Source organism: Felis catus, chromosome C1 (genome assembly GCF_018350175.1).
Source record: "Felis catus isolate Fca126 chromosome C1, F.catus_Fca126_mat1.0, whole genome shotgun sequence".
Lineage (NCBI taxonomy): Eukaryota > Metazoa > Chordata > Mammalia > Carnivora > Felidae > Felis > Felis catus.
In genome coordinates, this window is record NC_058375.1 from 106,794,930 (window position 1) to 106,867,018 (window position 72,089).

The following is a 72,089-nucleotide window of genomic DNA, read 5'->3' on the forward strand; positions in this document are numbered from 1 at the left end:
CTGGTGGTAGTCTGCCTATACTGTTATATGAGTTCTTGAGCTCCTTAGGTCCTGTTTTTGTTTTTTGTTTTTTTTTTTTTCAGCCCAAGCAGATCATCTCATTTGTATATTTCAGTCTCTCTCTATTTCTTTTCTTTTTTTTTAAATTTTTTTAACGTTTATTTATTTTTGAGACAGAGAGAGACAGAGCATGAACAGGGGAGGGTCAGAGAGAGGGAGACACAGAATCTGAAACAGGCTCCAGGCTCTGAGCTGTCAGCACAGAGCCTGACGCGGGGCTCGAACTCATGGACCGCGAGATCATGACCTGAGCCGAAGTTGGCCGCTTAACCGACTGAGCCACCCAGGCGCCCCTATATTTCCTCTTTTCTAATAGCTGTACTATGGAAAATTGCTTCTCTTACCTTTCATGTCTATGTTCTAATGAAGGACTGATAGCCAGTCAACCCTTAAAGCTTTAATCCTAAAGAAAGGAGGAGGTAAAGCCAGAGACACATCTAAGTGATTTGGAGTGACAGGATGACTCTCCACTCTATTCTCTTCCTAATTGCTGTACTTTATGGTAGGCAGTCAGGAGGACACAAGATTTTTATCAATGTACATCATGAAGAAATGGAAAAATCAGCAATAGAAGAGACATTTTAAGATATCTAAATAATCTTTTAAAAAGGGACTCATTTCCCTTGCAAATTCCATATTTCCTTGTGCTAGATGGCTTTATAATAAAAGATAATACTTCTAAACTTCTGTGGATAACTCTATGTGCTTGTAAGCAGAGCTTCACTTTCACTTACCATGCTCCCCAAAGATTAGGTAAGATGCTGCTTAAGATAACTTTCAGAGTTTGCATTAGTGGCCTTTTAATAATGCCATATTATTTATTATCACAGAGGGAGCTGTCCTCTGTTTACTGGCTTGGTTTATTTCCAGTTGAATCCAGAATTGTCTCAATTTTCATCCTTTCTCTTGCTCATTGCTCTTGAAGCTTATACCCTCATGTTTAGTTGCATTAGATTGTTCAACACAGGTTGCACTCAGTTTGAGGTATTCTATTAGAAGGTCCTTTCTGGTTATGAAAACTCTTATAACACAGGGCACCAGGACTTATGTGCATGTAGTATCTCTGGTACAAACTGACATCCAATTTCCCACATCCAAATGTTTCTTTACCTAGAAAGCTTGGAAGAAGAATAGTTTTGCCTTGTTTCTTCTAATTTGGCCACTCAAAGTCCCCCCCTTGTTTTGGAATACTTTTGGTGTAACTTATAAGGTACAACTGCCTTCAATTGGATTAAAACAAATTATTGAATGTTTTAGTGATCTGGAATATAAATTTTTTTGCATTACATATAAACTTCAAATGAATGCAGTCAAAGGATTATAGGAATCATTTGTAAATATTTGATCTATATATTTATACATACACATATATACACAGAAACACATACAGTAGCAGCAAATTAAATTGATTCAGGAGACTGGTAAAATTTCAGACACTCCTAAATTTATACTCAGAGATTAAAGAATGTAACATTACAGATGTATGGACAGAACCCCTAGCAGAGTAGAAAGAGGCTTGAGAATCAGAAATGTATACCCTGGTGATAGCAGCACTTCTCATTAGCTGCATGATATAGACAGGTTAATCTCTCTGTCATATATTTTACCTACAATAGAAATTGTTTGGATGACATTAAACATAATATTTAAATTTCTTTTTTTCCTTCATTTTTTTGTTACAAGTTTTTATTTAAAAATTTTTAAATTTTTTAATGTTTTTTTATTTATTCTTGAGAGAGAGAGACACACACAGAGTGTGAGTGGGGGAGGGGCAAAGAGAGAGGGAGACACAGAATCTGAAGCAGGCTCCAGGCTCTGGGCTGTCAGCACAGAGCCCGATGCAAGAGTTGAACTCACGAACTGTGAGATCATGACCTGAGCTGAAGTCGGACGCTTTACTGACTGAGCCACCCAGGTGCCCCTACAAATTTTTATTTAAATGCGAGTTAACACATAATGTAATATTAGTTTCAGGAGTAGATTTTAGTGATTCATTACATATTAACACCTAGTGAGCATCACAACAAGTGCCCTTCTTAATACCCATCACCCATTTAACCCATCCCCTGCCCACCTCCCCTCCATCAACCCTCAGTTTGTTCTCTATTGTTAAGAGTCTCTTATGGTTTGTTTCCCTCTGGTTTTTCCTTCCCCTATGTTCATCTGTTTTGTTTCTTAAATTCCACTATGAGTGAAATCATATGGTATTTGTCTTTCTCTGACTTATTTCTCTTAGCATAATACACTCTAGCTCCATCCACATCATTGCAAATGGCAAGATTTCATTCTTTTTGATGGCTGAGTAATATTTCATTACACATATATACCACAACTTCTTTACTCATTCATCAGTTGATGGACATTTGGGCTCTTTCCATAATTTGGTATTGTTGATAGTGCTGTTATAAAAATTGGGGTGCATGTGTCCCTTTGAATCACTATTTTTGTATCCTTTAGGTAAATCCCTACTAGTGCAGGTGCTGGGTCATAGGGTAGTTCTATTTTTGTTGTTATTGTTGTTGTTGTTGTTGTTTTAATTCAAATTTTGTTAGCTAACATACAGGACAATATCAGTTTCAGGAGTAGAATTCAGTGATTCATCACTTACATACAACACCCAGTACTCATTACAGCAAGTGCCCTCCCTAAATACACGTCACCTATCTAGCCCATCTCCCATCTACCTCCCTCCATCAACCCTCAGTTTGTTCTCTATTTTAAGAGTCTCTTGTGGTTTGTACCCCTCTCTCCTTTTTGCCCCCTCCCATATGTTTTATTTCTTAAATTCCACATGAGTGAAATCTTATGGTGTTTGTCTTTCTCTGACTTCTTTCACTTAGCATAATACATTCTAACTCCATTGACATCATTGGAAATGGGAAGATTTAATCCTTTTTGACAGCTGAGTAATATTACATTATATTATACATGGAATTATACATATCCATTCATCTTTATCCATTCATCAATTGATGAACATTTGGGCTCTCTCTAGTTTGGCTATTGTTGATAATGCTGCTATGAACATTGGGATGCATGTACTCTTCTATATTTTTTATTCTTTGTGTATATTCTTAATAGTGAAATGCTGGGTTGTAGGGTAGTTCTAGTTTTAGTTTTTTGAGGAACCTCCATACTGTTTTCCAGAGTGCTGCACCAGTTTGTATTCCCACCAACAGTATAAGAGAGGTCCTTTTTATCTGCGTCCTTGCCAACACCCATTGTTTCTCATGTTGCTCATTTTAGCCCTTCTGACAGGTGTGAAGTGAACCCCTTCTGACAGGGGTTGTATTCTCCTGATGATGAATGATGTTGAGCACCTTTTCATGTATCTGTTAGCCATCTGGATGTCTTCTTTGGAAAGTGTCTATTCATGTCTTTTACCCGTTTCTTAACTGGATTATTTGATTTTTGGGTGTTGAGTTTGATGAGTTCTTTAATTTTGCATACTAACCCTTTCTCAGATATGTCATTTGCAAATATCTTATCCTATTCCATATGCTGCCCTTTTAGTTTTGTTGATTGTTTCATTCACTGTGCAGCCTTTTTATCTTGAGGAAGTACCAATACTTCATGTTTGCTTTTGTTTCCCTTGCCTTCAGTGACATATCTAGTAAGTTGCTCTGGCCGAGGTCATAGAGGTTGCTGCCTGTGTTTTCCTCCAGGATTGTGATGGCTTCCTATCTCACATTTAGGTCTTTCATCCATTTTTGATTTATTTTTGTGTATGGTATAAGAGATGGTCCAGTTTAATTCTTTTACTTGTTGCTGTCCAGTTTTCCAAACACCATTTGTTGAAGAGACTTTTTTCCATTGGATATTCTTTCCTGCTTTGTCAAACATGGGTTGACTATATAGTTGTGTGTCCATTTCTGGGTTTTCTGTTCTGTTCCCTTGATCTGTGTGTCTGTGTTTGTGTCAGTACCATACTGTCTTGATGACTACAACTTTGTAATATAGCTTGAAGTCTGGAATCTTGTAATATAGCTTGAAGTTGATGCCTCCAGCATTGCTTTTCTTTTTCAGGACTGCTTTGGTTATTTGGAATCTTTTGTAATTCCATACAAATTTTAAGATTGCTTGTTTTTCTCTGTGAAAAATGCTGTTGTTATATTTTGATAGGGATTGCATTAAATATATAGTTTGCTTTGGGTAGTATAACATTTTAACAATGTTTGTTTTCCAATCCATGAACATGGAATGCTTTTCCATTTCTTTGTGTCCTCTTCAATTTGTTTCATGAATGTTCCATACTTTTCAGAGTACAGATATTTTACCTCTTTAGTTAGATTTATTCAAAGATACCTTATTGTTTTTGGCGCATTTGCAAGTAGAATTGATTCCTTGATTTCTTTTTTTGTTGCTTCGTTATCGGTGTATAGAAATGCAGCAGATTTTTGCACATTGATTTTATATCCTACACCCTTGCTGAATTCATATGTTCTAGCAATTTTTTGGTGGACTCTTTTGGGTTTTCTACATAGAAAACCTTTCTTGCCTTGCACCTCTGCACATGCACAGAGCAGAAGCAGTATGTGGCTGGGGCGGATAGCAACCTCCAGGGGAATTGGCTGGTGGTATACTGCACCAGAGCAAAACAATGGATATGACTGGCTGCTGCTGCTGGGGCTGGCTGGGGGAGAGAGAAATCTCTGACTTGCAGAATCAGAGAGGGGATGAATAGGGCGGGAGGGAGGAAAACCACAGAGCACAGAGGCTACTGGCAGTGACAGGTCCGAATGCCTGGGGTGGATAGGCAGGAAAGGGCTTCCATGGATGGAGAGGCCAAGGCATTGCCTGATTCATTTCTGTGGATGTCGGTCAAAAATGGCAGTAAGTGCACAAATGTCATTTGCAAATGGTGAAAGTTTGACTTCTTTCTTGCCAATTTGGATGCCTTTTATTTCTTTTTGTTGTCTGATTGCTGAGGCTAAGACTTCCAGTACTATGTTAAGTAGCAATGGTGAGAGTGCACATCCCTGTCTTGTTCCTAACCATGGAGGAAAAACTCTCAGTTTTTTCCCATTGAGAATGATATTAGCTATGGGTCTTTGATATATGGCCTTTATGATGTTGAGGTATGTTCCTTCCATCCCTACTTTGTTCAAGGTTTTTATCAAGAATCGATGCTGTATTTTGTCAAATCCTTTTTCTGTATCTATTGGGAGGATCATATGGTTCTTATCCTTTCTTTTATTAATGTGGTGTATCACGTTGATTGATTTGTGAATATTGAACTATCCCTGCAGCCCAGGAATAAATCCCACTTGATCATGGTGAATAATTTTTTAAATGTACTGTTGAATTCGATTTGCTAGTATTTTGTTAAGAAGTTTTGCATCCATTTTCATCAGGGATATTGGCCTGTAATTGTCTTCTTTAGTGGGATCTTTGGTTTTGGAATCGGGGTAATGCTGGCCTCAGAGAATGAGTTTGGAAGTTTTCCTTCCATTTCTACTTTTTGGAACAGTTTGAGAAGAATAGGTATTAACTCTTCTTTTTTATTATTATTATTATTATTATTATTATTAATTATTTCTTTTTTTTGGCTTTTTATTTTATTTTATTTTTTTAATATGAAATTTATTGTCAAATTGGTTTCCATACAACACCCAGTGCTCATTCCAACAGGTCCCCTCCCCAATACCCATCACCCCCCCCTCCTTCCCACCCCCCATCAACCCTCAGTTTGTTCTCAGTTCTTAAGAGTCTCTTATGTTTTGGCTCCCTCCCTCTCTAACCTTTCCTTTTTTTTTTTCCTTCCCCTCCCCCATGGTCCTCCACCAAGTTTCTCAGGATCCACATAAGAGTGAAAACATATGGTATCTGTCTTTCTCTCTATGACTTATTTCACTTAGCATAACACTCTCCAGTTCCATCCACGTTGCTATAAAAGGCCATATTTCATTCTTTCTCATTGCCGCGTAGTATTCCATTGTGTATATAAACCACAATTTCTTTATCCATTCATCAGTTGATGGACATTTAGGCTCTTTCCATAATTTGGCTACTGTTGAAAGTGCTGCTATAAACATTGGAGTACAAGTGCCCCTATGTATCAACACTCCTGTATCCCTAGGATAAATTCCTAGCAGTCCTATTGCTGGGTCATAGGGTAGATCTATTTTTAATTTTTTGAGGAACCTCCACTCTTCTTTAAATGTCTGGTAGAACATGGGAAGCCATCTGGTCTAGGATGCCTTGTTTGCTGAGAGGTTTTTGATTACTGATTCCATTTCCTTGCTGGTTATGAGTCTGTTAAGATTTTCTATTTCTTTCTGTTTCAGTTTTGGGAGTTTGTGAGTTTCTAGGAATTTGTCCATTTCTCCCAGATTGCCCAGTTTGTTGGCATGTAAATTTTCATAGTAGTCTCTTATAAATGTTTGTATTGCTATGGTATTGGTTGTGATCTTCCCTCTCATTCATACTTTGGGTCCTCTCTTCTTTTTGAGAAGTCTGGCTAGGGGTTTATAAATTTTGTTCATTTAAGTTTCATGATTTGTTCTACTGGTTTTTTTTTTTGCTTGTTTCCATACCATTTATTTCTGCTCTAATCTTTATTATTTCCCTTCTGCTGGTTTTAGGCTTTATTTGCTGTTCCTTTTCTAGCTCCTTAAGGTGTAAGGTTAGGTTGTGTATTTGGGACCTTTTTTGCTTCTTGAGATAGGCCTGAATTTCAATATATTTCTCTCTAGGACTGCTTTTGCAGCATCCCAAAGGGTTTGTGCTGTCTTGTTTTCATGTTTATTGGATTTCATTCATTTTTAAAATTTCTTCTTTAATTTCCTGGTAACCCATTCATTCTTTAGTAGGATGTTCTTTAACCTTCATGTTTTTGAGGGCTTTCCAAATTGTTTTCTGTGGTTGACTTCAAGTTTCATAGAGTTGTGATCTGAAAATATGCATAGTATGACCTTGATCTTTTTGTACTTGTTGAGGACAGATGTGTCCCAATAAGTGGTCTTTTCTGGAGCATGTTCCATGTGTACTCAAAAAGAATGTGTATTCTACTGCTTTAGGATGCAATATTCTGAATATATCTGTTAAGTTCATCTGGTCCAGTGTGTCATTCAAAGCCATTGTTTCCTTGTTGATTTTCTGCTTAGATGATGTGTCCATTGCTATAAGAGGAATGTTAATCTCCCTTATTGTATCATTATCAATGAGTTTCTTTATGCTTGTTATTCATTGATTTTTATATTTGGGTGTTCTAAGTTGGGGGCATAAATATTTACAATAGTTAGATCTTCTTGATGGATAGACCCCTTAATTATGATATAATACCCCTTTTCATCTCTTGTTGCAGTCTTTCTTTTAAAATCTAGTTTGTCTGATAGAAGTATGGTTACTCCAGTTTTCTTTTTTTTAAATATAATTTATTGTCAAATTGGCTTACATACAACACCCAGTGCTTATCCTAACAAGTGCTCTCCTCAGTGCCCATCACCCATTTTCTCCTGTGTCCCACTGCCCCCACCACCCTCAGTATGTTCTCTATATTTAAGAGTCTCTTGTGGTTTGCCTCCCTCCCTCTCTGTTTGTAACTGTTTTTTTCCACCCTGCCTTTCCTCCATGGACTTCTGTTAAGTTTCTCAAGATCCACATATGAGTGAAAACTTATGATATCTGTCCCTCTCTGACTGACTTATTTCACTCAGCATAATACCTTCCAGTTCCATCCACATTGCTGCAAATGGCATGATTTCATTCTTTCTGATTGACAAGTAGTATTCTATTGTATATATAAACCACATCTTCTTTATCCATTCATCAGTTGATGGACATTTAGTCTCTTTCCATAATTTGGCTATTGTTGAAAGCGCTTCTATAAACATTGGTGTACATGTGCCCCTATGCATCAGCATTCCTGTATCCCTTGGGTAAATGCCTAGTAGTGCTATTGCTGGGTCATAGGGTAGGTCTATTTTTATTTTTTTGAGGAAAATCCACACTGTTTTCCAGAACGACTGCATCAATTTGCATTCCCACAAACAGTACAAAAGGGTTCCCATTTCTCCACACCCTTGCCAGCATCTGTAGTTTCCTGCTTTGTTCATTTTAGCCACTCTGACTGGTGTGAGGTGGTATCTCCCTATAACTTTGATTTGTATTTCCCTGATGAGTGACGTTGAGCATCTTTTTATGTGTCTGTTGGCCATCTGGATATCTTTTTTGGAAAAGTGTCTATTCATGTCTTCTGTCCATTTCTTCACTGGATTATTTGGTTTTTGGGTGTTGAGTTTGGTAAATTCTTTATATATTTCAGATACTAGCCCTTTATCCGATATGTAATTTGCAAATATCTTTTCCTATTCTGTCAGTTGCCTTTTAGTTTTCTTGATTGTTTCCTTTGCAGTGCAGAAACTTTTCATCTTGATGAGGTCCAAATAGTTCATTTTTGCTTTTAATGCCCTTGCCTTTGGAGATGTGTCGAGTAAGAAATTGCTGCAGCTCAGGTCAAAGAGGTGGTTGCCTGCTTTCTCCTCTAGGGTTTTGATGGTTTCCTGTCTCACATTTAGGTCTTTCATCCATTTTGAGTTTGTTTTTGTCAATGGTGTAAGAAAGTGGTCTAATTTCATTCTACTGCATGTTGCTGTCCAGTTCTCCCAACACCATTTGCTAAAGAGACTGTCTTTTTCCCATTGGATGCTCTTTTCTGCTTTGTCAAAGATTAGTTGGCCATATTCCAGCTTTCTTTTGGTGCCCATTAAGCTAGATGGTTCTCCATTCCCTCACTTTCAGTCTGCAGGCGTCCTCAGGTCTAAATTTAGTTTCTCATAGGCAGCATACAGATAGAACTTGTTTTTTTTAATCCATTCTGACACCCTGTGTCTTTTGATTGGAGCATTTAGTCTATTTACATGCAGAGTGATTATTGAAAGATATGAATCTAGTGCCATTGTGTTACCTGTAGATTTGGTATTTCTGATGATGTTTTCTGGTTCTTTCTAGTCTTTGCTGCTTTGTTTTTTTTTTTTTTTCTCTCCACTTGAAGAGTCTCCCCTTAAAATTTCTTTCAAGGCTGATTTAATGGTCACAAACTCCTTTAGTTTTTGTTTGTCTGGGAAACCCTTTGTCTCTTCTATTCTGAACGTCAGCCTTGCTGGACGAAGAATTCTTGGCTGCATATTTTTCCTATTCAGAACATTGAATACATCCTGCCACTCCTTTCTGGCCTGCCAAGTTTCTGTGGACGGATCTGCTGTGAACCTGATCTGTCTTCCCTTGTAGGTTAAGGGCTTTTTTGCCTTGCTGATTTCAGGATTCTTTCCTTACCTATGTATTTTGTGAATTTGACTATGATATGTCCTGGCAATGGTCAGCTTTTGAAGAATTTAATGGGAGTACTCTGTGTTTCAATTTTGATGTCTGATCCTTCCTCAGATTAGGGAAGTTTTCAGCTATAGTTTGTTTGAATAAGCCTTCTGCCCTTTTTTTTCTCTTATTTTCTGAGATTCCTATGAGTTCCTTAAGTCTGCCTTTGTGATCCTTGAATTTTGTTTCCCTCTTCTTTTCAGCTTCATTGTTTTCCATAATTTCATATTCTCTGTCACTAATTTGCCCCTCTGGCTCATCTATCCTCGCTGTCATGGCATCCTTTCAGGTTTGCATCTTGGATATAGCATTTTTAATTTTGACCTGAATAGATTTTAGTTCTTTTATCTCTGCAGAAAGGGATTCTCTTTATTTTTTATTTTTTTAAATTTTAATTTTTTATGTTTTTTTTAAATTTACATCCAAATTAGTTAGCATATAGTGCAACAATGATTTCAGGAGTATATTCCTTAGTGCCCCTTACCCATTTAGCCCTTCCCCCCCCCTCCCACAACCCCTCCAGTAACCCTCAGTTTGTTCTCCATATTTATGAGTCTCTTCTGTTTTGTCCCCCTCCCTGTTTTTACATTATTTTTGTTTCCCTCCCCTTATGTTCACTGTTTTGTCTCCTAAAGTCCTCACATGAGTGAAGTCATGTGGTTTTTGTCTTTCTCTGACTAATTTCACTTAGCATAATACCCTCCAGTTCCATCCACATAGTTGCAAATGGCAAGATTTCATTCTTTTTGATTGCCCAGTAATACTGTGTTGTATATATACCACATCTTCTTTATCCATTCATCCATTGATGGACATTTGGGCTCTTTCCATACTTTGGCTATTGTTGATAGTGCTGCTATAAACATTGGGGTGCATGTGTCCCTTCAAAACAGCACACCTGTATCCCTTGAATAAATGCCTAGTAGTGCAATTGCTGGGTCGTAGGGTAGTTCTATTTTTACTTTTTTGAGGAACCTCCATACTGTTTTCCAGAGTGGCTGCACCAGTTTGCATTCCCACCAACAATGCGAAAGAGATCCTCTTTCTCCGCATCCTCACCAACATCTGTTGTTGCCTGAGTTGTTAATGTCAGCCATTCTGACAGGCGTAAGGTGGTATCTCATTGTGGTTTTGATTTGTATTTCCCTGATGATGAGTTTTGTTGGGCATTTTTTCATGTGTCGGTTGGCCCTCTGGATGTCTTCCTTGGAAAAGTGTCTCTTCATGTCTTTTTCCTATTTCTTCACTGGATTATTTGTTTTTTGGGTGTTGAGTTTGATAAGTTCTTTATAGATTTTGGATACTAACTCTGTATCTGATATGTCATTTGCAAATATCTTCTCCCATTCTATCGGTTGCCTTTTAGTTTTGCTGATTGTTTCCTTCGCTGTGCAGAAGCTTTTTATTTTGATGAGGTCCCAGTAGTTCATTTTTGCTTTTGTTTTCCTTGCCTCCGGAGATGGGTTGAGTAAGAAGTTGCTGCATCCAAGATCAAAGAGGTTTTTGTCTGCTTTCTCCTCGAGGATATTGATGGATTCCTGTCTTACACTGAGGTCTTTCATCCATTTTGAGTTTATTTTTGTGTATGGTGTAAGAAAGTGACCCAGGTTCATTTTTGTGCATGTCGCTGTCCAGTTTTCCCAGCACCACTTGCTGAAGAGACTGTCTTTATTCCATTGGATATTCTTTCCTGCTTTGTCAAAGATTAGTTGGCCATATGTTTGTGGGTCCATTTCTGGGTTCTCTATTCTGTTCCATTGATCTGAATGTCTGTTCTTGTGCCAGTACCATACTGCCTTGATGATTACAGCTTTGTAGTATAGCTTGAAGTCTGGGATTGTGATGCCTCCTGCTGTGGTTTTCTTTTTCAAGATTGCTTTGGCTATTCGGGCTCTTTTCTGGTTCCATACAAATTTTAGGATTATTTGTTCTAGCTCTGTGAAGAATGCTTGTGCTATTTTTTTTAAATGAAATTTATTTTCAAATTGGTTTCCATACAACACCCAGTGCTCATCCCAAAAGGTGCCCTCCTCAATACCCATCACCCACACTCCCCTCCCTCTCACCCCCATCAACCCTTAATTCTCAGTTTTTAAGAATCTCATGGCCTTTTGTAGCAATGTGGATGGAACTGGAGAGTGTTATGCTGGTGTTATTTTGATAGGGATTGCACTGAATATGTAGATTGCTTTGGGTAGTATCGACGTTTTAACAATATTTGTTCTTCCTATCCAGGAGCATGGAATCTTTTTCCATTTCTTTGTGTCTTCTTCAATTTCTTTCATAAACTTTCTATAGTTTTCAGTGTATAGATTTTTCACCTCTTTGGTTAGATTTATTCCTAGGTATTTTATGGTTTTTGGTGCAACTGTAAATGGGATTGATTCCTTGATTTCTCTTTCTGTCACTTCATTGTTGGTGTATAGGAATGCAACCGATTTCTCTGTGTTGATTTTATATCCTGAAACTTTGCTAAATTCATGAATTAATTCTGACAGTTTTTTGGTGGAATCTTTTGGGTTTTCCATATACAGTGTCATGTCATCTGTGAAGAGTGAAAGTTTGACCTCCTCCTGGCTGATTTGGATGCCTTTTATTTCTTTGTGTTGTCTGATTGCAGAGGCTAAGACTTCCAATACTATGTTGAATAGCAGTGGCAAGAGTGGACATCGAAAGGGATTCTCTTTTATCTTCACTGCCTCTGTCAAGGCCAGCTAGTATCCTTGTAATTGTTATTTAAAATTTTTTTTAATGTTTATTTTTGAGAGAGAGAGAAACAGAGTGTGAGCAGGGGAGGGGCATTGAGAGAGGGAGACACAGAATCTGAAGCAGGCTCTAGGCTCTGAGCTGTCAGCATAGAGCCTAACGTGGGGCTTGAACTCACAAACCGTGAGATCATGACCTGAGCTGAAGTCCACTGCTTAACCAATTGAGCCACCCAGGCACCACTTTATAGTTGTTATTTTAAATTCTAGTTCAGATATCTTACTTATATTTGTATTGATTAAATCCCTGGTCGTGAGTCCTACTTCCTCTTCTCCTTGTCATTTTGTCCAGAAAAGAAAAGAAAAAACAAGTAACAAAGAGCAAAACCAAAAAACCTCCCTAAAAAAAACCCAAAAATGAAACAAACAAAAAAACCAAGCTAGGTCCTGGGCGTGTTTTGGTCTGCTTGTTAAAAAAAATCTAGATCCAAAATAAAAATAATGTAAAATAAAATAAAATGAAAATGAACAAACAAAAAAATTTTTAAGTTAAAAAAATACATACATATATGTATATGGGTGCCTAGGTGGCTCAGTCAGTTAAGTATCTGACTTTGGCTCAGGTCATGATATCACAGTTCATGAGTTAGAGCTTCACATCAGGTTATCTGCTGTCATAACAGACCTCGCTTCAGATCCTCTGTGCCTTCCCCCCACCCCTTCCCTACCAGTGTGCGTGCTCTCTCTCTCCAAAATAAGCATTGAAAAAATCTGATATATATATATATATATATATATATATATATATATATATATATGTAATAAAAATTTTAACAAAGAAAATAAGTGAAAATTAAAAAAAAATAAAGAGAAAAATAAACATGAAATTAGATCCTGTTTCTGCTAGAGCTGAACCTTTGTATCACTCTTTGGTCAGTAGACTAGGTTCAAGCAAGTCCTTTCTGGGGAAAGGGCCTGCTGTGTTTATTCTCAGGCTGACTTCTTTCAGGGGAAATGCATCTTCCGTCGCAGGTGTTGGGGCTTAGTGTAGACGGATCTGGCTTCCAGTAGGTGGTGCTGTGTTGCTTTCACTGCTGATTGGTTGGATGAATATAGTGGAGCCCTTCTCTCTAGCCCCAGAGCATAAAGATTGTGTTCCCCTCTCTTCAGGGAACCCTCGCAGAAGAGCAATCAATAACCCCTCTTTTGTCCCAAGTTTCCATCAGAACCCTGTGTTCACATTGCCTGTATCCAAGCTTTTTAATCTCAGGCACGTGACTGAGTTTTAAAACTCCAAATTTTAGGGACTTCCACTCCAGAGATGCACTCTGTTCCTCTGGGGGAGGGTCTCACTGTGCATTTTGCCAAGGAAAGTGATCCCATGACCTCACAGCTGTTCAGAATTTATGTCAAAACATAGCAGAAAGCCAGAACCCCTGCTTGCTACCTTCAGTCCCAGTAACCTTCCCCTATGCCTGAAACAGTGTAGCACATTGGCACCACCCATCCTTCTTTCAACCCAGGGGATCCTCAGACCATGATGTCATTCCTGGGATTCCTCCCCACTTTGCCACCTAAGCACCTTTGAGCCAGGCACATCTCCCACTATAGTAGACTGCTAAAAGTTCAGATTTTGCTATCTGCTGCTTATAATATTCTGCGGTAGCTTCCATAAACAGGTTCCCTCTCTGCTGCTGTAACCACAGCTTTGTCTCCCCCAAATCATATCTCTGCACCTCCTGTTTTCCGGAAGGTGGTCACTTTTTTACTTGCAGACTTGTGGTTTTGTTCTCTCAGACCTGTAATTGATTTCTTGCCTGTTCAGAATGATTTGATTACTATTTAGTAGTGTTGGAGGGATGGGACAAGCTTAGGGTCTCCCTGCTCCTCCGCCATCTTAACTCTCCTAAGTCTTCTAGTACTAAAGTAATAATGGTGAGAGTGGACATCCCTGTCTTGTTCTTCACTGTAGAGGAAAAGCTTTCAGTTTTCCCCCATTGAGGATGATATTAGCTATGGGTCTTTCATATATGGGCTTTATGATGTTGAGGTAAATTCCATCTATCCCTACTTTGTTGAGGTTTTTAAATTTTTTTTTATTTTTAATCAGAATTGGATGCTGTCAAATGGACTTTGTCAAATGCTTTTTCTGCGTCTATTGAGAGGATCATGTAGTTCTGATCCTTACATTAATGTGGTATAACACATTAATTTGTGAATATTGAACCATCCTTGCAGCCCCGGAATAAATCCCACCTGCTTGTGGTGAATTTCTTTTAATGCACTTTGGGATCATTTTGCTAGTATTTTGTTGAGAATTTTTACATCCATGTTCATCAGGGATATTGGCCTGTAATTCTCTTTTTTAGTGGGATGTTTGTCTGGTTTTGGAATCAAGGTGATGCTAGCTTCAGAGAATGACTTTGGAAGTTTTCCTTCCATTTCTGTTTTTTGGAACAGTTTGAGAAGAATAGGTATCTTTAAATGTCTGATAGAATTCCCCTGGGAAGCCATCTGGCACTGGACTTTTATTTTTTGGGAGAATTTTGATTACTTATTCAATTTGTTTGCTAGTTATCAGTCATTCCATATTTTCTATTTGTTCCTGTGTCAGATTTCATAGTTAATGTTTTTAGGAATTTATCCATTTATTTCAGACTGCCCAATTCGTTGGCATGTAATTTTCATAATATCCTCTTATAATTGTTTGTATTTCTGTGGTGTTGGTTATGATCTTCCGCATTTGTGATTTTATTTATTTGGGTCCTTTCTCTTTTTGATAAGTTTTGCTAGGGGTTTATCAATTTTATTAATTCTTTCAAAGAACTAGCTGTAGGTTTTATTGATGTATTTTTTCTTATATCATTTATTTCTGCTCTAATCTTTATTATTTCCCTTCTTCTGCTGGCTTTAGGCTTCATTTGTTCGTTTTCTAACTCCTTTAGTTGTATGTTAGGTTGTGTTTTTGAGAGTTTTCTTGCTTCTTGAGATAGGCCTGTTTTGCTATGTGCTTCCTTCTTATTACTGCTTATTACTGCTTCTGCTGCATTCCAAAGGTTTTGGATCATTATATTTCTCTTTTTATTTGTTTCCATGTATTTTTAAATTTCTTCTTTAATTTCCTGGTTAACTAATTCCTTCTTTAGTAGGATGTTCTTTAACCTCCTTGTAGTCCTTGCCTTTCAAAAGTTTTTCGTGTGGTTGACTTCAAATTGTAGCATTGTGGTTGAAAAATATGCATGGTGTGACCTCAGTATTTTTGTATTTGTTGAGGCCTGATTTGTGACCCAGTATGTGATCTGTTCTGGAGAATGTTCCACGTGCACTCGAAAAGAATGTGTATTCTACTGCTTTAGGTTGAAATGTTTTGAATATATTTCTTAAGTCCACCTGGTCCAATATGTCATTCAAAGCCATTGTTTCCTTATTTATTGATTTTCTGCTTAGATAATCTGTCCATTGCTTTTAGTGGTGTGTTAAAGTCCCCTTCTATTATTGTATTATTACCAATGAGTTCCTTATGTTTATTATTAATTGTTTTTTATATTTGGTTGCTCCCAAGTTGATGGCATAAATATATAATTGTTAGATCTTGTTGGATAGACCTCTCTATTATGATATAGTGCCCTTCTTCATCTCTTATTACAGTCTTTGTTTTAAAATCTTATTGTCTGATATAAGTAAGGCTACTCTGGTTTTGTTTTGATGTCCACTAACAGGATAAATGGTTCTCATCCTCTGACTTTCAATCTACAGATGTCTTTAGGTATAAAATGAGTCTCCTGTATGCAGCATATAGATGGCTCTTGTTTTTTGTTTGTTTGTTTTTGTTTTTGTTTTAATCCATTCTAACACCCTGTATCTTTTGAATGGAGCATTTTGTCAATTTATATCACAATGATTATTGATAGATATGAATGATACATATTATTTTATTGAATGACATTTTATTTTACTACATGTTTTGTCATTGTTTCTGGAAATTTTCTATAATCTTTTATAATTTTTTTATAATCCTTTATAATCTGTAACTTTTGGTCCTTTCCTTCCCATTCAAATAATCCTCTTTAGTATTTCTTGCAGGGCTCATTTACTGGTAATGAACTCCTTTAGTGTTTGTTTATCTGGAAAATACTGGTAATGAACTCCTTTAGCGTTTGTTTATCTGGAAAACTCTTTATCTCACCTTCTGTGCTGAATGGTAGCCTTGCTGGATAGAGTATTCTTGGCTGCGTATTTTTCCCATTCAACTTGTTGAATACATCATGCCACTCCCTTCTGGCTGCCAAGTTTCTTTGGAGAGATCTGCTGCTAACCTTGTTTGTCTTACCTTGTAAGTTTGGTATTTCTTTTCCCTTGCTACATTTATGATTTTTTTCCTTATCTCTATATTTTGCAATTTTTACTATGATATGATTTGTTGTTGGCCTGCTTTTGTTGATTTTGATGGGAGTTCTCTGTGCCTCCTGGATTTGGATGTCTGATTTCTTTCCCAGAGTAGGGAAGTTTTCAGCTCAAATAAACATTCTACCCCATTTCCCCTCTATTCTTCTTCTGGGACTCTTCCTATAATACAGATGTTACTATGTTTTATGAAGTGGCTGAGTTCCCTGAGTCTACCTTCATGACCCAATATTTTTCTTTTTCTCTTGTTTTTAGCTTCATTATTTTCCTTAATTTTATCTTCTCTATCACTTATTCATTTGTCTTCTTCTTTCCTTGTGGTCATTATTTTCAGTCCATTTTGCATCTCAGTTTTAGCAGTTTGTATTTCAGCCTGACTAGTTTTTAAGTCTTTTATCTCTGTGGTAAGGTACTCCCTTGTGTCTCCTATACTTTTCTCAAGCCCTGCTGGTATCCTTATGATTGTTGTTTTAAATTCTGAATCAGGCATATTACTTATATCTGTTGTGGTTAGATCCTTGGTTGTGACCCTTTCTTGTTACTTCCTTTGGGATGAATACTTCCATCTTGGCATTTTGTCTAGGTCTCTATATTCTTCTCTGTGTTAGGAAAGCCTGCTGTGTTTCCTGCTTCTGAGAGTAATGGCTTTATTCAGAAGATGTCATATAGTATCCAAGGACTGGTTCTTCAGTGTGTGTGTCTGGTGTATGCTGTTTGCACTTTGCTGCTGTGTTTCCCTCAGGTCAGTCCTCTGGGAGTTTCTCCTTACCTGAAATGGGGATTATCTGGACCTTTTCCAGAAAGTGGCAAGTTTTAACTAGGAGTGCTTTTGTCTGCTTGTTAAAAGAGGCTTGGTGCTTATTCCCCTAGAGCTGAAGCCTTTTGGCAGTCTGTGGTCAGTGGACTTGGTGCATGGGGTGGGGGGTGCTGTTCTTCTGGGGAAGGGGCCCATTGCTCTGGTTCTCAGGCACACTTGCCCTAGAAAAGAAGCACATGCAGAGCTCTGTGAGGTGGGGTTGGTCTAAGCATCTCAGGCCTTCACTGTGGGCAATGTGTTGCTCACTGAAGTCAGTCCATGCTGATGGGTGGGGGAGAACAATGGTGCCAGCTCTCTCTCTCTCGTCCCCAGACAAGGGAGTTCACATTTGCCACTGTCTGGGAAGCCCTCCTAGAAGAGCAAACAATCTCCCCTTGTGTGTTCCAGGCCTCCCTCATATCTCTCCTCTCACTCTTTCTGTGTCTCTGTGTCCACCCAGCTGTGCAGTGCACCTGTGTTTTATCCCAGGCAGGCCAGCTGAGTTTCAAAACTCCAGACTTTAGGAAATTGGCATGGTATGGTCCTGCAGTAAACCCCTGGGGGTGGATCTCACCTCCCTGGGGTTGGTGCTGGTTTGTCTCAGAAGGTCAGTAGCATCAACATGCAGGAGCTTGGAGTTTAGATTAAAGTGCAACAAAAGCCTATATCCAGGTTAGCTGCCCTCAGCAGGTGTGTCTGCCACCTATACTAAGGGGCGGGGGATACAATGTTACCCACTGACTCTTTTGTCCCCTGAGAGACAGTATCAGCTCTCCCAGATGCACTCCAAGAAGGGTGATCCATCTTTTCCTGTGCATCCCAGGGTATCCTCAAATTGCAGTGTCTGCTCCCAGGCCTTTGCCCTCCTTCTCCAGAGGAACACTGCAGCTCCCACTGAGTTCCACACCAGCCACAGTGCAGACTTCTATAATTCCAGTCTTTGAGCTCCGCTGGTTGTAAAAACTCTTGATAATCAGCTCCTCTCATTTTCCCAGTCAATGGCTTCGGGGAAGTGTTTTCCTTGTGTGATCCCTGTGTGCTTCTCTCTCTCTCTCTCTCTCTCTCTCTCTCTCTTTCTCTCTCTCTCTCTCTCTCTCCCCCTCCCTCCATCCCTCCCTCCCTCCCTCCCTCCCCACCTCTCCATGATCAGGGATCCCTCCCCTCCCCTCTTTTTTCCCCCAAATCACATCTCCACACCTCCTACCTTCCATGATATGACCTCTTCTCTCCTTCTGGTTTGCAGTTTGTTCTGTCAGACCTCAGATTTATTTCTTGGGTGTTATATCACAATAATTTGATATTTGTCTAGCTGTCTTGAGGGACAGGTAAGCATAGGGTCCTCCCATTACTCCATCCTCTATGCTCCCTCTACCAATATTTAAATTTCTTCTTATTTTTTAATGTTTATTTATTTTTGAGAGACACAGGGAGGCAGAGCATGAGCAGGGGAGGGGCAGAGAGAGAGGGAGACACAGAATCAGAAGCAGGCTCCAGGCTCTGACCTGTTAGCACAGAGCCTGATGCGGGGCTGGAACTCACAAACCATGAGATCATGACCTCAGCTGAAGTCAGATGCTTAACCGACTGAGCCACCCAGGCACCCACCAATATTTAAATTTCTAATGATGCTCTGATAATTAGTATTTACTTAGTGAATGAATGGTGAATGTATGAGTTGATTATTATTTAGGATTAACTATCATAGACTCAGTTATTTTTTTTCTGTGTACATTAATAGTACATTAAGTATTTTATTTTCTTTCACTAATAAACTAATATGACTAATGTTCTGTTGACCACATAGCACGGTGGTCAAAATTTATATCATCTTGCTTAAAATATTAAAAACTAGATAGAATATATTCTGAGTATAATAACAAAACAGAGCCCATGTTTTGTTTTTCATATAACTTCTGCCCCCAATAGGGACACCTACTGATGAATTTCACTTCAGTTTGAATTTCAAAAGTGGAGGTGGAAGAAAAGTAGCTTCAGTTTTTTTTGGGGAGGAGAGAATGATGGGATACCAGATTCTGATTTAGGGCATTGTCATTCTTTTTGGTTAGATTAAATAAGTCTTGCTTGTATTATTTTCTTTCAGTCTGTAAATTGTGGGGATGATGTTTAAAGTCCTTATGAGTTATAGTATTCTGAACATTTTCTTTAGATTTTATAGTAAACTTTCTACTGAGGTTAGTATCTTTTGTATATATTTTTCTATTCCTTTTTACATATTTTGCTATTCATAATAAATGTATGTATTGTTTTCCTCCTAGGCAAGAGTATATTTTTTATTGTTGTTGTTGTTTTTTTTTTTTTTTTTTTTCATTTGGAAACTTCAGGACTCCATTAGCCTCCACTCCCATTAGCCTGCATTGATGGGGGAGGGATTTCAATTAGTGTATTTATCAGAGAGAGTCTATGGTGCATACCTCTTATTTCCAGAGTTTAGGTTGCTCAAGTCATGTTTGACAGTGGTTGTTGTAATGATCATGATTAACTAAAACATCTGACTTCTCAGTATAAACCATCTCTTCCTATAAATGCTTTGGATAATGATTAGATTGAGGAGAGGACTAGATGTAGTTGAGTTTCACCTTTTCTGGACTCTTTGTTATTGGTGTCTTGATGCTTCACTTACATCTGGGTACCCAGAGGCAGAAGAATGAAATGTGCATCCGTCCCCGGGACAGGGAGCTGTATTTGTGTTTGTGAGGATAAAAGAGAAGAGAAATCTTACCTTGATGTAAAATTTATTGCCAGTTTTATGCAATATAGGAGATCATGACAATAAATTCAAAAATAGTAGTATCTAGTTCCAGTGGTGGCACAAAAGATGCAAATATTCTGACTCATCACCTACTATAACATTCTTTGTTCAGAACATGGAATGTGTTACAATATTATTGGAGAAATTTTGGCTCCAAAATCATGTTTCTTAGCTCCCTGGATAGGTTTGTCAGTGGTCAATTAAAATAAAATCTGGAAAGTCCATGATCTGAGTCTGAGAAATTTTTAAAAAATGCTCATTTTATCCTAAAGCACCCAAATGACTTTGTCATATAGTTTTGAATATAGTTCCAAATGCTGTTTATTTCTTCCATTCATTGTTTTCTAACCAAAGAGCTTAGTGATTGTGGAGCCTTACAAAAACCTTGCACCAAACAAAAGAAATAGAGTACAGTGCTACAGTTAAATAAAAGGACAGCTATATACCCCCCTACCAAAAGAAAAGATCATGTATCTTAATTCCATGTTGTATGTCTCATTTCTTTTTTGGGTTCTTATTTGAGCTAGTTTGTTTTCTGTTGGTTTCAAATTATTCAAAGTAATAATACCTTTGTTCTTGGACATATTCATAGAGTGGAGTGTTACCTTCTAAGTAAAAGGAACCTGATTCTGTTCTCTCCCTTTTATGGCAACCTCTGGCCTCAGAGTTTCTTGTATGCATGTTGTCCACATCCTGACTATATATACTGATGCTTCCTAACAAACTTGATGTGGGCCCTTGCTTTTGTTTTTCCCCACTCCATACGGTTTTACTGCTTGATGAATGTCTATACCCATATTTTTCACTTCCTGTAGGGTCTTGTCTATTAAGAGAGTGACTAGAAATGAACCCTTGCCTCCTGCTTCTGCTATCACTTGACTGCTCATAGCTGTCACTTGATTGGTCATGGCTATATACTTGTCTTTCATTGGTGCTGAATCCAGATTGACCCTGGATGTCTACTGATTGTCTATTACTTGATCCTTGTCTTACTAAACTTGTGCTGGATCTTATCTGCTCATGAGAAGATGTATCTCCCAAATGCTCCTGGCTGGATTCATGCATACTTATATTATTGAACTCCGACTGTCCATGAGTAGATCCTGATGATTCATGAATCTGTTTCCCCCAATCTTTGTAATTCCCTTTATTACCACTATGGGATCCCTGCCTAAAAGTTAAACCAGATTTTGAATGGCAATGAGCTGATATAGATTGTCCATGGCTGAATATAGAATGGTTGCTTGACTGCCACCTTCCAGATTGAACATGAGTGTCACTTGATGGTTCATGACTTACTACTGAATGCCCATGACTAGATCCCTGCCTTCTAGTTACACTGGATGCAGACTGATTATGGGAATCAACTGATTGTCCATGACTTGAACCTTGTCTTTCTGTTATTTCAGTTGCTTTTGATCCTGTATGGTCATAACCAGAAATTAATTGTCCATGTGTAGACACTTGATTGTTTGCAGCTCTCTCTGTTGACCTCAAAGGGCTAGAATTGTGGCTGCTTGTTCTGCTGCCCCCAGAGGGTCCATACCCAGACTGCCCATAATCATATTCAGCACTTCCATAACTGCCATGTTTCCATCCTTGACCTGATCCATGTCTTTGTCTTCCACTAAGCTGTGACTGAGAATGACTTACTCTAGATTGGTGATGACTGCTATGTGAATGCTTACTTATACTATCACTGGTGTGTCTATGAATATCATGCGACTGTGTATGGCTGTATCCACCTTGTTCTGTTGTGCCAATTCCTAACTGTCCACGAGAAGATGTGGTGTGCCCCTGAGCTGAACCTGAGAATGTAGATTTGTCTCCAACATGTCTATGGGAGGATGCCTGTACTCCTGATCTTCTGGAACTAGGTTGCTTATGAATTGAAGTCTTCCCTTGTTCAATTATGGAATGTTTAGAACTATCTCCTGACTCTTCAGTACTAGAACCATGTCTTCTGCTTGTATTACTAACTGTGTTTTGGGGGATAGAACCAAAATGCCTATGACTAGAAACTGAGTGTCCTTGTGACACACCTGAGTGCCTTTCAGTGTCGCTGGACTCACTCACATTAGATCCCTTTCTTCCAGTCCACCTGGATTCTGCGCTGGTGGCTTGTCCATGACCAGACTGGGCAGGTCCAGTGGTGTCTCCTGTCTGTGGGCGAGTAGTTCCCAGTCTACCTTCATGGGTAGATGTTGACTCTCTAAGTTGAGATCCAGCATGGCCATGAGGGGACGCTGTGTTTGTCTGTGGGACTCCTGAAGGCCTTTCACTGGACTCATTGATGCTGGATTCTCTTCTTCCAGTCCTACTGGATTCTGACCTGGTGGCTTGTCCATGCCCAGACTGGGTATGTCTAGTGGTGTCTCTTGCCTGTCTGTGAGTAGTTCCCTGTCTTCCTTCCCGGGTGGATCCCGACTCTCCATGTTGAGATCCAGCATGGCCATGAGGGGACCCTGCCTGTCTCTGTGGGACTCCTGAAGGCCTTGCCCTGTCCCTGGACTCACTGCTCCTAGACCCTGTTCTTCCCATCCTACTGGATTCTGTCCTGGTGGCCTGTGCATGACCAGACAGTGTATGTCTGGTGGTGTCTACTTGCTGTCCGTGAGTAGTTTCCTGTCTTCCTTCATGGGTGGATGCTGACTCTCCCTGTTGGAATCCAGGGTGGCCATGAGGGGACCCTGCCTGTGTCTGTGGGACTCCTGAGTGCCTTTCACTGTCACTGGACTCACTGACTCTGGATTCTCTTCTTCCAGTCCTACTGGATTCTGACCTGGTGGCTTGTCCATGAGCGGACTGGGTATGTCTAGTGGTGTCTCTTGCCTGTCTGTGAGTAGTTGTCTGTCTTCCTTCCTGGGTGGATCCCGACTCTCCATGTTGAGATCCATCCTGGCCAAGAGTGGACCCTGCCTGTGTCTGTGGGACTCCTGAAAGCCTTCCCCTGTCACTGGACTCACTGCTGCTAGATCCCGTTTTTTGGGTCCTACTGGATTCTGTCCTGGTGGCCTGTCCATGGCCAGACTGGGTATGTCTAGTGGTGTCGTCTTGCTGTCTGTGAGTAGTTCCCTGTCTTCCTTCACGGGAGGATCCCAACTCTCCATGTTGATATCCGGCATGGCCATGAGCGGATCCTGTGTTTGTCTGTGGGACTCCTGAGTACGTTTCCGTGTCACTGGACTCACTGATGCTAGATCCTGTTCTTCGGGCCCTACTGGATTCTGTCCTGGTGGCCTGTCCATGTCCAGACTGAGCATGTCTAGTGGAGTCTTCTACCTGTCTGTGAGTTGTTCCCTGTCTCCCTTTCAGTGTGGATCTTGACTCTCCCTGTTGGAATCCAGGGTGGCCATGAGGGGACCCTGCCTGTGTCTGTGGGACTCCTGAGTGCCTTTCACTGTCACTGGACTCACTGACACTGGATTCTCTTCTCCCAGTCCTACTGGATTCTGACCTGGTGGCTTGTCCATGAGTGGACTGGGCATGTCTAGTGGTGTCTCTTGCCTGTCTGTGAGTAGTTCCCTGTCTTCCTTCCCGGGTGGATCCCGACTGTCCATGTTCAGATCCAGCCTGGCCATGAGGGGACTCTGTGTGTGTCTGTGGGAGTCCTGAGTGCCTTTCCCTGTCACTCGATTCACTGGCACTGGATCTGCTTCTTTGGGTCCTACTAGATTCTGTCCTGGTGGCCTGTCCAAGACCAGAATGAGCTTGTCTAGTGGTGTGTCCTTGCTGTCTGTGAGTAGTTTCTGGTCTTCCTTCCCAGGTGGATCCCAACTCTCCATGTTGAGATCCAACATGGCCATGAGGGGACCCTGCCTGTGTCTGTGGGACTCCTGAAGGCCTTCCCCTGTCACTGGACTCACTGACACTGGATTCTCTTCTCCCAGTCCTACTGGATTCTGACCTGGTGGCTTGTCCATGCCCAGACTGGGTATGTCTAGTGGTGTCTCTTGCCTGTCTGTGAGTAGTTCCCTGTCTTCCTTCACGGGAGGATCCCAACTCTTCATGCTGAGATCCAGCCTGGCCATGAGCGGATCCTGTGTGTGTCTGTGGGACTCCTGAGTGTGTTTCCATGTCACTGGACTCACTGATGCTAGATCCCGTTCTTCGGGCCCTACTGGATTCTGTCCTGGTGGCCTGTCCATGAGTGGACTGGGTATGTCTAGTGGAGTCTTCTACCTGTCTGTGAGTTGTTCCCTGCCTCCCTTTCAGTGTGGATCCTGACTCTCCCTGTTGGAATCCAGGGTGGCCATGAGGGGACCCTGCCTGTGTCTGTGGGACTCCTGAGTGCCTTTCACTGTCACTGGACTCACTGACACTGGATTCTCTTCTCCCAGTCCTACTGGATTCTGACCTGGTGGCTTGTCCATGCCCAGACTGGGTATGTCTAGTGGTGTCTCTTGCCTGTCTGTGAGTAGTTGTCTGTCTTCCTTCCTGGGTGGATCCTGACTCTCCATGTTGAAATCCAGCATGGCCCTGAGGGGACCCTGCCTGTGTCTGTGGGACTCCTGAGTGCCTTTCACTGTCACTGGACTCACTGACACTGGATTCTCTTCTCCCAGTCCTACTGGATTCTGACCTGGTGGCTTGTCCATGAGTGGACTGGGTATGTCTAGTGGTGTCTCCTGCCTGTCTGTGAGTAGTTCCCTGTCTTCCTTCCCGGGTGGATCCCGACTGTCCATGTTCAGATCCAGCCTGGACATGAGGGGACTCTGTGTGTGTCTGTGGGAGTCCTGAGTGCCTTTCCCTGTCACTCGATTCACTGGCACTGGATCTGCTTCCTTGGGTCCTGCTAGATTCTGTCCTGGTGGCCTGTCCAAGACCAGAATGAGCTTGTCTAGTGGTGTGTCCTTGCTGTCTGTGAGTAGTTCCCTGTCTTCCTTCCTGGGTGGATCCCGACTCTCCATGTTGAGATCCAGCATGGCCCTGAGGGGACCCTGACTGTGTCTGTGGGACTCCTGAGTGCCTTTCACTATCACTGGACTCACTGACACTGGATTCTCTTCTCCCAGTCCTACTGGATTCTGACCTGGTAGCTTGTCCATGCCCGGACTGGGTATGTCTAGTGGTGTCTCCTGCCTGTCTGTGAGTAGTTCCCTGTCTTCCTTCATGGGAGAATCCCAAGTCTCTATGTTGAGATCTGGCATGGCCATGAGAGGATCCTTTGTTTGTCTGTGGGACTCCTGAGTGCGTTTCCGTGTCACTGGACTCACTGATGCTAGATCCCGTTCTTCGGGCCCTACTGGATTCTGTCCTGGTGGCCTGTCCATGAGTGGACTGGGTATGTGTAGTGGAGTCTCCTACCTGTCTGTGAGTTGTTCCCTGCCTCCCTTTCAGTGTGGATCCTGACTCTCCCTGTTGGAATCCAGGGTGGCCACGAGGGGACCCTGCCTTTGTCTGTGGGACTCCTGAGTGCCTTTCACTGTCACTGGACTCACTGACACTGGATTCTCTTCTCCCAGTCCTACTGGATTCTGACCTGGTGGCTTGTCCATGAGTGGACTGGGTATGTCTGGTGGTGTCTCCTGCCTGTCTGTGAGTAGTTCCCTGTCTTCCTTCCCGGGTGGATCCCGACTCTCCATGTTGAGATCCAGCATGGCCATGAGGGGACCCTGCCTGTGTCTGTGGGACTCCTGAGTGCCTTTCACTGTCACTGGACTCACTGACACTGGATTCTCTTCTCCCAGTCCTACTGGATTCTGACCTGGTGGCTTGTCCATGCCCAGACTGGGTATGTCTAGTGGTGTCTCTTGCCTGTCTGTGAGTAGTTGTCTGTCTTCCTTCCTGGGTGGATCCCGACTCTCCATGTTGAGATCCAGCATGGCCCTGAGGGGACCCTACCTGTGTCTGTGGGACTCCTGAGTGCCTTTCACTATCACTGGACTCACTGACACTGGATTCTCTTCTCCCAGTCCTACTGGATTCTGACCTGGTAGCTTGTCCATGCCCGGACTGGGTATGTCTAGTGGTGTCTCCTGCCTGTCTGTGAGTAGTTCCCTGTCTTCCTTCATGGGAGGATCCCAAGTCTCTATGTTGAGATCTGGCATGGCCATGAGAGGATCCTTTGTTTGTCTGTGGGACTCCTGAGTGCGTTTCCGTGTCACTAGACTCACTGATGCTAGATCCCGTTCTTCGGGCCCTACTGGAGTCTGTCCTGGTGGCCTGTCCATGAGTGGACTGGGTATGTGTAGTGGAGTCTCCTACCTGTCTGTGAGTTGTTCCCTGTCTCCCTTTCAGTGTGGATCCTGACTCTCCCTGTTGGAATCCAGGGTGGCCACGAGGGGACCCTGCCTGTGTCTGTGGGACTCCTGAGTGCCTTTCACTGTCACTGGACTCACTGACACTGGATTCTCTTCTCCCAGTCCTACTGGATTCTGACCTGGTGGCTTGTCCATGCCCAGACTGGGTATGTCTAGTGGTGTCTCTTGCCTGTCTGTGAGTAGTTGTCTGTCTTCCTTCCTGGGTGGATCCCGACTCTCCATGTTGAGATCCAGCATGGCCCTGAGGGGACCCTGCCTGTGTCTGTGGGACTCCTGAGTGCCTTTCACTATCACTGGACTCACTGACACTGGATTCTCTTCTCCCAGTCCTACTGGATTCTGACCTGGTAGCTTGTCCATGCCCGGACTGGGTATGTCTAGTGGTGTCTCCTGCCTGTCTGTGAGTAGTTCCCTGTCTTCCTTCATGGGAGGATCCCAAGTCTCTATGTTGAGATCTGGCATGGCCATGAGAGGATCCTTTGTTTGTCTGTGGGACTCCTGAGTGCGTTTCCGTGTCACTAGACTCACTGATGCTAGATCCCGTTCTTCGGGCCCTACTGGAGTCTGTCCTGGTGGCCTGTCCATGAGTGGACTGGGTATGTGTAGTGGAGTCTCCTACCTGTCTGTGAGTTGTTCCCTGTCTCCCTTTCAGTGTGGATCCTGACTCTCCCTGTTGGAATCCAGGGTGGCCATGAGGGGACCCTGCCTGTGTCTGTGGGACTCCTGAGTGCCTTTCACTGTCACTGGACTCACTGACACTGGATTCTCTTCTCCCAGTCCTACTGGATTCTGACCTGGTGGCTTGTCCATGCCCAGACTGGGTATGTCTAGTGGTGTCTCTTGCCTGTCTGTGAGTAGTTGTCTGTCTTCCTTCCTGGGTGGATCCCGACTCTCCATGTTGAGATCCAGCATGGCCCTGAGGGGACCCTGCCTGTGTCTGTGGGACTCCTGAGTGCCTTTCACTGTCACTGGACTCACTGACACTGGATTCTCTTCTCCCAGTCCTACTGGATTCTGACCTGGTAGCTTGTCCACGCCTGGACTGGGTATGTCTAGTGGTGTCTCCTGCCTGTCTGTGAGTAGTTCCCTGTCTTCCTTCACGGGAGGATCCCAAGTCTCTATGTTGAGATCTGGCATGGCCATGAGAGGATCCTTTGTTTGTCTGTGGGACTCCTGAGTGCGTTTCCGTGTCACTAGACTCACTGATGCTAGATCCCGTTCTTCGGGCCCTACTGGATTCTGTCCTGGTGGCCTGTCCATGAGTGGACTGGGTATGTGTAGTGGAGTCTCCTACCTGTCTGTGAGTTGTTCCCTGTCTCCCTTTCAGTGTGGATCCTGACTCTCCCTGTTGGAATCCAGGGTGGCCATGAGGGGACCCTGCCTGTGTCTGTGGGACTCCTGAGTGCCTTTCACTGTCACTGGACTCACTGACACTGGATTCTCTTCTCCCAGTCCTACTGGATTCTGACCTGGTGGCTTGTCCATGAGTGGACTGGGTATGTCTAGTGGTGTCTCCTGCCTGTCTGTGAGTAGTTCCCTGTCTTCCTTCCCAGGTGGATCCCGACTCTCCATGTTGAGATCCAGCATGGCCATGAAGGGACCCTGCCTGTGTCTGTGGGACTCCTGAAGGCCTTCCCCTGTCACTGGACTCACTGCTCCTGGATCCTGTTCTTCCTGTCCTACTGGATTCTGTCCTGGTGGCCTGTCCATGACCAGACAGTGTATGTCTAGTGGTGTCTCCTGCCTGTCTGTGAGTAGTTCCCTGTCTTCCTTCCTGGGTGGATCCCGACTGTCCATGTTCAGATCCAGCCTGGCCATGAGGGGACTCTGTGTGTGTCTGTGGGAGTCCTGAGTGCCTTTCCCTGTCACTCGATTCACTGGCACTGGATCTGTTTCTTTGGGTCCTGCTAGATTCTGTCCTGGTGGCCTGTCCATGACCAGAATGAGGTTGGCTAGTGGTGTCTCCTTGCTTTCTGTGAGTAGTTTCCCATCTTCCTTCATGGGTGGATCCTGACTCTCCCTGTTGGAATCCAGGGTGGCCATGAGGGGACCCTGCCTGTGTCTGTGGGACTCCTGAGTGCCTTTCACTGTCACTGGACTCACTGACACTGGATTCTCTTCTCCCAGTCCTACTGGATTCTGACCTGGTGGCTTGTCCATGCCCAGACTGGGTATGTCTAGTGGTGTCTCTTGCCTGTCTGTGAGTAGTTGTCTGTCTTCCTTCCTGGGTGGATCCCGACTCTCCATGTTGAGATCCAGCATGGCCCTGAGGGGACCCTGCCTGTGTCTGTGGGACTCCTGAGTGCCTTTCACTGTCACTGGACTCACTGACACTGGATTCTCTTCTCCCAGTCCTACTGGATTCTGACCTGGTAGCTTGTCCACGCCTGGACTGGGTATGTCTAGTGGTGTCTCCTGCCTGTCTGTGAGTAGTTCCCTGTCTTCCTTCACGGGAGGATCCCAAGTCTCTATGTTGAGATCTGGCATGGCCATGAGAGGATCCTTTGTTTGTCTGTGGGACTCCTGAGTGCGTTTCCGTGTCACTAGACTCACTGATGCTAGATCCCGTTCTTCGGGCCCTACTGGATTCTGTCCTGGTGGCCTGTCCATGAGTGGACTGGGTATGTGTAGTGGAGTCTCCTACCTGTCTGTGAGTTGTTCCCTGTCTCCCTTTCAGTGTGGATCCTGACTCTCCCTGTTGGAATCCAGGGTGGCCATGAGGGGACCCTGCCTGTGTCTGTGGGACTCCTGAGTGCCTTTCACTGTCACTGGACTCACTGACACTGGATTCTCTTCTCCCAGTCCTACTGGATTCTGACCTGGTGGCTTGTCCATGAGTGGACTGGGTATGTCTAGTGGTGTCTCCTGCCTGTCTGTGAGTAGTTCCCTGTCTTCCTTCCCAGGTGGATCCCGACTCTCCATGTTGAGATCCAGCATGGCCATGAAGGGACCCTGCCTGTGTCTGTGGGACTCCTGAAGGCCTTCCCCTGTCACTGGACTCACTGCTCCTGGATCCTGTTCTTCCTGTCCTACTGGATTCTGTCCTGGTGGCCTGTCCATGACCAGACAGTGTATGTCTAGTGGTGTCTCCTGCCTGTCTGTGAGTAGTTCCCTGTCTTCCTTCCTGGGTGGATCCCGACTGTCCATGTTCAGATCCAGCCTGGCCATGAGGGGACTCTGTGTGTGTCTGTGGGAGTCCTGAGTGCCTTTCCCTGTCACTCGATTCACTGGCACTGGATCTGTTTCTTTGGGTCCTGCTAGATTCTGTCCTGGTGGCCTGTCCATGACCAGAATGAGGTTGGCTAGTGGTGTCTCCTTGCTTTCTGTGAGTAGTTTCCCATCTTCCTTCATGGGTGGATCCTGACTCTCCCTGTTGGAATCCAGGGTGGCCATGAGGGGACCCTGCCTGTGTCTGTGGGACTCCTGAGTGCCTTTCATTGTCACTGGACTCACTGACACTGGATTCTCTTCTTCCAGTCCTGCTGGATTCTGACCTGGTGGCTTGTCCATGCCCAGACTGGGTATGTCTAGTGGTGTCTCTTGCCTGTCTGTGAGTAGTTGTCTGTCTTCCTTCCTGGGTGGATCTCGACTCTCCATGTTGAGATCCAGCATGGCCATGAGGGGACCCTGTCTGTGTCTGTGGGACTCCTGAAAGTCTTCCCCTGTCACTGGACTCACTGCTGGTAGATCCCGTTTTTTGGGTCCTACTGGATTCTGTCCTGGTGGCCTGTCCATGGCCAGAATGGGCATGTCTTGTGTTGTCTCCTGCTTGTCTCTGAGTAGATCTTTCATTTTTACCTGTGGGAATTCCTCCTGATTTTTCATGGTCATTTTCATAATGCTCCCGGGTAGTTTCTGAATATGTCTCCCATTTATCTGTCTGGGCTTGACTGTCATTTTTGTGGTTATGTTTTGTGTCCTGTGTTGTAGAAGTCCTTCTTTCCTGACTTGATCCTTGCCTTTGTTGGCTATGTCCATGAATGCTGTCATGATCTTCATTCTCTTTTGCTGTTGTACTGTGTCTCTTGTTTCTCTCATTATCCCTCTGAGTAGTTTTCTTTGGGCCTGTTTCTCTTATCTGAGTGTGGGCTGAATCTGATATGGGTTTTCCATGTTTTGGACCCTCTTTTCCTGAACTAGTGCGAGAGCTTTCTTTTCCCCTTACCCTAGATTCATGTTGTTCATATCCAGAAGATTCCCCTGAGCTAAACCCATGTTGATCATAAGTAGAAGACTGACTTGTGCTATCATGTTGATCATGGTTAGAGGACTTTCCTGAGCAGGATCCTTGGCCAAAATTGGAGGATTGCACTGAAGTGGAACAATGTTGACCACAGCTAGACTGACCTGATCTAGACTCATGTTGTCCAAATCCAGAAGAATGACCTGAGCCAGTCCCAAAGCTAGGGGATTGATGTGAGCTAGATCCATGTCCAGAGCCCGAGGATTGACCTGTCCCAGACCCATGTTGTCCAGAGCTAGAAAATGGACCTGCACCAGACCCTTGTTCAAAGGCAGAGGACTGACTTGAGCCAGACCCATGCTGACCAAAGCCAGAGGATTGGCCTGAGCCAGACCCATGCTGGCCAAAGCCAGAGGACTGTCTTGAGCTAGACCCATGTTGTCCAAAACTAGAGGACTGACCTGAGCCAGACCCATGTTGTCTAAAGCCAGAGGACTGGCTTGAGCCAGAGCCATGTTGTCCAAAACTAGAGGACTGACCTGAGCCATTCCCATGTTGTCCAAAGCCAGAGGACTGGCTTGAGCCAGACCCATGCTGGCCAAAGCCAGAGTGCTGGCCAAAGCCAGAGTACTGGCCTGAACCAGAGCCATGTTGTCCAAAACCAGAGGACTGACCTGAGCCAGACCCATATTGTTCAAAACCAGAGGACTGACCTGAGCCAGACTCATGTTGTCCAAAGCCAGAGGATTGGCTTGAGCCAGACCCATGTTGGCCAAAACCAGAGGATTGACCTGAGCCAAACCCATGTTGGCCAAAACCAGAGGATTGACCTGAGCCAGACCCATGTTGGCCAAAGCTGGAGGACTGACTTGATCTAGACCCATACTGACCAAAGCCAGAGGACTGACCTGAGCTGGATCCATGCTGGCCAAAACCAGAGGATTGACCTGAGCTAAACCCATGTTGGCCAAAACCAGAGGATTGACCTGAGCCAGACCCATGTTGGCCAAAGCTGGAGGACTGACTTGATCCAGACCCATACTGACCAAAGCCAGGGGACTGACCTGAGCTGGATCCATGGTGGCCAAAGCCAGAGGACGGTCCTGAACTAGACCCATGCTGACCAAAGCCAGAGGATTGTCCTGAGCTTGACCCATGTTGTCCAAAACCAGAGGATTGACCTGATCCTGACCCATGTTGTCCAAAGCCAGAGGTCTGACATGAGCCAGACCCATGTTGTTCAAAGCCAGAGGACTGGCATGAGCCAGAGCCATGTCCAAAGCCAGAGGACTGACATGAGCCAGATCCATGTTGTCCACATTTAGAAAATTCCTTTGAACCAGACCCTTTTTGATGAGAGTTTGAAAAGTGTCCACAAGAACCAGATCCATGTTGACCATAACTAGAAGACTGACTTGTTCCAGACCCATATTGTTCACAGCAAGAGGACTGACTTGAACCTGTTCTCTGTTGTCTTCCACAGTTCTGTGTCTGACCACATGCTCTAGATCCGTATCCTCTTTGACTAGAAGGCTGACTACAGAAGCTAGGCTCATGTTGACCACATCCAGAGGACTGACCTCCCGAGATACATCCACGATCTTGTCTTCCACTACTTCCTGTTTGATAACCTGACTGAGTGCAGCTAGATTGATTTCCTTGCCCTCCAAATCTACCTTCCTGACAGGAACTAGAAGTATTTTGTGGACTTCCACACCCACCCGAATTGCTGGAACCACATCCATAGCTTTGTCTTCCACTGTCTTCTGAACCTTTAGAGCTAGACCCAAGCTTTTGTCCTCCACTATTTCTTGACTGAGTAGAGTTTGATTCATGCCCACCAGCATCCAGTCTATGTGACAGACCACCATGACTTTTTCTCCTCTCACTCTTTGACCCAGATCCAGATTCTGATTCATATTCCTTCCCAGATTCCCTGGTGGGGCTAACATGTGACTTGTTTCTTCTATCCCCCAGCTCTCCAGAGCTGGAACCATGTCTTTCTTTGTCACTATTCCATGAGTGACCAGACCCACGGTGTCTTTTCTCAGATTTCTCTTGGTTCTCTGAGCTAGATAAACCACCTTGCCTTCCCAGCCTCCTGGAATTTGACCCATGTCTGTGTTTCACACTTCGCCTCAAACCCTCAGAACCATAACCATACTCCTCTCCCTCCCTCCAATTTGAATGCCTGTAACCTGATTTCTGTTCTGGTGCATCTTCTTCATCCTCTTCTGTTTCACTTTCTTCCTTATGGTGTCGGTGACCACGCCTGTGCTTCTTTGACCCTGAAGCTTTGCAGTATTCTTTGCTGAGAACCTTGTTGCAGGCCATAGCCAGCTTGAATACCATCAGAAGAAACTCAGTAAAGTCCAGTCTTCGGTCATGATCTCGATCTAGCATGTGCATGATGACATCCACTGTGTCTGGATCATCTGGGTTCTGTATACAAGTGACATACCAAAGGAGACCTGGTCAGCTTAGCCCACATAGTCAGCTAAAATATTCAAGTAGAAAAAATAAAATAAAATATTCAAACAGAGCTGTGGAATTGTGGATGTTTGACAATAGGTATTTTTTTTTTTTTTTAGAATTTTTTTTTTCAACGTTTATTTATTTTTGGGACAGAGAGAGACAGAGCATGAACGGGGGAGGGGCAGAGAGAGAGGGAGACACAGAATCGGAAACAGGCTCCAGGCTCTGAGCCATCAGCCCAGAGCCTGACGCAGGGCTTGAACTCACGGACCGCGAGATTGTGACCTGGCTGAAGTCGGACGCTTAACCGACTGCACCACCCAGGCACCCCGACAATAGGTATTTTTAATCCAGTCAAGGGTTACTTTAAGCTAAAGCAGCCTAATAATTAGGATCCAGCAGGTGAGAAGAGGTAATAGAAAAGAACTATTGGGTTCTCCAACAGAATACAATTCAAGGACCTAAGGTAGGGGACTAGGTACTCAGGTATATACAAGAAGGAATTGAATAAATCAAGTTTAGTACCTGGTATATTTTAGTTTTACATAAATTTTAAATATTACATGCTAATATATTCTTTGTTAGAATCTATAATTTTAAAGTTATTAGCTGAGTCCTTCCCAAGTAAATGGGAAAAAATGCTTGTTTTTTGTTTATAATTTTTAGTAATTCTGGCTACTTAGTCAGATCTCCTTGTAGACATTTCCCTCTTTATACTTTTTCTTTTTTTAACTCATATTTTAGCACAAATTTATTTTCTGTTATTTCTCATAAGGGGAGACCTGGGAGCATGAAAAAGTCTGAAGGTCTATATGGTGGGGGTAAACAGGAAAATGAGGGAAAAAATCACCTTTATAAAAATAAATTCTGCTCCAACAGACTTTCTGATGTGCCCAAGAAGTACCACTCATAGTTTGCCCAAAGACTACTGAAACTGTGCAGTTTTTAGCTACTCTTTGGTCACATAACAGAGAATGGATAGGACCCTAGCAATCTTGGTAGATGGTTCTCACCTTCAGAATTGGACGGAACTCTTTCTCTAGAAGTTCCTTTAGCTCATCCTTGCTCAGTGTGCCACACTCCCCATCTTGGTTGGTATATTTGTAGAAAACATCAATGACTGTGACAACACTTCTTAAGAGGTCGGTCATCTTTTTGCAAGTTTAAGTGTACCTGAAGATAAAAGAAACAAAAGACCGTATTATTCATTTTCTTTTTTAAAAAATTTATAAGTAATTCTAACTTTAATAATAATCATTCTAGTTTTTCAAGTCTCTTACACTTGACAAATACAACAAATAAGGAAGGGTTGAGGATCTGTCAACACAGTAATAACTAACTTTGTTAACTTTGAGTTACTTTGCTAAGATTGTCATGGCATGTTACTGGCTGAACTGGGATAAGCACTCAGATCTCCATGTCCTGGGTGAATATATTCCTTACATAATGTCTCTACACTTTGTGTACTTTGGTGTTCTGAGTGTTGTCCTGAAGCTTCTAAAGTTTCCAGAACCACTCAGATGTATTGTCCCAGTCTCTCTGGTTAGTTTCACTGGTTCTCTTGAGTTAAAAGTGACAGACCTTCTATCATACCTACTTCTCCTCTGGCCACCAGAAGCTAAACAGGACTACTAAGGCCTTCAGCAAATAGAAAATGGTGCTACAGAAGCATGAGATAGCCCTTATCAGAGCTCAAGTACTATCCTAATCTCAGCCTTGACCAAACACTGTTCTTTTTCAGTAACCAGAAAGAAAGACTCAGCAATGCAGGCAGTAGTTTGACTAGTAGATGATTTGATTTTGGAGCCCCAAGGACTTACATTAAACAGGGAAGGGACTCTACACCAGGGCTGACCTCCGCCCTATTTGAGCTGGGCAATCCAGAAAAAAAATGGGAAAGACTGGGAAGAGAATGTGGAGTGGCCTAGAAGAAGGCAAATTTCTTGCATTATTCATCTTGACAACAACAGATTTATTCTAAAAAGACCCCAGGATAAAGTAAACTAATAAAAAAATTAAAAGAAAAGAAAAAGAGACAAAAATGAAAAGGCCAAATATATATTAACTCTGGCTTAGCTCTTACTCCTGGATTTCTGCTGTGGATAACAATCAACCAAATATTCATCAGTATAGCTGGATGAATTTTCTCTCACCTGGTTCACCAAAGGAACACGTAGGATAAAGCTTGATGCAGCTTGCAGGGTGACCAGTGGATTGAGATAGTGGCCCTTATATAACTAAAAATGTGTGGGTGCTGCCCTCTGTGGGATGGACTGATTCATTTCTAATCAAATCTAACCCCTCCTCTGTCCATGTTTATCTTCCTACTTCTTCGCATTCTTATCTTTGATATGATTGCAGAAAGGATGGTGCTGGCCCAGCTTTCAGTATGAGGACATGTTACAGAACACTTTTTTTTAGCGTCATGCACTTGTGAAAAATAGACTGTTTTAGAGGACTAAACAAGGGAATGTGTGGTTCATTCCCTTTATCTAGTACCCACAATAAATAGCAATGTGTAAGATACTTGGCAGGTGTGCAGTAAATGTATATTCACTTGAAAATGAATATAGGCCATTAGGCTTACCTAATTCCTACCTTTTGACATTAATAATACCTACCATTTATTGAGTTTACTATGTGCTAGATATTGTGCTGAATACTTTTTATCTATCATTTTATTTGATCTTTATAACATTTATATGATATTTTATTGTTCATTCCAAGAGCAGTCATTCAGGGAGCATGAGTCCTCTTCAAGGTCACACAGCCTGTAGGTGGAGGAACCAGGGTTTGGGCCTGTAGCTACCTTATTATAACCATTCTCTTAACCATTATGCTGGCTTACTTTTGTGTATCTATCACATATACCTATTATATGGAAAATGATGCACTGTTTTAGGAGCATCAGGCCTACCCAAGCACAAAAAATATGAAAGAGTGATATAAGAAGTGCTGCCAGCCAGGAAGACAAGAAACATATTCTCTGGCTCCCTGAAGGCTCTTTTCTAAGCTATAAAAGTTATGTTAATACGCTATACACAAAAGTAATGTTTCAAGAACTATTCACGGACAAATCTAGAGTGAGTTTTCTTCTTGGGATATTTTTCTAGCATCCTGCTATCCATTGGTTATTTGGCAGCTTTGGGCCTAGACCTTTGGGAGAATATCATTTGTATACATAGTCTATCAAATATAATACTTTAGGGAAGTGAAAATAATCAGAAAGTTGTGTTAGGCATGGAGAGGCAGCTTTTCTGCACTTTGTCAGCACGTGATACTGCTGCTTCTGCTGCTGCTGCTGCTGCTGCTAAAGACAGCAGCTACATGTGCTAGCTTTACATACTTACCTATTTATTCCTTACAGTAACTCCACCATTCTCATTTTACAGATAAGGAAAGCACAGAGAAATTTAATAATTTGTCCAAAATCACAGCTAGTAAGTGGCAGCACTGGGATAGAAACCCATGCTGTCCAGTGTGAAAGCTGGGTGCTTAACCACATCTGTACCACATATGTGGGAGAGGGGTCGATTTCTATCTGGGTGCCCCTCCTGCGAAGCTGTCTTACATTATTCACCGCACCATCTAGACAGTGCCTAGAACTTAGTAAATACTTAGAATGGGTGCCTGTTCACAAAATAATGGTTATACTACTGAGATACATCCATTGATCTCATAGCCAGGGAGCCCAGAACCAAAATGGCCACACAGAAAGTTGTGCTGTCTCTTGGATATCGTGGTCATTTTCAATGGTAGACATCTTTTGGAAATGTGCTTTTTTTTGTTGTGATAACTGCTATTTCAGGACAACTTTCAGACCCCAGATTCTGTACCAAGACAGGTTTTAAAGCCATCCTTGCATAGCAACTCCAGTTTAGAACTTTGAAGCCAGTTCCATTGCTTGCTTCTGTGTGTTCTGTGTATTCAGGTGTCTCTTCCTTTTCTGACTTGTTTAGCATAATAACGGGAAGAATAAACTCAGAAGTCGGAAAGATTTGAGCTCCAATCTCAGCTCTGTCTTTTCTTGGCTGTGTTCCTTGGGCAGTTACCTAATCTTTTGAGCCTCAGTTTCCCAACTTTTATAGTGGTAAACACTACAAAACACTGACCTCACTGGTGGAGATTGCTTAAGATTTATTACATATAGGAGGCACTCAATCATGTTAGATAAATTAAATTAGGAGCCAAAACTAGGCCTTTAAAGGCAGAAATACTACTTTGTCAAAAGCATGACAAGTCATGATTCTTTTTCTTAAAAAAATAACAATTTTATTGAGATATAATTAACACACCATAAAAATTAGCCTTTTAAGTTGTACAATTCAGTGATTTTTAGTATAGTCACAGAGTTGTGCACCTAAGTCAGGTTTGTTGTGATGTCTGTGTCCTTAAGTAAGTTTGCTCACCAGTCCTCCAGTTTTCCATCTATACTAATCAGAAGGAGGGTGTTCGTGTCAGAGTGCAAGTGGACTCATGTCACACCATTTTAGCCACAATTCTGGGGAACAGCTAGAGTCCTACCAGAGCCCCACTGTTTGGAAAGGAATGATGGTCTCTAAGGATCCATTGGATGACACCTGCAAAGACTTTGGCCTGCCTGGGTTCTGAAAGGCAGCTTGGTCCAGTGAAACAGAACTCTGGAGCCTGGAGCTAGAACGTGGTCTCTGCTACACCAATTCTCTGGGTCTGAGCCTCTTTCCTGCCCTATTCTACTAATCTTATCACCCTCTGCTTATTCCACATTTATACTGCTCTGGGCTCTCTTAGATTTTGGGCCCATTTGGTGAAACTTGTGCATTATTGGCGACGGGATTGTCTTGAGGCGGAAGCAGTAACTTGGAATATTAAAAATAACTGTAATTGCATCTGTGAAAGTGATAGCTTTTGGTTTTCTTCACTGAATGTCAGCTGAATTTTGTTTCCACAGCTCATCCTGTACAAGGGTGGGGGGTGCTTCTTTAAGTTAGAGTAGTTCTGCTTTGGCTTCCTGTTCAAATGGAATTCCTAAGGACTTGCCTTGGGGCCTGAGTGGGGCTGTGCCTGTCGTAACAACTAAGCATTTTCCCTGCACTGGGACTCTTAGTAGCCCTGATTTTGGGGTTTCTCAATGAACTCACCTTAGAGCTGATACCCAAGAGCTGCTCTAGGGGACACCGATACATATTAAATGCCTCTCTAAAAGCGGCTCTTGGTATGGTGTGGTAGGAAGAATGTTGACTTTGCAGTAAGACAGACTGTTTCTTTACCACAAGCTCCAACATACTCCCTGTAATATTTTGGGCAAGTTTCTAAATCTCCGTCTCTGATTCTTCACTGTGGGATAATGAGGAGGACCTGATAGGAATTTAACATATTTTCTTTTCTTTTCCTTCTTATTCTCAAGGTTAATCTGATTGGTAGAAGGTTATTGATGGCATTTGGGGGTGATGGTTCCTGGATATGATTCTTAACTCTCTTCCCTTCTGGTAGCCTCTCTTCCTAAATGAAATCAGAGGCCAGTGGGGTTGAATGATTGGAACCCAGCCTTCAAAGGAGTTTTACATTTCTATTATGAAGAGTCCATGGGGAAGGTGGAACCACTAGCTTCATTAGCTGAGAGTGCCCTCACTCCCAGATTCCTTTCTTATTTTCCCGAATTTTGCTGATATCTCAAGACCCATGTGCTGGAGCAGCAATCTCACAAAGAGATGCCTACCGACAACCACACCCAGGCTGTCAGTCTGGAATAGGAGGCTTCAGCAGCTTCTGTCCAGATTTAACTGAGATGTACCACCTGGGACCTCTAGATGCTTGTTGAAATCTACTCGGGGCCATTTCTGAAGACCATTTCTGTGTCTTAGATGCTTAAATGGTCCTTGCAGCCACAATATCAATAACCTGTAATGACATTATGGATTTGGAAACTTCCTGGCTATATAAACTTGACTTGAAAGGGGAGGGACTTGGATTACCACTGGAATGCTCAGATTCACTAGATGATCTAGAATTTGTATTTGGACAATCTGAAAGGTATGATTATTAAGTAAGGCTGCTGATTTTTTTCTTAAAACAGCCTAGAAAACGTACCAAAAGTAAGTTCCCTGAAAGGCTGTAAGTAGTGCCTAGAATGTTGGGAGAGCTCCTCCTTCAGAGCATTTAGAGCAGTGCATCCTTTTAAATATTATTTAGTAGGTGAAAATGTTGGCATTTTAAGCATGAATTTGATTTGGGAATAATTTATAAGACTTTGGAACCAAGTTTGGTAAATAAAGAGAATAACTGATAAAGTTTAAAAAAGAGAGTCTATTGTTAAATGTGAATGAATTTAAAGTAACCAGACTGATTTCTTCAGTCCAGTGGTTCTCAGCAATTCATTTTACTTCAGCAAACATTTTCCGAGGACTTTTCTATGCTCCCATTACCCTTTTGTTTGTGGGAATATGCTTTCAGTGGTAAGGCAGTCCAAGATTATGTGCAACAGTATAATAAAGCTAGATCAACTTTGAGGCTTGGCTTAGGGCTTTGGCTATCAGGAAAACTGCTGAATATTTATGTATGTCTTCAAGGAAATTACATTGGTTTAGGATTATTTATGAGACTGGAATTTTCTATCACTCTCTTTCAGTGATTTGGTACTCTCCTGTTTGAAAAACTATTTTGCTGTTTAGGATTTCCCAGGATGCATTGTGCATACATGTGCACGTGCACACACAAATATATAGATGTGAATATGCATCTATCCATCCCTAAATCATCCATAAAGTTTAGCTAGGGACAGACTTGCTCTAGAATATCCAATATGACTGATCTTTCATGCCTTCTGGTTAGAAGAAATTGACAAAAATTGTATTTTAGGCTGCCTGGGATGGTATCTTTGAATAGCACTAGAGAAAAATAAATCTAAGACCTCTATGAATTATAGTCATCAGGCTTAGATTTTGTTAATTTTGGATTAATTTTATTGATTGTTGCCATTACCTATGACCGTTTCATTTGTTTCCCTTTAAAATTAATTATGTTTATTTTACTAATTATAAATAAAGTCACTCCACCCATGTGCTAATTCCTTGCTTCTGGCACTGACTATGCCTCAGAGCTTGGGCCTTCTGGGATTATTCAGTTTAAATTACCTCTGAGCATCTGAACTCTAAACGGAAGGATAGCAAAGTGGGATCTATGGAAAACCATATCGACAGTGTCGCATTTTTGTTTCAGTGGGAGGTTTTCTTCCTTGGGGACTGGTGTCTTTAATTAGGGATACTAGCTCACCAGGTTAGCAAGGTAATTGCAAAAGGCAGAGAGTGTAATTATTTTGTGTAACTATTAAAGGATGACTAAAGGTTCGAGGATTGACTTCTAATCCAATTGCTTCACCCACTGCCCCTAGTATCGTGCAGGTCAAAACACATGGAGCAGAACTGCTCCCTGAGGGTCGAGGACCCCTGGCTGAGGGAGACAAATATTTAGCTTTTTAAGATGTTCATAGATGGCATTCTACTCACTTCTGAGATGTTTATGGCTTGAGAGGCAGATGAAGTCATGGAGAGTGGGGCTTGGGCCTTTGCCACAAGAGAAGAGCCTGTTAACCTAGATCTCTGCCAGGACCTTCCTCACACACATTTCCTAAGTCTGGTCCATGTAGAATAATTCAGGGCAACCACAAGGTAGGACTCTTGAAGGAAAATGTTTCTTGGGTTCTCCCGAAAAACTAAAACAAAATCTGTTTGCAAAATTGTTTAGCCCAACGATGAAGCACACAAACCTTGGAATCTCACAAATCTGGGTTGGAAGTCTGCCTCTGCCACCCACTACTTGTGTGGCTTAATGTGTCTGTAAATATAGGGAATTTTGTTCATAGGGTAGTTATAAAATTTAAAAGAAATAAGTCAAGTGCCTAGAACAAAATAGCCATTCAGTAAGAGGTAGAGATTGCTATTTTTTAACTACACTCCGCCCCTTTTTTTTGCATTTGATTGAAATATTGATACTTTCTTTGTCCATTTTGTGGGTGATACTATCAACATGAATGTTGCTTTTACCAGTTTGTTTTGAGAGCCAAAATCTTATGTCGGAAATTGTGCTGGGGATTAATCTGCTTCTCTAGACACTGCATACTGTAGAAGGTGACCTGTGATTAGTCTGCTTGGAAAAAGGACATGGTTCAGGTTCAGTTGGCCAGCAGGTCACATTTATTGAAGGTAATTATGATGCCAATAATCGTGATGCTGTTTGTGGTGGTGGTGATGACAACACAAACTCTGTTCATGAAGGGGATAGAATCCTCAGATCAGACCTATTTATTTTTGCAGCAGGTCAAAGCATAGGACCGAGATTTGCCTGAAGGGTACATAGATTGTCTCCTTTCTCTTCCATTCACTCTATGACTGCAGGGTCGGGGGGAATGGAGGCTGTCTATGGTGTATTTATCTTGATTTTCTAATGTATAAACTTTCTCACTCTGGTTATGCTCTAGCCCCTGGAAGCCCCTTTCTGGTTGTTTAGCCACCTCATCTTCACCAGAAAGGTATTCTCTTCCCAAATCTTGAGACCATGGATTCTTTTGAGGCTTTATAGATAGAAAAATATTTCTGTCCCTTCTCTCATAAAGAAGCCAGATTCCTACCAGTCTCTAATGAATTGTGGATTTACGGATTTCTCCACTGCCTCTTCCCCTCCTACCCCCATAGAATTCTGATAGATAGGTATCAGAATGTGTGGTTTGGATTGGTCTGAAATGTCAGGAGACACTTGCTGACTAAGGCATATTTTGCAGCTTTAGAAACCTCCTCTACCTGTATGTAAAATAAAGCTGAGCTATCAAGTTCAGCTGCTTTGACCTGCTAGCTGCTTAAGCCTACCAGTGCCTGGAGTTCAGTTGAAGCAAAGCCCAACCCAAATTAGGTCTTTAAGTAAAGCCAGAGGCAAGTTGAGTCAGGTGCATACCAGCAAAATTCAGATCCTGCCTGCTGTAGGACTGGTTCTCTCATCTATTAGTTCTACAACCCAGCAAGCTAGGGCTGAGGCACGGCTGTTTGTCAAACAGCATTGTCAGTGATAAGGCAGGCTGGATCTCTATTCTGAGAATGGTAGTGAAGGAAGGGTCCTTTGTATATTAATTTAAATATAGAGTCTATACTTCCACCCTAAGAAATGCAGAGGTTGGCTGTCCTAAATCACACCTGCATCAAGTACATGGCAGAGGACTGCACTTCAATCCTTAGACAATTTGAAGAGAGAGTCCCATATGCTTTATTCTTATATCCAAGAAATATTCACAAGAGAAGATGTGTGCTGGGTCATTGGAAAAGGAATAGGACAAAAAGTACCAAATATACACCCAGTGCTCATCTTCTAGACACAGTCACAATAATAGGAGGGCCAACCCCCAAAACTTTCTGTGAAAATATAAAAGGTAAATGTGATACAGTACAATACTAGGCCATTCTTGATTCTTTATTTCATACCTTAAAGCAACAAATCCTACAGATTCTGCCTTCAGATTATAGCCAGAATCTGCACAATTCTCACCATCTCCACTGCTACTATCTAGGCTCAACTGCCACCATTTTTTGCTGGTACTGTAAGCCTCCTAACTAATTTGATGCTTCCACTCTTAACAGTTAACAGTGTGAACATTTCAAAACAGAAGGTTGAGCATGCCTCTCCTCTGCTTAACACCCTAGAGTGCCTTCCATCTTGCTCAGAGTAAGCCATAGGCCTGAGAGGGGCTGCAAGGTCTCTCACCTCACCCTGCTACTCCCCTTACTCTCTTTGCTGGGAGACACTGGTCTCCCATCTTAGAGTTTCCTCTCTATGGAATATTCTTTCACAGCTATTACTCCTCTGTCTCCTTTAAGTCTGTGCTCAGTTACTGCCTTTGGGATTCTTGCTTCTGGAGTAATATGGATTGGATTTACCCTCCCATGTTTGTCAGCTAAAATCTAGTTTAAAAAGGAAACAAATATTTTTGTAAGTTGGACAACATGCAGAACAGGGGAAATAAATGAGGTGATCCCCAGCTTGAAGCCTAGAGAGAGTTTCCAGGCTGCAACATGAGAGGAAACCTAGGTGAGGTCAATTTTCCAAAAGGACATTACACAATTCTAAGTGTGATATGAACCAAAACTGAACAGAACTGCAAGGAGAAATGGTAGTTTATAGTCAGAGATTTCAAAACTCCTCCCTCAATAATTGGTAAAATAAGTAGAAAATTAGTAAGGGTATAGAAGTTCTTAAAGATCACTATCAACCAAGTTGACCTAAGTGACATTTAGGTCATTTAGTGACATTTAGAACACTCAACAACAGCAGAATAAACATTTTATTTATTTATTTTTAAAGTAGGTTCCATGCTGGGTGTGGAGCTTGAACTCAACATAGGGCTTGAACTCAACATGGGGCTTGAACTCATGACCCTGAGATCAAGACCTGAGCTGAGATCGAGAGTTGGATGCTCAACTGACTGAACCACCCAGGCGCCCCTACACATTATTTTAAAGTGCACTTGGAACATTTATCTAGAATGACTGAATTCTAGGCATAGAGCAAGTCTCAATAAATTCAAATGATTCAAATCCTACAGGCTATGTTCTCTGCAGCAGAAGTAGGAATTAACAGATATCTGGGAACACTCAAATATTCAGAAACTAAAACATCAAAATAACTTATGGTTCAAAGAACAACAAATCAAAGAGGAAATTAGAAAGTATTTTCAACTGAGTAGTAATTTTAAACACCCACAAAATTTGTGAGTTACAGTTAAAGCACGCTTAAAGGAAAATTTATAGCACTAAAATATCTATACTAGAAAAGAAAAAAGGCCTCAAATCAATTACCTAAGCTTCCACTTTAAGAAACTAGAAAAAAGGGGCACCTGGGTGGCTTAGTCGGTTGAGCATCTGACTGGCTCAGGTCATGATCTCACTGTTTGTGTGTTTGAGCTGCACATCGGGCTCTGTGCTGACAGCTCAGAGCCTGGAGCTGCTTTGGATTCTGTGTCTTCCTCTCTCTTTGCCCCTCCCAGCCCACACTCTGTCTCTCTGTCTCTCTCAAAAATAAATAAACACTAAAATATATTTAAAGTTGAAAATGACCTATAAAATATTAAAAAAGAGAAACTAGAAAAAAAAGAGCAAATTGCACTTAAAGTAAGTAGAAAAAAAAGAGATAATTAAAGACAAAAGAATACGTCAATGAAATAGAAAACAGAAGAATGGCAGAGAAAAAACAGGGAAACCAGAATCTGATTCTTGGAAAAGATCAAAAGAATTGAAAAACCTTTAGTCAGACTAATTAGAAAAAGAGAGAAAGAGTGAGAGAGAGAAATCACATGTATTTTCAATATCAATATCAGAATGAGAGGATATCACAAAGAGATAAATCGCTTTATGAATAGCCTTAGTGTTTAAGTTAAATAGGTAGTTAAAAACCTCACATGCACACAAAACCCCCCTCTAGACCCAGATGGCTTCACTGGTGAATTATATCAAACATTTAATGAAGAAATAACACCAATTCTCTATACACTCTTCCAGAAAATTGAAGAGGAGGGAACACCTCCCAACATATTCTATGAGGCCAGCATTATCCTGATAGCAAAACTGGATCAAGACATTATAAGAATAGGAAAAATGCAGACTAACATCCCTCATGAACATGGATGCCAAAATTCTTAAGAAAATTGTGGCAAATAATTTGATAATATATTAAAACTATAATATGTTATGGTCAAGTGGAGTGTATCCTGGGAATGCCAGGCTGATTCAACATTCAAAAATCAATCAAGGTGGGGCACCTGGGTGGCTCAGTCGGTTAGGCCTCCGACTTCTGTTCAGGTCATGATCTCACAGTTCATAGGTTTGAGCCTGGCAGGGGGCTCTGTGCTGACAGCTCAGAGCTTGGAGCCTGCTTCGGATTCTGTCTCCTTCTCTCTCTCTGTCCCTCCCCTACTTATGCTCTCTTTCTCTCTCAAAAATAAACAAATAAACTTAAAAAAAATCAAGGTAATGTATCATATCCAAACAGAGAAGGAGGCAAACCATAAGAGACTCTTAAATGCAGAGAACAAACTGGGGGTTAATGGGGGTGGACAGCTGGGGAGGTGGGGAATATGGGTGATGAACATTGAGAAGGGCACTTCTTGGGATGAGCACTGGGTGTTGTATATAAGTGATGAATCAGGGGAATCTACTCCTGAAGCCCAGACTACACTGTATTTTAGCTAACTTGACAAAAAAAAAAAAAAGTAATGTATCATATCAATATATGAAAGAAGACAAACCATATTATCATCTCAATAGATGCAGAAAAAGCATTTGATAAAATTCAGCATTCATTTGTGATAAAAATCTCTTAGCTATGAGATGCCTGGGTAGCTCAGTCAGTTAAGCCTCTGACTCTTGGTTTTGGCTCAGGTCATGATCTCATGGTTTGTGGAATTGAGCCTTGTGTCAGGCTCTGCTCTGGCAGTGCGGAGCCTGCTTGGAATTCTCTCTCTCCCTTTCTCTCTGCCCCTCCCTCTCTCTCTCGATCTCAAATAAATAAACTTAAAAAAATCTCTTAGCTAAATTGGAATAGAAGTAAACTTTCTTGGGGCGCCTGGGAGGCTCAGTCAGTTAAGCGTCTGACTTCAGCTCAGGTCATGATCTTGCGGTCTGTGAGTTCAAACCCCGTGTCGGGCTCTGTGCTGACAGCTCAGAGCCTGGAGCTTGCTTCAGATTCTGTGTCTCCCTCTCTCTGCCCCTCCCCCACTCATGATCTGTCTCTCTCGCTCTCAAAAATGAATGAATGTTAAAAAAAAATTTAAAAAAAGGAAGGAAATTTTCTCAGCCTGATAGCAGGTATCTAGAAAATTCCTACAACTAGCATTTTACCTAATGGTAAAGACTGAATGCTTTCCCTTTAAAACTGGGGGTATGAATCTCACCACTCATATTCAGTATCATAGTAGAAACGTTAGCCAGTACCGTAAGGCTACAGGTGGGAAAGGAGAAAGTAAAACTTTATTTATTTGTAGATAATGTGATTGTCCATGTAGAAAATCCCAAACTACAAAAAAAAACCCCTCTATTAGAACTAATAAGTGAGTTTTATCGAGTCCCAGGATATAAGGTTAGCATACAAAAATTGATTATATTTCTATATAACATTAATAAACCATTGAAATTAAAAGTATCATTTACAAGAGCACCAGAATCATGAGAACTTAAGTATAATTATTATTTTTTATATGAAATTTATTGACAAATTGGTTTCCATACAACACCCAGTGCTCATCCCAAAAGGTGCCCTCCTCAATACCCATCACCCACCCTCTCCTCCCTCCCACCCCCCATCAACCCTCAGTTTGTTCTCAATTTTTAACAGTCTCTTATGCTTTGGCTCTCTCGCACTCTAACCTCTTTTTTTTTTCCTTCCCCTCCCCCATGGGTTCCTGTTAAGTTTCTCAGGATCCACATAAGAGTGAAACCATATGGTATCTGTCTTTCTCTGTATGGCTTATTTCACTTAGCATCACACTCTCCAGTTCCATCCACGTTGCTACAAAAGGCCATATTTCATTTTTTCTCATTGCCACGTAGAATTCCATTGTGTATATAAACCACAATTTCTTTATCCATTCATCAGTTGATGGACATTTAGGCTCTTTCCATAATTTGGCTATTGTTGAGAGTGCTGCTATGAACATTGGGGTACAAGTGGCCCTATGCATCAGTACTCCTGTATCCAACTTAAGTATAATTAAAAAATATATGTGCAAGATATGTGTGCTGAAAACTACAAAACACTGATGAAAAATCAAAGGAAAACCTGTATAAACGAAGTTACCCATATTCATGGGTTCTAGGCTTCCAAGACTCAATATTAATTTATAAATTAAAAAAATCATACAGATTCAACAAGATCCTTATAAGAATCATAATAGGCTTTTTGTTTTGTTTTGTAGAAATGGGTGAGTTGATTCTAAAATTTACAGGGAAAGGCAAAGAAACCAGAATGGGCAAACAACTTGAAAAACAACAAAATTGGAGAACCCATATTGATTGACTTCAAAACTTACCGTAAGCCACAGTGATATAGTATCTTATTGACAGAAAGTTAGTCATACAGAAGAATGGGATAGAGTAGAATATCCAGAATTTTTTTTAAAAAAAAACTTATTTATTTTGAGAGAGAGAGAGAGAGCAAGGGAGGGGCAGAGAGAGAGGGGAAGAGAGAGAATCCCAAGCAGGCTTTGCACCAGCAGTGCTGAGCCTGATGGAGGGTTCGAACTCATGAACCATGAGATCATGACCTGAGCAGGATGCTTAACCCACTGAGCCACCCAGGTGCCCCATCCGGAATTTGTTTTTAATTCAAGTATGACACAGTGTTATATTAGTTTCAGGAATGCAATATAATGATTCAGTAATTCTATACATTTTTCAGTGCTCATAAAGATAAGTATACCCTTAATCCCCTTTATCCATTTCACCCCCCCCCCCACCTCCTCTCTGGCAACCACCAGTTTGTTCCCTATATTTAAGAGTCTATGTTCCTTTTGTTTGTCTTGTTTCCCCACGTTCACTTGTGTTGTTTCTTAAATTTCAGAAATTGACAAATTCTTAGGTGATAAGTTAATTTTCAGCAGAAGTGCAAAGGCACAAATTGAAGAAAGATGGTCTTTTCAACATATTATGCTGGAGCAATTGAATATCCATATTAAAAAAAAAGAAAAGGAAAAAAGAAACTATGGTTTATCTTTGCATGATATATAAAAATTACCATAAAATGGATTGTAGATCTAAATATCAAACTTAAATGAATAAAATTAAAAAAAACATTCTTTCAATGTTTACTTATTTTTTTGAGAGAGAGAAAAAGAGAGAGAGAGAGAGAGAGAGAGAGAGAGAGAGAGAGAACGAGCAGGGGAGGGACAGACAGAGAGGGAGACACAGAGTCTGAAGCAGGCTCCAGGCTCTGAGCTGTCAGCACGGAGCCCAACATGGGGCCCAAACCCATGAACCACGAGATCATGATCTCAGCCAGTCGAATGCTTGACCAACTGAGCCACCCAGGTGCCCATAAATTAATAAAAATTTCAAAGAAAACATAGGGAAAAAGTCTTTGTCCTTGAATTAGGCCAGATTTTTTAAGTTGATTTTTTAGATGTGACACTGAAAGCATAATTTATGAAAGAAAAAATGGTAAACGGGTTTCATCAAAATTTAGAACTTTCCTTTGAAAGACAACTATTAAGAAAGTGGTAAAACAAGCCACAGACTGGGAGGAAGTATTTGCACATCATGTATCTGATAAAAGACTTATATCTAGAATTTATAAAGAACTCTCAAAACTCAATAACAAGAAAATAACTCAATGAAGAAATTGGCAAAAACAAATGAGCAAATGGAAGAGACAGAGAGAGAGAGAGAGAGAGAGAGAGAGAGAGAGAAAGCGAGCATGACAGAGAAACCAAGAAACAGATTCTTAACTATAGAGAACAAACTGATGGTTACCAGAGGGGAAGGTGTGGGGAGATGGGGGAAATAGGTGATGGGGATTAAGGAGTGCACTTGTGATGAGCACTGGGTGTTGTGTGGAATTGTTGAATATTGTACACCTGAAACTAATATTACACTGTTAACTGACTCTAATTAAAATAAAAAAAAATTTAAATTTTGAATGGACCCTTCACTAAAGAAGATATGTTAATGGCAACTGAGCATATGAGAAGATGTTTAATATAATTAATCATGAGGGAAGTGCAAATTAGAACTTAAGTGAAATACTGCGACATAATTTTTTAACAAATCTGATAATACCAAATGCTAGCTAGGGTGCAGAGCTAGGGTCCAGCTACTTTGGAAAACTAAATTTCTTATAAAGGTAAACATACACTCACCATCTGATTTAGCAGTCCCACTCTTAGATATTTACCCATGTGAAGTGAAAATTTATATTCAAAAACCTAAATGCAAATGTTTATAACAGCATTAGTTGTGATAGCCAAAGACTAGAAACAACTAAAGTGTCCTTCACCTGGTGCATTGCTCATTCAACACCCCCCCTCGAAAACAAAACTGTGATCTATTCATAGTAACTTGCCACAAAATTGATGAATCCCAAATCCATTTTGCTAAGTGAGAGAAGCCAGGCTCAGAAGGATGAATTCTGTGTATAATTCCATTTATATGACATTCTGGAAAAGGCAAAGCTATAGGGGCAGAATTGGATCAGTTGTTGCCAGAGCCTGGGTTGAAGAAAGAGGTTGACTACAAAGGAAAGCAGAAGTATTTTTTTTTGAATAATGGAACTTTCTATATGTTGATTATGGTGGTGGTTATATGGCTATTTGCATTTGTCAAAGCTTGCAGAACTGTACACTAAAAAGATTAAATTTTAATCTATATAAATTATATCTTAATATAAAAATTTAAATAAATTAAAAAAATATTGTCTTCATAATAACACCTTTTCTGACCACTTTATTTAATATCACCATTCTTTTCCAGCATTCTCATTTTCACTTCTGTTTGATTTTTTCCATACCACTTATCATCGTCTAACATCCTGTATAACCTACTTATAATATCTGTTTTATTTACTGCTATATTAAAAATGCCTAGAATAGTTCCTGGCACATCATAGATACTTAAAATATTTGTTGAATAGATAAATAAATAAGTGAATGTATGATTTGGTATCAGGAGATCTGCATTTTGCCTCAAGCCCTTCCTGTTTGTATTCCTTGGATAAACCACATAAACTCTCTTTGCTCAACTGTCTAATCTATAACATGGAGTGATAATATAAACATTATTTATCTCAAAGGGCTTTGTGAGGATAAAATTTAAAAAAATTATAAAAACTTATAAACTCTGTAGTATATGAATTAATATTGTCGTCATTGTTATTACTTTTTAAAAATCCACACAATCTTCAATTTTTTGTTTACATAATTCTTCTCTTTTCTCCACTGATATAACATTAATAATCCCACTCATACAACTTAGCACCCAGGCTTACATTGATCTAAAATGTGAAATGTTTTGTTAACACAACTAGATTTTAAGTTCAGAGAGGACAAACTATAGTTCTATATCATACATTTTAAATTATTCCTGATAAAATGATCTTATTGTTTTCATTCATTCAATCAAGAAATCAACCTGTGCAAAGCCCCTGAGGTAGAATGGGCCTGATAAGTTCAGGGATCAACCAGGAGACGAGTGTAGCTGGAACAGAGTGACTGAGAGAGAGAGAATACTGAGAATGTATGGTTCACATCTCTAAGCCTTAGATACTGGCTTTTACTTTAAGTGAGAAGGGGAATTAATGTCAGATTTAGAACAAAGAGGTTATCTGATTTCCTTTTAAAAGTGTCTTTCTACCCACTTAGGTTGAAAATAGACTGTAAGGGGGCAAAGGAAGAATCTGGGAGACAAGTTATGAAGCTACTGCAATATTTGTTAAATATATACTCATGTTTGATCGAATTTGTCCTTATTTAAATAAAGAAACAAAGCAGAAAAATTTCATGTATTGTCAAATCACCTGTTGTCAAGCTTAGAAAATATGGTCATTTTATTCTATTGCCTAACCATCTAACATGGGAGACATAATAAGTACTAAAGAGACAGTTGTTGGTGGATTTGAATTATTGTATTAAGAGGACTGAAGTCAGTGTAGCCTTGAATCACCTAAGATTATCCTGTTTTGCTCTTTGGGCCTATGGGAAGAGATGAATGAATCTAGGACCTCTTATAGCAGGAAGTTTTAGTTGTGAGATCACCAAGTTGTGTGGCAGAACCACCTAGGGCTGCTGTTCCACAAACACCCTCCCAGTGTTCTAGTGTTGCTATGCTGGGTTACAGCACCAGTCATGAACACTCAGTACAGTACATGGAGACTTCTGCATATGTGCCTCATCCTGACTCTCAGCATAGGCCAGGTCCCTGATCAGCAATCCCACCTGCTTCATGGAATGGGATACAGCTGTATTCTCCACTATGGATTTATTTTTAGTGTCTAAAAATTTTCATTTAGCAAGGAAATTTAGACTTCCAGGGCAACAATGGAGGCCTCACAAGTGAGTTTTCTTTACTTAAGAGCACAAGTTCTGGGGGTACCTGGGTGGCTCAGTCGGTTGAGCATTTGATTCTTGATTTCAGCTTAGGTCATGATCCCAGGGTCATGGGATGGAGCCCTGTGTTGGGTTCTGTGCCGAGCATGGAGTCTGCTTAAGACTCTCTCTCTCTGTCTCTCTCTCTCTCTGTGTGTCTCTGTCTCTATCTGTCCCTCTGCCCCTTACTGCCCCACCCCACTCTAGGCTCACTGTCTCTCAAAACAAAACAAAACAAAACAAAACAAAACAAAACAAAAACGCACAAGTTCTGATGCGGATTAGATTTGGATTTGATTCTTCTTTGTGCTACTTGGTTGTGTTACTCTGGGAAAGTGATTGAACCTTCCTGACCATGGAGTTTCCTCAAATGTAAAATTGAGATTCATTCATTCAGTTGCTCATTCACACAAAATGTATTTAGTGAGCATGAGCTAGATAGACACTGTGCTAAATGCTGGGAATACAGTGGTGAATGAGTAGATATGACCTTTGCCTTCAGAGCATTTATAGTGTAAAAGATAATAATACTAAGTACCTCATAGTGTTAATCTAAGGATAAATAAGAAAATGTGTAGCATATACCTTGGGTCATCTTTCCTACTGCTACTTTTTCTAGAAACTGCCCATTTCCTTCCAAGTTCTGTGCACATTTATTTGGTCGAGATTATCCACCTGACCAAGCTAGGCCAATGGGTACCTTCCCTTGGAATTCAGTATTAGCACTATGGGATTGCATTGTTAGTCTCTTCCCAGTGTCTTCAATGGAGATGATATTAACCCCTGAAGTATGAATAACCATGTAGTTTGGGAAGCAGGAAAAAATAATCTCTACCAAGAGAGAATAATGAAGCATGGAGCAGAGGCACAAGGAAGACTAGAGACCAAATTCAACAATACATTAAAAAGATCAAACACCAGAATCAAGTGGGATTTCTTCTAGGGATGTGAGGATTTTTCAACATCCAAAAATCAATCAATGTGATAACTGCATTAACAAAATTAAGGATAGAGATCATCATCTCAATGGATGCGGAAAAACATTTGACAAAATTCAACATCCATATATAATAAAAACTCTCAACAAAGTAGAGAATGTACCTCAACATAAAAAAGGCCATGTGTAACAAACACACAGCCAACATCATACTCAATGGTGAAAAGCTGAAAGCTTCTCCACCAAGATTAGGAATAAGACAAAGGTGTGCATTCTTGCCACTTTTATTCAATATGTTATTGGAAGTCCTAGCCACAGCAATTAGGTAAAAACAATAAAAAGGAGTCAAATTGGAAAAGAAGAAGTAACACTATCACTATTTTCAGATGACGTGATACTGTGCATATAAAATCCTAAAGACTTCACCAAAAACTGTTAAAAGTGATTAGTGCAGTAAACCTACAGGCTACAAAACTAACACACAGAATTTGGTTGTGTTCCTAGACACTAATAATAAGCTATCAGAAAGAGAAATCAAACAAGTAATACCATTTAAAATTGCATCAAAAAGAATAAAAATACCTAGGAATAAATTTAACGTAGGAGGAGAAAGATCTATACTCCGAAAACTATAAGACATTGATGAGCAAAATTGAAGATGACACCAAAAAAATAAATGGAAACATATATTGTGTTCATGGATTGGAAGAATTAATATGGTTAAGATATCCATACTATGCAAAGCAATCTACAGGTTCAGTGCAATCCCCATTAAAATATCAATGGCGTTTTTTCTCAGAATTGGAGCAAAGAATCCTAAAATTTGTATGGAACCAGAAAAGACCCCAAATAGCCAAAGCAGTGTTGAGAAAGAAGAATAAAGCTGGAGATGTCATGCTTCCAGATTTCAAACTATACCATAAAGCTATAGCAGTAAAAACAGTATGATAGTGGCATGAAAACAGACACATATATAAATAGAATAGAATAGAGAGTCCAGAAATTAACCCACACATATAGGATAAATTAATCTGTGAAAAAGGAGGGAAGAAAATACAATGGGAAAAAAACTTTTATCTTCAATAAATGATGTTGGGATATCTGGACAGTTACATGCAAAAAAATGAAATACATTCAAAATGGATTAATGCATTTAATCATTAATTAATTGATTAATACATTCAAAATGGATTAAATACTTAACTGTAGGACCTGAAACTATAAAACTCCTAAAAGAAAACATAGAAAATAAACTCTTTGACATTAGTCTTAGCAATATTTTTTGGACCTGTCTTCTCAGGCAAGGGCGATGAAAGCTAAAATAAACAAGTGGGACTACACAAAACTAAAAAGCTTGTGCACAGTGAAGGAAACCACCAACAAAATGAAAAGACAACCTACTGAATGGGAAAAGATATTTGCAAATCATACATACATAAGGGGTTAATATCCAAAAAATATAAAAACTTAACAGAACTTAATATCAAAAAAATATAACCCAATTAAAAAATGGACTTTTTCAAAAAGACATACAGATGACCAACAGGCACATAAAAGACTCACAGTGTCACTAATCATTGGGGAAATACAAATCAAAACCACAATATGATACTGCCTTATACCTGTTAATCACACTAAATTGTAATATTTAACGTTACCTATCTTCTAGACTGCTCCCTGGGGGGTAGGGGCATGTCTTATTTTTCATGATATTCCAGCATCTACACATGCCAGGCACATAATATGAGAGTAGAAAATGATTGAACAGAACCAAACAAAACCTTAGTAACTTACGATTGGCAGAGTGTTCTTTCATAATTAGTTCATTTGATCTTCGTAATAGCCATTAGAAGTATTATCATCTCCATTTTGCCTATGAGGAAATGCTCAAAGAGTTCAGTTGAGTTGCCTCAAATCACACATATGGAGAAGGGTAAATATACTCAAACCTAGATTTTCTAACCTGAAGTCCATTATTTTCTTCATTAGAATCATGTGATTATATAATGGTCATTATGGTAGACAGAATGGCTCCTCAGAAATGTGTGCAGCCATATCCTTGGAATCTTGGAACTATGTTACCTTTTATGGCTAAAGGGACTTTGCAGATATGTTAAATTAAGGATATTAAGATAGGAAAAGTGTCCTAGATTATCCAGGTGGGCCCAGTACAATCCCAGGTGTCTGTATACAAGGGAGGCAAGAGGGTCAAAGTCAGAGAGAGGAGATGTGACAGTAGGAGCAGAGGTCAGAATGATGTGCTTGAAAGGTGGAGGAAGCATCCTTAAACCAAAGAATGAGGTTGCCTGTAGAAGCTGGAAAAAGCAAGGAAATGAATTATCTCCTAGAAGTTATAGAAGGAATGCAGCTTTGCCAACACCTTGGTTTTAACCTGTAAGATCCATTTTGGACTTCTGACCTCCAGAACTATAAGAGAAAAATTTGTGTTGTTGTAAGCCACTAGACTTGTGTTAATTTATTACAGTGGCAACAGGTAACTAATATAGTAATAATTTATTGTTAGTCTGTGTCTGTGTTGTATAGACCTTTAGATACTACCAGATGGCATGGTTTCTATCTGTTCAGTTCCCACGTCATCCTTAGTCATAAATTTTAGGGTAGTAATGATGTAGTTTGAAAACTACCTACTGATTGATTTCAGTACCATTGATGTGGACACTGAATAAGTGTCTGTTGGTTAACTGATATACATTCTGGGCTCTATAAATGTGAATGTCCAAAATCAGATACAGAGACTTAAGATGGCAGAGTAGTAGGAGGACCCTCTGCTTGTCTCATCCCTCAAACACAGCTAGGCAAATATCAAATCATTCTGAACACTCAGGAAATGGATCTGAGGACTGACAGAACAAACTGCACAACTAGAGGGAGAGAAGAGGCCACATTGTGGAAAGTAGGAGGTGCAGAGACATGATTTAGGGGAGAGGAGAGTATATATACATGGGATTGCACAAGAAAAATACTTCCCCAAAACACTGGGAAAATGTGAGGGGCTGATTAACATGAGTTTTTACAATCAGCAGAGCTCAAAACCTGGAGTTTTAGAAGTCCATGCCATGGTCAGTGTGGAGCCCACTGGGCACAGCAGTCTATCTGTTGGATAGACCCTTTTCTTATCACATTGTGTCTTTCTTCATCTCTTGTTACAGTTTTTGGTTTAAAATCTAGTTTGTTGATATAGGTAAGTATGGCTATTCTGGCTTTCTTTTGAAATGAAATGAAAAGATGAAATGAAAAATGGTTCTCCATCCCCTCACTTTATTTTTTTTTTAATTTAAATGTTTATTTTTGAGAGAGAAAGAGTACGAGTGGGGGAAGGAGCAGGGAGAGGGAGACACAGAAACCGGAAGCATGCTTCAGGCTCTGAGCTGTCAGCACAGAGCCCTATGCGGGGCTCGAACTCACGAACCATGAGATCATGACCTGAGCTGAAGTTAGACGCTTAACTGACTGAGCCATCCAGGTGCCCCTAAGAGCTAGTTCTTTAAGGAATTAATAAAATTGATAAACCCTTAGACTTACCAGAAAGGAAAGAGAAAGGATACAAAGAAATAAAATCACAAATGAGAGAGGAGAGATCACAGCCAACACCACAGAAATACAAACGATTAATACAGAATACTATGAAAAATTAAAATTAAATATAAAAGATCTGTACTCTGAAAACTGTAGAACTTATGAAAGAACTTGAAGAGGACACAAAGAAATGGAGAAACATTCCATGCTCATGGATATGAAGAACAAATATTGTTAAAATGTCTATACTACCCAAAGCAATGTACACTTTTCAATGCAATCCCTATCAAAATACCACCAGCATTTTTTTCACAGAGGTAGAACAAACAAACCATTTTAAAATGTGTATGGAACCACAAAAGATCTCTAGTAGTGAAAGCAATCTTGAAAATGAAAAGCAAAGCTGGAGGTATCACAATTCCAGACATCAAGCTATATTACAAAGCTGTAGAGATCAAGACAGTATGGTATTGGCACAAACACAGACACATAGATCAATGGAACAGAATAGAAAACCCAGAAATGGACCCACAACTGTATGGTCAACTCATCTTTGACAAAGCAGTAAAGAATACCCAATGGAAAAAAGACAGTTCCTTCAACAAATGGTGTTGGGAAAACTGAATGGCAACATGCAAAATAATGAAACTGGGGGCACCTTGGTGACTCAGTTGGTTGAGCATCTGACTTCAGTTCGGGTCATGATTTCACAGTTCATGGGTTCCAGCCCCACGTCAGGTTCTGCACTGACAGCTCAGAGCCTGTAGCCTACTTCACATTCTGTGTCTCTCTCTCTCTTCCCCTTCCCCACTTGTGAGCTCTTCTCTCCTCTCCCTTTCCCTCTCCCTCTCCCTGCCATGAAAAGATGCTCAACATCACTCATCGCCAGGGAAATACAAACAAAACGACAATGAGATACCACTTCCAACATGTCAGAATGGCTACATTTAACAACATGGGAAACAATAGATATTGGTGAGGATGGGGAGAAAGAGGAACCCTCTTATACTTTTGGAGGTTTCTCAAAAAGTTAAAAATAAAGCTACCCTATGACCCAACAATTGCACTACTAGCTATTTACCCAAAGGATACAAAAATATTGAATTGTGAGGCATATGCACTCTGATGTTTGTAGCCATATTATCAACTGTTACCAAATTATGGAAAGAATCCAAATGTCCATCAACTGGTGAATGGATAAAGAAGTTATAGTATATGTATGTGTGTATATATAATGGAATATTTGTCAGCCATCAGGAAGAATGAAATCTTGCCATTTGCATATGACATGAATGAAGCTAGAGTGTATTGTGCTAAGCGAAATAAGTCAGAGAAAGACGGATATCAAATGATTTCACTTATATGTGGAAATTTAGAAACAAAACAGATGAACATAGGGCAAATAAAAAAAGGAAGGGAGGCAAAGCATAAGAGATTTTTAACTATAGAGAACAAACAGGATTCCTGGAGGGGAGATGGACAGGGGATGCATTAAATGGGTGATGGGGATTAAGGATGCGCTTGTTGTGATGAGCATCGGGTGTTATATGTAAGTGATTAGTCACTAAATTCTACTGCTAAAACTAATATTGCAGTAGATGTTAACTAACTAGAATTTAAATAAAAACTTGAAATATTAGGGGCACCTGGGTGACTCAGTCAGTTAAGCATCTGACGCTTGACCTTGGCTCCAGTCATGACCTCACAATTTGTTAGTTTAGCCCTTCATTAGGCTATGTATGCATTGTCAGCGCAGAGCCTGCTTGGGATTCTCTGTCCCTCCCCTGGTCACGTTCATTCTGTCTTTCTCTCTCTCGCTCAAAATAATAAACAAATAAATTAAAAAAAACTGGAAACATTAAAAAAAGGTAAAGGGGAGAAAACTGTTAAAAGGTACAGGGAAACTCTACTATTTTTGCAACTTTTTTTTTTTAATATATGAAATTTATTGTCAAATTGGTTTCCATACAACACCCAGTGCTCATCCCAAAAGATGCCCTCTTCAATACCCATCACTTACCCCTCACTCCCTCCCACCCCCCCCCCCCATCAACCCTCAGTTTGTTCTCAGTTTTTAACAGTCTCTTATGCTTTGGCTCTCTCCCACTCTAACCTCTTCCTTCCCCTCCCCCATGGGTTTCTGTTAAGTTTCTCAGGATCCACATAAGAGTAAAAACATATGGTATCTGTCTTTCTCTGTATGGCTTATTTCTTTTCTTTTTTTAAATTTTTTTAACGTTTTTATTTATTTTTGAGACAGAGAGAGACAGAGCATGAACGGGGAGGGGCAGAGAGAGAGGGAGACACAGAATCAGAAGCAGGCTTCAGGCTCTGAGCCATCAGCCCAGAGCCCGACGCGGGGCTCGAACTCACGGACCGCGAGATCGTGACCTGAGCTGAAGTCGGACGCTTAACCGACTGAGCCACCCAGGCTCCCCAGTATGGCTTATTTCACTTAGCATCACACTCTCCAGTTCCATCCACATTGCTACAAAGGGCCATATTTCATTCTTTCTCATTGCCACGTAGTACTCCATTGTATATATAAACCACAGTTTCTTTATCCATTCATCAGTTGATGGACATTTAGGCTCTTTCCACAATTTGGCTATTGTTTAGAGTGCTGCTGTAAACATTGGGGGTACAAGTGCCCCTATGTATCAGTACTCCTGTATCCCTTGGGTAAATTCCTAGCAGTGCTACTGCTGGGTCATAGGGTAGGTCTATTTTTAATTTTTTGAGGAACCTCCACGCTGTTTTCCGGAGTGGCTGCACCAGTTTGCATTCCCACCAACAGTGAAAGAGGGTTCCCATTTCTCCACATCCTCTCCAGCATCTATAGTCTCCTGATTTGTTCATTTTGGCCACTCTGACTGGTGTGAGGTGATATCTGAGTGTGGTTTTGATTTGTACTTCCCTGATGAGGAGCGATGTTGAGCATCTTTTCATGTGCCTGTTGGCCATCTGGATGTCTTCTTTAGAGAAGTATTTTTGCAACTTCTTGTGAATGTATACTTATTTCAAAATAAAAAGTTCTTTTAAAAAGCAAAAAAAAAAAAAAATCCAGTACAAAAAATGACCTCATGATCTTTGTGTGAGGCTTGTGAACTCTGGGATGAGACCTGTTTGTTGTTTCCCCATTAGATAGATGAATTCAGTGTGTAATCATCTCCAGTGAGAGATTAATTTAGTAGAGATGGAAAATATCACCCTGATAGGATTTCTCAGGGGGCCTACATAGAGTCTTAAGTGAATTTGTGCAATATCTCAACTCTAGATATCTGCTGATCAATATTCCCTATTCCTATCACTTTTACACACATATGCAAATAGTCTTTTTTTATTTCCCTTAATATTTATCATTTTCTTTCATTGTATTCATTAGCATCCTGTTTGGCTATGACAAAGGATAACATAATGACTTCACTAGACAATTTATTCATAAGACAATAAAATATTATTTCCCCTTGTTTGGGAAGATTGAACTCTTTCACTACTTTTTAAAAGTTATAATGGATTTTATTTTTTGAAAATTTATTTATTTACCTTTGAGAGAGAGAGACAGAGAGAGAGAGCAAGGGAGGGGCAGAGAAAGAGGAAGAGAGAATCCCAAACAGGCTCTGCACTGACAGTGCAATGTGAGGCTTGAGTTCACGAACCATAAAATCATGACCTGAGCTGAAATCAAGAGTCAGATGCTTAACCGACTGAGCCACCCAGGCGCCCCCAAGTTATAACTGGTTTTAAAAAAGGAGAATTAGAGAAATTTGAACAACTGTGCCAAGGCCCTATCCTAATATGGCATTAATGCCTGGGGTAAAGTTCCTTCCTCCCCAGTGAGCAGGGAAATTCCACTGGGAACAGGAGTGGGGAAGAATAGACAATAAGTGATATATGATACGACATATAATATGACATATGTATATATGTAATATGTGATATTACATGTATCTATAATATCTCTATATAGGTATATATGATATGACAGATGGTGATAAGTACTGTGGAAAGAAACAGGATAAGGAGGAGCAGGAGTTGGGGTGTATTTTGTATGAGGTGTTCAGGGAAGGGCTAACTTAGTGACATTTGGGCAAAGGCAAGAAGGTAATTAAGGTTCAAGTCATGCTCCCAGGGGAAGAGTTTTATGGACAGAAAAAGCGTAAGGGCCCTGTGGTAAGAGCTATTTGGTGCATTTAAAGAACAGCAAGGAACTAGTGTGGATGGAATGGAGTGAGCAGGGGAGACAGGTATAGAGGATGAGGTTAGAAAATGGTGGGGGGTGGGGTGCCTGTGTGGCTCAGTCAGTTAAGGGTCTGATCAGGTCATGATTAGTGAGTTTGAGCCCTGAATTGGGCTCTGTGCTGACAGCGTGGAGCCTGTTTGGGATTCTCTCTCTCTCTCTGCCCCTCCCCTGCTTGTGTGCACGCACGCTCTCTCTCTCTCTCTCTGTCTCAATAAATAAATTAATTAATAAAAAAAAAGAAAGTGGTGGGGGCAAGGTCTTATATCATAAAACAGTAGTTGGGTAGGAAAGTTTTTTTTTTTAATGTTTATTTTTGAGAGAGCGCAAGCTGGGGAGGAGCAGAGAGAGGAGGACAGAGGATTCAAAACACGCTCTGAGCTGACAGCAGCTTCAGCACAGTGAGCCAATGTGGGGCTCAAACTGAGCTGAGAACTGAGCTGAGAACTGAGCCAAAGTCGGATGCTCAACTGACTGAACCACCCAAGTGCCCAGGGTAGGAAAGTTTTGAGGTGTGAGATAGGCTAAACTGTAAGCTTGACCAGGCACAAATAACAAAGTTATTTCAGATGTATTATAAATCAGGCAAAAGAGAAGATAGAGAGTATGCCTGGCAACCCTAGGCTAACACATCCTCATTTGCTCCATGTTTGTGATAAAATCGATGTAATGGCAATAAAAGAATGACTAGGAAGAGAAGTCAGATTTTAGTGCAGAGTCCATAAAGTTCTTATTACCATATGCTTATTATGTGTCAGGAATATATTGAGCACTTGAAATACAGTATTTCTTTAATCCTCACTAATATCCTTCCTTTATAGGTGAGTTACAGAGAGGGTAGGCAGCTTTCCTTAAATCAGGGCTTCACTTCAGGTAGTCCGGTTGCAGAGTCACAACGGTAGGCACCCAATGTGTGCCCTAAACTAAATACCTGTTAGGCGAGGCAAAGGTGGCCCTTTCAACTTTGCCACATCCTAATAATTTGCTAAATTCTGTGTATACAGCTGGCTTTGGAGTCAGCACTACCTGTGCATGAGATTCCCCATGGTGTAGTAAAGAACCTTCTTCTCGAAACTAGTGGCTGAGTATGATCATGATGAATCACTTCTTAGGAAGGTGTTAAGGAGGATCCAGGGTTCGCCCATGATGTGTTCAAATCCCATACCCACTGCTGGTCTCATGTGAATGAGCACTGCCAAGAATGCAAAGGTTTTGTCTGAGATTACAGCATCTGATTATGTGGGAGCATGGTGGGAATTATGGCACCCAAGAAGTCTCCTCTCAAGAATGCAGGAAACATTTAGGGTGATAAGATCCAAGAATCCAAGGCCATTGAGTCTGAGGTATCCCCAGCTATTTTTCCAAGTGACATTGCCAAAGAAAATAGAGTTGAATGGAGGTCACAATAATTAGATGTTGTTTCTTTTTTTTCTCTCAAAAAGGATGGGGATAGCTATGTCACCACAAGGCCTGGTGTACCCATCTGTTTTTTGATTAGGAAAAGAGAGCCATGGTGAGGATTATGGGAATAAGAGACTTAATATAGGAATTATAGATTATGTGACTGTGGGAGGAGCTGAGAGAGTGAAGGTCTCCCAAGAACTGGAGAAAAAGTCACTGTGAGGAAATTCTAGAAGCTGTCATAACTGGCCACTGTGACTTCCTAGGAATGGCTCCCTCTTTGCTCCCACCCTCCACATTTCACAGAAGTTTTTTTCATTGGCAAACTATAATCTGGATTTATATAGGAAGGGTTTCTGGGAAATGTAATTCTTAAATTTAGAAAGGCATGGTGGTGGTGATGGTGCCAAGTTTGTAGTATAAAGTGTGGCAAACGTGCAATCTCCAAGAATGCAAGGATCAAGTGATGAAGAGAGTGATCCACAAGCTTCTCTAACCAGTACCCTCCACTTTTTGACCTGCATCCTTATACAACACTTGCTGCTCAGAATCACTATTTGGGATCTGTCTTACTGTCTACACACAGGAAATCTGTCTATACACAGAGGAAATTGTTCAACTCCGCTTCCACTCAAACATTGTTTTGCTTGTTTGTTTGTTTGTTTTTACCTCCAGTTCTAAACTATTAACACTTTCATTGAGTGGTAAGTCAAACACCAGTCTCACTCTCAACTTTTAGAGAAAATAATGATCATTTCTTAATTTCTTGTAATCCTTTGGAAACTTACCTCTTTCTGCACTTCTGTTCTCACATTCTCTTCCAGTGGAAAGAGAGGTTTGGTCCAAGGTTAATTGTTGGTGTCCTGGGTCCCAATCCTCCCATATTTTCATGGAACTGTCTTCCTCTTATCTGTCAATCTTGCTCTTTCTCTCCCATTTCTCTATGTAGTTCCTTATTCTCCTTAGCATAAAAACATGTTCAGGTCTGTGCCATATTAAAAACAATTTCTTCCTTGACCTCATTTCATTTCTTTATTTTCCTGCAGAGTGAAGCTCCATGAAAGAGTAGTCTCCTCTTAACTCTTCCTCCACCTTTCCTAATTTTACTACATACATTTCAGTATAACTTTGATTCCCTTTCTGCCACACACCACTGCAGTATTAAAATCAAGGCCACCTTAACTGCTGAATTCAAAGGCCATTTTCAGTCCTGACATTTTCTTGGTCTCTCTGTAGCATTTGAACATTTGACCCATCCTTGATACCATCTCTTCTGTTGGCTCCTGTAATATACCAGTATCCTCTAATCTCTTATTTTTTTCACACTTCATTGTGATATTGTCTTCTTTCCTCAGTGTACCCTTTAAGGATCGTATTCTCCTGTGCTCCATATGAAATCCTCTTCTTTTATTTATCTGTACACTTTTTATAACTTATTAATATCCATGGCTTTGATCTTAACCCAATTTGTCTTCCTTTATGATTTGATTATCTTTTTGGTAGTGATATACTTTCATCCCTTTCTCTTTCTCTTTTTTGTATCTATTGTAGGTTTTTTCTTTGTAGTTACCATGGGGCTTGAATAACACTTCTTATTATAGTCTGTTTTGAGCGGATAACAACTTAACTTCAATCACATATAAAAAGTCTACAGTGTTACCACTTCTCCCCTCCTACACACTATGTTATTGATGTCAAAATTTTCTTCTTTTTATATTGTGTATCCATCAACCAGTTTTTGTTGTTAGAGTTTTTCTTTTTTCTTTTGGCTTATATAGTGATAATTTATTTGTATAGAATACATTTTAAAGGATGGAATATCAGGTTCAAAGACTGTATGTATTTTTAATTTAATAGATGTTGTTACATGGCTCTTCAAAAAGGCCATAACAATTTACCTAGCACAAGGTATGGAAGTGCCCATTTCTTGCATCCCAGCCAGCAATAAATGTTATCTGTCTTTTGAATTTTTTCTTGTTTTACACTGGGAAGTGATATCTCACTGTTGTTATAGTTTTTCTTAATATTTTTGCCTGTTAACTTTTATACTAGAGTTAAACATGATTTATGCACCACTGTTAAAGTATTATGTTATTCTGTATTTGTCTATCTATATATACTTAGCTTTACCAGTCAGATGTATACTTTAATATGCTTTCATGTTTCTGTTTAGCATTCTTTTATTTCAACTTGAAGAGCTCTCTTCAGCATTTGTAGTAAGGCAGGTATAGTGGTGATGAGCTCCTTCCTTTTTTGTTTGGGAAAATCTTTATCTCTCCTTCATTTTTAAAGGACAGTTTTGTTGGGTACAGTATTCTTGGTTGGCATTTTCTCTTCTTTAACACTTTGAATACATCATCCCATTTTCTATAGTTTCTGTTGAGAAATCTGCTTATAGTTTTATGGGGGTTCTCTTGTATGTGACAAATTATTTTCCCCTTGCTGCTTTCAAAATTATCTCCATGTCTTCCACACTTTTGACAGTTGAATTATAATTTGTCTTAATGTAGACCTCTTTATATTCAACCCATCTGGGATCTTTGATTATGAATTTGGATGTCTGGCTCCCTCACTAGATTTGGGAAGTTTTCAACAATTATTTCTTTAAATAACCCCTCTGCACCTTTCTCTTTATCTTCTCCTTCTGGAAATCCCAAAATACACATTTTGGGTTGTTTGATGGTATCCCATAAAGTTCTGTTGACTTTCTTTACTCTTTTTCATTGTTGTTGTTGTTGTTCCTCTAACTAGGTAATTTCAAATGACCTGTCTTCAAGCTTGCTGACTTTTATTTTCTTGAAGCTTAATCAAGTCTGACACTCTGTTTTTTTATTTAATTTTTCAGCTCAGTCATTGTATTCTTCAGCTCTAGAATTTCTGCTTTTTAAAATATAGTTCCTGTCTCTGTTGAATTTCTCATTTTATTCAAGTATTATTTTCTTGGTTTTGTTGAGTTGTTTACTTGTGTTCTCACTGAGCATCTCTCAGATGATTATTCTGAATTCTTTGTCAGGCAATTTTCAGATTTTCATTTCTTTAGGGTTGGTTATTGGAGCTTTATTTTATTCCTTTGGTGGTATCATGTTTCCCGATTCTTCATGATCCTTATAGTCTTGCATTAGTCTCTGCACATTTGAAGAGGTAGTTACCTCTTCTAGTCTTTACAGACTTGATTTAGCAGGGAAAGCTCTTCACTAGTTTTTTTAGCCAGAGATTCTTGAAAGGCTGGCTGGCAGGGTCCATGAGGTAGCATGCTGCCAGAGCTGCAGGTGAGCAGGCCTGGGACCTGGGTGCCAGGGTCTGTGGGCAAGTGGGTCTGGTTCCATGGTCAATGGGTAGGCATCTTGCAAAGGTCCACAGAGTGGCCTGATGCCTGAGTCCATGATGGTGGGCCTGGAGCCAGGTATCCAGGTTCTGGTTTGGCACCAGGATCCACTAGAGTGCGCCTGGTGCAGTGTCCATACTAAAGTTCAACTCTCACTTTGTTCTTTTCCCCAGAAGGGAACTCCTGGGCCAAGGGATCTCTCTTGGTGCTGCACTGCACAGGCTAGGGGGAATGGTGACAGAGGTAAAGTGATACTGTTCTTTCTATCTTCTTAAATGTATCTTTTCTCATTTTTGTGCTCATCTGGGTATGGTAATCTCTCACCTAGGTTCTGGAGCTCTCATGAAGATATTTTTGTCTCTGAGCGGTTGTCAAATTGGTGTTTCTGTGGAGGCATGAGAGCTAGAACTTCCTATTTTGCCATCTAGCTGATGTCACTCATCCTACCCAATTTGATTATGACCCTAAATCTTAGCTTTTTCCTGATCTTCAAACCAGTATAGTTAACTGTCTGTATCTCCACTTAGATGTCGTATGAGACAGGATAAGCTGCTGTAACAAAAGACTAAAAATTAATAGCTTAAAGGGCGATAAATTTATTGTTCTATCATGTAAATGTCACAAGATGGGATTTCTAGGTTAACAGACAGGAACATGCAGGAACCCAGGCTAATGGATACTCTGCTGTTTTCATCTTGTAAGTTAGGTTTTAGGTAATTATGGTCATTACCACTTCAACCAGTAGAAGGGGAGAAGGACAGAAATCCAGAGACAAGAAATTTTTCTTAAGCAAGTGAAAAATTATATACTTTGTTCTTGGTCACATTCCAACAGAAAGATCTTAGTCATATGCCAACCACCACCCCTCCCCGCAGCCTCAAAGAAGACTGAGAAGTGTAGCACCAAAGAAGTGCTGGGCAGCCACATCCTAGCTACTATTATGTAGAAAATGGAGAAAATGGATTCTGGTAGACAGTGAGTAATCTTTTCCACAGGTATCAACATGTATTAAACAGATGTCATAGCTTCCCCATTTCTATTTTCCCTTCTTCCCGCAGTTCTTTTCTCTGGGCATTACAATCCATCCCATTGCATGAACCAAAAACCCAAGAATCATCCTAAACTCTACTCTCCCACTTCCCAGAGTGAGAAAATTCCCATTAAATTCTGTCAATTCTAGTGTCTAAATATTTCCTTGAACTATGATCTCTTTGTTCCCTCTGCCACTGCTTTTCTTACCTGGGTTTCTGAAACAGTTTCCCTAAGTAATCTTTATTTGTTTCCAGTCTTGCAGCCATCTAAATAACCTATTGTCCAATGTTCAGAATGAACTTTCTAAAATAGGAATTGAATCATAGGACTTTCAAATCATTCAATAGTTATTCAATGCTGTTTGGATAAAACCCAAACTTCTTAGCATGGATTAGGAAGCCCTTTCAGAATAGGTGCTCAATAAATATTCTTGATTGGATGAATAATTTGGCCCTTGCCTACCACTTCCCCCACACCTACCTATGTGAAAACATATGGAAGTTCTCTAAGTTCTTTGTACCTGATATATTGTTTCATGCATTTTCTGGAGCTGCTCTCCACTGGCCTTAATTGTCCTTACTGTATTATATTTCTCCTGTTAGACTCATTTAGTTCAAATATTAGTCTAAATGCTCCTTGTCTCCTGAGGCATGTGTATATATAGTATAGCAATTTTAATCTACTTTAACTTTGTCTTTAAGTACATCTTTCTACATATACTTATTGTCTATCATATGCCATCACAGTCCTGATGACCGTATAGAGCATGCAGTGCAGGCAAATTGATACTAAACAGTGTAAAAATAAATATAAAATACAGACTGTGAGTTCTATAGAGAAAAATAGCATTAGGAGATAGCATAACAGGGACATCTAATTTAGTTGAGGCTCTGTGCTAGGAAGAGCTTCTCTGAGGAAATGATATTTAAGTAGAAACCTGTAGTATAACTTTGGTACTTGCTGTTGTCACTTACTTACCTCCCATTTACTTCTTAACCCTCTGTTTTAACCCCTGTCTTGGGATTTTATGTGTGTGCTTTCCCCCTTGTTTCAAAGGACCAACCCTGATGGTGGTAAAATCCTCTTCATTATCTTTTAAGATTCATTTTCAGCCTCAACCCCTCCATGAAAACTTTCCTGACTCCTCTAGGAAAAATGAACCATTTCTTATACATTTTGAATCTGCCTCTATTACAACACTAATCACCTTAAATAGGAGCTCCTTGAGATGAAAACCTATCCTATACCTTCTGTATCCTATGCGGTTCTGTTTCCTTAGAACCTTTGGAATCTTTTGTGCAGTGTAAAAATCCCTGCTTCCTCAAACATTCTTCTTATGATGTAGCTTAAAATCCTACTGATTTCCCTTTTTAAGTGCATTTCAGCTTACCAATATCTTTTATTTATTTATTTATTTATTTATTTATTTATTTATTTATTATATGAAATTTATTGTCAAATTAGTTTCCATACAACACCCAGTGCTCATCCCAAAAGATGCCCTCTTCAATGCCCATCACCCACCCACCCCTCCCTCCCACCGCCCATCAACCCTCAGTTTGTTCTCAGTTTTTAAGAGTCTTTTATGCTTTGGCTCTCTCTCCCACTCTAACCTCTTTTTTTTTCTTTTTTTTTTTCCTTCCCCTCCTGATGGGTTTCTGTTAAGTTTCTCAGGATCCACATAAGAGTGAAAACATATGGTATCTGTCTTTCTCTGTATGGCTTATTTCACTTAGCATAACACTCTCCAGTTCCATCCACGTTGCTACAAAGGGCCATATTTCATTCTTTCTCATTGCCACATTGTACTCCATTGTGTATATAAACCACAATTTCTTTACCCATTCATCAGTTGATGGACATTTAGGCTTTTTTCCACAATTTGGCTATTGTTTAGAGTGCTGCTGTAAACATTGGGGTACAAGTGCCCCTATGCATCAGTACTCTTGTATCCCTTGGGTAAATTCCTAGCAGTGCTACTGCTGGGTCATAAGGTAGGTCTATTTTTAATTTTTTGAGGACCTCCACACTGTTTTCCAGAGTGGCTGCACCAGTTTGCATTCCCACCAACAGTGCAAGAGGGTTCCCGTTTCTCCACATCCTCTCCAGCATCTATAGTCTCCTGATTTGTTCAATTTAACCACTCTGACTGGTGTGAGGTGATATCTGAGTGTGGTTTTGATTTGTATTTCCCTGATGAGGAGCGACGTTGAGCGTCTTTTCATGTGCCTGTTGGCCATCTGGATGTCTTCTTTAGAGAAGTGTCTCTTCATGTTTTCTGCCCATTTCTTCACTGGATACTTTGTTTTTTGGGTGTGGAGTTTGGTGAGTTCTTTATAGATTTTGGATACTAGCCCTTTGTCCGATATGTCATTTGCAAATATCTTTTCCCATTCCGTTGGTTGCCTGTTAGTTTTGTTGATTGTTTCCTTTGCTGTGCAGAAGCTTTTTATCTTCATGAGGTCCCAATAGTTCATTTTTGCTTTTAATTCCCTTGCCTTTGGGGATGTGTCAAGTAAGAAATTACTACGGCTGAGGTCAGAGAGGTCTTTTCCTGCTTTCTCCTTTAGGGTTTTGATGGTTTCCTGTCTCAAATTCAGGTCCTTTATCCATTTTGAGTTAATTTTTGTGAATGGTGTAAGAAAGTAGTCTAGTTTCATTCTTCTGCATGTTGCTGTCCAGTTCTCCCAGCACCATTTGTTAAAGAGACTGTCTTTTTTCCATTGGATATTCTTTCCTGCTTGGTCAAAGATTAGTTGGCCATACTTTTGTGGGTCTAATTCTGGGGTTTCTATTCTATTCCGTTGGTCTATGTGTCTGTTTTGTGCCAATACCATGCCATCTTGATGATTACAACTTTGTAGTAGAGGGTAAAGACTGGGATTGTGATACCTCCTGCTTTGGTCTTCTTCAAAATTCCTTTGGCTATTCGGGGCCTTTTGTGGTTCCATATGAATTTCAGGATTGCTTGTTCTAGTTTCGAGAAGAATGCTGGTGCAATTTTGATTGGGCTTGCATTGAATGTGTAGATGGCTTTGGGTAGTATTGACATTTAGACAATATTTATTCTGCCAATCCATGAGCATGGAATGTTTTTCCATTTCTTTATATCTTCTTCAATTTCCTTCATAAGGTTTCTATAGTTTTCAGCATACAGATCCTTTACATCTTTGGTTAGGTTTATTCCTAGGTATTTTATGCTTCTTGATGCAATTGTGAATGGCATCAGTTTCTTTATTTGTCTTTCTGTTGCTTCATTGTTAGTGTATAAGAATGCAACTGATTTCTGTACATTGATTTTGTATCCTGCAACTTTGCTGAATTCATGTGTCAGTTCTAGCAGACTTTTGGTGGAGTCTATCGGATTTTCAATGTATAATATCATGTCATCTGCAAAAAGCGAAAGCTTGACTTCATCTTTGCCAATTTTGATGCCTTTGATTTCCTTTTGTTGTCTGATTGCTGATGCTAGCACTTCCAACACTATGTTAAACAACAGCGGTGAGAGTGGACATCCCTGTCGTGTTCCTGATCTCAGGGAAAAAGCTCTCAGTTTTTCCCCCATTGAGGATGATGTTAGCTGTGGGCTTTTCATAAATGGCTTTTATGATCTTTAAGTATGTTCCTTCTACCCCGACTTTCTCAAGGGTTTTTATTAAGAAAGGATGCTGAATTTTGTCAAATGCTTGTTCTGCATCAATTGACAGGATCATATGGTTCTTATCTTTTCTTTTATTAATGTGATGTATCACATTGATTGATTTGTGAATGTTGAACCAGCCCTGCATCCCAGGAATGAATCCCACTTGATCATGGTGAATAATTCTTTTTATATGCTGTTGAATTCGATTTGCTAGTATCTTATTGAGAATTTTTGCATCCATAGTCATCAGGGATATTGGCCTGTAGTTCTCTTTTTTTACTGGGTCTCTGTCTGGTTTAGGAATCAAAGTAATGCTGGCTTCATAGAATGAGTCTGCAAGTTTTCCTTTCCTTTCTATTTTTTGGAATAGCTTGAGAAGGATAGGTATTATCTCTGCTTTAAATGTCTGGTAGAACCCCCCTGGGAAGCCATCTGGTCCTGGACTCTTATTTGTTGGGAGATTTTTGATAACTGATTCAATTTCTTCGCTGGTTATGGGTCTGTTCAAGCTTTCTGTTTCCTCCTGTTTGAATTTTGGAAGTGTGTGGGTGTTTAGGAATTTGTCCATTTCTTTCAGGTTGTCCAATTTGTTGGCATATAATTTTTCATAGTATTCCCTGATAATTGTTTGTATTTCTGAGGGATTGGTCGTAATAATTCCATTTTCATTCATGATTTTATCTATTTGTGTCTTCTTCCTTTTCTTTTTGGGAAGCCTGGCTAGAAGTTAATCTATTTTGTTTACTTTTTCAAAAAACCAACTCTTGGTTTCATTGATCTGCTCTACAGTTTTTTTAGATTCTATATTGTTTATTTCTGCTCTGATCTTATTTCTCTGCTCTGATTATTTCTCTTCTGCTGGGTTTGGGGTGTCTTTGCTGCTCTGCTTCTATTTCCTTTAGTGTGCTGTTAGATTTTGTATTTGGGATTTTTCTTATTTCTTGAGATAGGCCTGGATTGCAATGTATTTTCCTCTCAGGACTGTCTTTGCTGCATCCCAAAGCATTTGGATTGTTGTATTTTCATTTTCATTTGTTTCCATATAGTTCTTAATTTCTTCTCTAATTGCCTGGTTGACCCATTCATTCTTTAGTAGGGTGTTCTTTAACCTCCATGCTTTTGGAGGTTTTCCAGACTTTTCCTGTGGTTGATTTCAAGCTTCATAGTATTGTGGTCTGAAAGTATGCATGGTATGATCTCAATTCTTGTATACTTATGAAGGGCTGTGTTGTGACCCAGTATGTGATCTGTCTTGGAGAATGTTCCATGTGCACTCGAGAAGAAAGTATATTCTGTTGCTTTGGGATGCAGAGTTCTAAATATATCTGTCAAGTCCATCTGATCCAATGTATCATTCAGGGCCCTTGTTTCTTTATTGACTGTGTGTCTAGATGATCTATCCATTGCTGTGAGTGGGGTGTTAAAGTCCCCTGCAATTACCACATTCTTGTCAATAAGGTTGCTTATGTTTGTGAGTAATTGTTTTATATATTTGGGGGCTCTTGTATTCAGCTCTTAGACATTCATAATTGTTAGTTCTTCTTGATGAATAGACCCTGTAATTATAATATAATGCCCTTCTTCATCTCTTGTTACAGCCTTTAATTTAAAGTCTAGTTTGTCTGATATAAGTATGGCTACTCCAGCTTTCTTTTGACTTCCAGTAGCATGATAGATAGTTCTCCATCCCCTCACTTTCAATCTAAAGGTGTCCTCAGGTCTAAAATGAGTCTCTTGTAGACAGCAAATAGATGGGTTTTGTTTTTTATCCAGTCTGATACCCTATGTCTTTTGGTTGGCACATTTAGTCTATTTACGTTCAGTGTTATTATAGAAAAATATGAGTTTAGAGTCATTGTGATATCCGTAGTTTTCATGCTTGTAGCGATATCTCTGGTACTTTGTCTCACAGGATCCCCCTTAGGATCTCTTGTAGGACTGGTTTAGTGGTGACGAATTCCTTCAGTTTTTGTTTGTTTGGGAAGACCTTTATCTCTCCTTCTATTCTAAATGACAGACTTGCTGGATAAAGGATTCTCGGCTGCATATTTTTTCTGTTCATTACATTGAAGATCTCCTGCCATTCCTTTCTGGCCTGTCAAGTTTCAGTAGAGAGATTGGTCACACGTCTTATAGGTCTCCCTTTATATGGTAGAGCACATTTATCCCTAGCTGCTTTCAGAATTTTCTCTTTATTCTTGTATTTTCCAGTTTCACTATGATATGTCATGCAGAAGATCGATTCAAGTTATGTCTGAACGGAGTTCTCTAGGCCTCTTGGATTTCAATGCCTTTTTCCTTCCCCAGATCCAGGAAGTTCTCAGCTATTATTTCTTCAAGTACACTTTCAGCACCTTTCCCTCTCTCTTCCTCCTCTGGAATACCAATTATGCTTACATTATTTCTCTTTAGTGCATCACTTAGTTCTCTAATTTTCCCCTCATACTCTTGGATTTTTTTTATCTCTCTTTTTCTCAGCTTCTTCTTTTTCCATAATTTTATCTTCTAGTTCACCTATTCTCTCCTCTGCCTCTTCAATCCAAGCCGTAGTTGTCTCCATTTTATTTTGCAGCTCGCTAATAGCATTTTTTTAGCTTTTCCTGGCTGTTCCTTAGTCCCTTGATCTCTGTAGCAATAGATTCTCTGCTGTCCTTTATACTGTTTTCAAGCCCAGCGATTAATTTTATGACTATTATTCTAAATTCACTTTCTGTTATATTGTTTAAATCATTTTTGATCAGTTCATTAGCTGTTGTTATTTCCTGGACGTTTTTCTGAGGGGAATTCTTCCGTTTTGTCATTTTGGATAGTCCCTGGAGTGGTTCGGAACTGCGTGGCACTTCCCCTGTGCTGTCTTGAATAACTTGTGTTGGTGGGTGGGGCCACAGTCAGACCTGATGTCTGCCCCCAGCCCACTG

The 72,089-nt window shown here is 40.5% G+C and overlaps 2 protein-coding genes across 2 annotated transcripts; both read right to left on the minus strand.

Annotated features, from left to right (window-relative positions):
- Positions 1–20,016: 20,016 nt before the first annotated feature.
- LOC123379090 (filaggrin-2-like) lies at positions 20,017–27,573 on the minus strand. The gene is made up of 3 exons (XM_045033629.1): positions 27,517–27,573; positions 25,533–27,382; positions 20,017–24,407 (listed from the first exon to the last, which is right to left on the minus strand). The coding sequence occupies exons 1-3, from the start codon at positions 27,571–27,573 to the stop codon at positions 20,600–20,602; spliced, it is 5,715 nt and encodes a 1,904-aa protein (XP_044889564.1). The 3' UTR covers positions 20,017–20,599.
- Positions 27,574–27,636: 63 nt separating this feature from the next.
- LOC101086332 (filaggrin-2) lies at positions 27,637–35,150 on the minus strand. The gene is made up of 5 exons (XM_045033630.1): positions 35,125–35,150; positions 34,792–34,895; positions 33,985–34,144; positions 28,683–32,938; positions 27,637–28,579 (listed from the first exon to the last, which is right to left on the minus strand). The coding sequence occupies exons 3-5, from the start codon at positions 34,120–34,122 to the stop codon at positions 27,637–27,639; spliced, it is 5,337 nt and encodes a 1,778-aa protein (XP_044889565.1). The 5' UTR covers positions 34,123–34,144; positions 34,792–34,895; positions 35,125–35,150.
- Positions 35,151–72,089: the final 36,939 nt, after the last annotated feature.

Excerpts from the sequence above, each read along its gene's own strand:
- LOC123379090 (XM_045033629.1), bottom strand. The coding sequence starts at position 27,573 with ATGGACAGGCCACCAGGACAGAATCCAGTAGGGCCCGAAGAACGGGAT. Across the intron at positions 27,383-27,516 it reads AAGAACGGGATCTAGCATCA|GCAGGAGACACCACTAGACA; the intron begins GTGAGTCTAGTG and ends ACTCACAGACAG. Across the intron at positions 24,408-25,532 it reads ACTCATGGACAAGCCACCAG|GTCAGAATCCAGTAGGACTG; the intron begins GTCAGAATCCAG and ends ACAAGCCACCAG.
- LOC101086332 (XM_045033630.1), bottom strand. The coding sequence starts at position 34,122 with ATGACCGACCTCTTAAGAAGTGTTGTCACAGTCATTGATGTTTTCTAC. Across the intron at positions 32,939-33,984 it reads AGTTCCGTCCAATTCTGAAG|AACCCAGATGATCCAGACAC; the intron begins GTGAGAACCATC and ends ACTTGTATACAG. Across the intron at positions 28,580-28,682 it reads AGGCGTGGACAAGCTACCAG|GGCCATGCTGGATCTCAACA; the intron begins GTCAGAATCCAG and ends GGGTCCCCTCAG.